General features: G+C 36.7%; 3 protein-coding genes across 6 annotated transcripts; all 3 read right to left on the bottom strand.

The window, feature by feature from the left end:
• Positions 1 to 18,231: 18,231 nt before the first annotated feature.
• LOC125276243 (heavy metal-binding protein HIP-like) lies at positions 18,232 to 19,701 on the bottom strand. The gene is made up of 4 exons (XM_048203749.1): positions 19,200 to 19,701; positions 18,973 to 19,026; positions 18,746 to 18,877; positions 18,232 to 18,569 (listed from the first exon to the last, which is right to left on the bottom strand). Exons 1-4 carry the CDS (start codon positions 19,633 to 19,635, stop codon positions 18,232 to 18,234), a joined length of 960 nt encoding a protein of 319 aa, XP_048059706.1. The 5' UTR covers positions 19,636 to 19,701.
• A 10,411-nt stretch (positions 19,702 to 30,112) lies between these two features.
• Positions 30,113 to 59,222, bottom strand: LOC125275503 (heavy metal-binding protein HIP-like). Of its 4 annotated transcripts, XM_048202498.1 has the most exons (5): positions 58,832 to 59,222; positions 39,433 to 39,505; positions 39,213 to 39,266; positions 38,986 to 39,117; positions 30,113 to 30,771 (listed from the first exon to the last, which is right to left on the bottom strand). In XM_048202498.1, exons 1-5 carry the CDS (start codon positions 59,087 to 59,089, stop codon positions 30,467 to 30,469), a joined length of 822 nt encoding a protein of 273 aa, XP_048058455.1. In that variant the 5' UTR covers positions 59,090 to 59,222; the 3' UTR covers positions 30,113 to 30,466. The 4 variants fall into 4 exon arrangements, with proteins under 4 accessions (XP_048058455.1, XP_048058451.1, XP_048058452.1 ...); XM_048202494.1 differs by lacking the exon at positions 58,832 to 59,222 and having other exon boundaries at positions 39,433 to 39,918; XM_048202495.1 differs by lacking the exons at positions 30,113 to 30,771; positions 58,832 to 59,222 and adding an exon at positions 38,308 to 38,805 and having other exon boundaries at positions 39,433 to 39,918.
• Positions 59,223 to 64,935: 5,713 nt separating this feature from the next.
• On the bottom strand, positions 64,936 to 69,304 carry LOC125275504 (complement C1q-like protein 4). The gene is made up of 4 exons (XM_048202499.1): positions 69,098 to 69,304; positions 66,239 to 66,292; positions 66,014 to 66,145; positions 64,936 to 65,833 (listed from the first exon to the last, which is right to left on the bottom strand). Exons 1-4 carry the CDS (start codon positions 69,114 to 69,116, stop codon positions 65,544 to 65,546), a joined length of 495 nt encoding a protein of 164 aa, XP_048058456.1. The 5' UTR covers positions 69,117 to 69,304; the 3' UTR covers positions 64,936 to 65,543.
• Positions 69,305 to 72,089: the final 2,785 nt, after the last annotated feature.

Raw genomic sequence — 72,089 nt, 5'->3', positions numbered from 1 at the left:
ATGAGCTGAATCACGGATGTCTGACATTTCCCTCTTTTCATTCAGATTACATAAACAGAATATTTGTTTTCGATTTGACTTATATGATTTAAAACCTGACATTTCAACATTTTTTTAGACATAAGTCTCATTGTTTTGTGATTAGTATTCAAAAAGTTAAACATCATTTTCTGAGAACTATCAGATTGGACTTCATTCAGAGGGAGATGAGAGACCACGCATCATGTTAGTTTTCTTTATTTTGCAAAAAGCACAACATTTTGTTGTTACTCTGAGTGTACACAAATAAAAGAAGATATTCCACAGATTAAAATGGTGTATAACTCTTAATTGTATGTGCAACATTGACAGAGTATTTTGTGTCTCTTTCATACTGATAAAAAAAAAGCAAGGTGGTATCGCTGGCGCGACCACCGGCTCGAGGGGGTTAACTCCCTCGGGTCGGCGGTCACGCCGGCGTGATCACCGCGTTTTTTTTTCTAACCAGTGTGAAAGAGACTCAAAATACTCTGTCAATGTTGCACATACAATTAAGAGTTATACACCATTTTAATCTGTGGAATATCTTCTTTTATTTGTGTACACTCAGAGTAAAAACAAAATGTTGTGCTTTTTGTAAAATAAAGAAAACTAACATGATGCGTGATCTCTCGTCTCCCTCTGAAGGAAGTCCAATCTGATAGTTCTCAGAAAATGAACTGTAACTTAGTGAATACTAATTGCAAAAAAATTTAACTTATGTCTAAAAAAACTTTGAAATGTCAGGTTTTAAATCATGTAAGTCAAATCGAAAACAAACATTCTGTGTTTATGTAATCTGTATGAAAAGAGAGCCATGTCAGAAATCCGTGATTCAGCCCATTATCCGCTAATGCGGCCACGCCCACGGAGCCAGCGCTATTCAGAGGCAAATTCAGTCAATACATGCATTCATCGTCTCAATCGTGTATTTATTACCTTGAAAAGTGTTTTGAATAGCCATAGTTAGCGATCTCTGTCCTCTGTTAGTTCGGTTAGTTCCTGGATTGCTTATTCTTCTTTAGTGCTCAGGCATTTGTGGACTAAAAGTGTACAGAGCGCCCTCCGGCTGCAAGTATGAATTAAAAACACAGTATCCAGCACTAATCCAGCACCAGTAATGACAATTAATCCTGAATAGGCTTAATATTACTCTTCTGTATAGAAAATTGACAAACATATGAGAATCCATCAATATTTATCCAAATGTGCATGCTTTTACGCTAAAAGCCTATATGAAATGCCATAGAGGTAACATAATTGTTCAGACACTTTGCATCACAGAAATACATTATATTTTAAAGAATATAATAGAATACCATTATTTTAAATTGTAATAATATTTCACAGTATTGCTGTTTTTTCTGTATGTTTGATTTACATCATGATGAGATTTGAATCATGATCACAGAGGGTTTTTTCACAGCCTACCTGACTGAAAGGCCTCATTAATATGCAAGTCATTTCAGGTCATTATTATGCAGTTCTTTTGTCTTCTCAGGTGAGAATCACCCATTATTCATGATTATTCACGCCTCCCCGCATACTGTGTTTCTTGACCAAAGATGTTTTAGAAAATTTAAATCTCTCTATTGTTTTATATGAACAAGCAGGCAGCATAATTTTTAGATAATTTTGAAGCAAAAACTCAAGTCTACAACCTCAAATACCCAGAAGTCTTGTGAACAAAGATTTAATATATATATTTTTGGCTTTATTTCAGTGACTTAAGTTTTATGTTTTTTCAATAACCACGCATAAACGTTATTCCTTCAAAAACATAAACATGTACATACATGTTCTTCAGATATTATTGTAGCCTAGTTTGTGCTGAATACAGTGTAATGACACTTTTTCCATTAATATGTTTATGAACAACTGAAAAAAGCACAAATGTCAGGGCATGTCAAAACTTCTCCAGGGTCCCAAAAATCCTCAGACCCCTGAGGGTTAAAGCAAGTAAATGTAGGAACCGAGAATGAACCAGACAAATTAGTCTTTCAGATGATTCTTTCAAACATATCCAGATGCCCAAATCAATATTGGGAAACCCAAACACCCCAAGCGACTCCAGTCAGTTTATGAAACACCCCCTGCCAAGTACTTTTATGGCCATGCATGATTCCTGACTAGGAAAGTTTACTAAAACTTTAGTAATTTGTAGAAACAAAATGGTTAAAAAGACAACGCAACTTGAGCCACAAGAAGATAAAGAGTCTTTGCCCTCCAGATCAAAATAGACAGAGAGACAATGCAAGCCTATTACCTCTGAGTGACACAGTTGAAAGTTTACAAAAAAACCCACAGAGACTGTTTTTACAAATAAACTGCATCGAATTGTTCCAAGACAATTCTAAATGGACTTACCAAACATCGTTCAGTGGCATAATTTGCTATCATGTCTACACATTATACATGTGAACAGTTATGCTTAGATCACTTACAATTCATGTAATTGTTAACTTTTGAATGGTTTATTGAAAGTGTGCCTTGTTTGATATTAATTTAAATCTATTTTCAGTTCAAAGTTTAGTTTGAATGAAATCTGTGTGAAATGTATATTTTTTGTGAAATTGGGTCTAAACTGTAATCTTTTTTATTCTCTGTCGAGAGAGGGAATTTAGGAGAACATGAGATAACATTTAGTTTATGATCGGGGAGGAGGAAAGCCACCTTTGGAGGACATGATACCTGATTGGTCAGAACTCCTCTAAGAGCTTGGACAAACACCTGAGTTTAAATAGTCAGATCAGAATGACAAATTCAGTATAATATGGCTTAAGACAAAGAACAGACAATGCAGTTTCATTCAAGCCATCCAACTTCTCACTCACATTTCTTTTCTTTTACTTTAACTTTCCTTTCTTTTTACGTCGAGAGTCTCGTGTTCTAAGTTAAGTTTTTCTGCAAAGTTTAACCAACGACTTTTGCCACGTTTGCCAGCACACCCAAATGTGATTGGCTTTTCCATGACAAACCAGCAAACTCAGAAAACCCTTTTCTCCAAGCCAAGGATGCCGACAAGGGATTCCACATTCGAAGATACGATTGACAAGCAAGTACCTCTAGATTCTATAGCTTGAACTGGTGCATTAAATTAATGATTCATGGTACGTTGAGGTCAGGTCATATGAAGTGCATATTTTGCTAGAAATCATGATTATCATTTCAGTCTCTCTTAAAACTTTCTTTCTCACTTCCTTTCTTTCTGCAACTTGTAGGAATGTGTGTGTTTGTGTTAGAACAATCAATAAAGTCTCCTGTAGATTTTTAAAGAGAATTGTCTTGTGTTATGTGCTTATAAATTTAATGCCTTAAACTGCAATTATTGATACCTTGCTAATAAATGGTGCTTTCACGACAGTTAGATATGCATATCTATTACAAGAGCTTGTTATGGCCCGAGCAAATGAACGCCGGACGATTCAGTTGCTTGGTTGTAAACTAAGTGACTCTTTTTAAAATTCCCTATAAATTAATAATTTCATTTAAGATGATTCGCTTACATAAATGATGACAGATCTATTATTTTCTAACAATCCACTATCATGTTTGGTCTCATCTGACATTATAAACTGAACTGAATTGTGGTGAACTTTATATTAAAGTATCCTGATGTACAATCTAGGTGCTGTTGTTTAAACATACATTGAAGAGAATATGTTAATGTATTTATCTCCACCCATTTGTCTTATCTTTCAGTTTCCTGTCAGCTGGTTTTGGTGTTGGTATTCCACTCACGTTTAACAATGTATTGCTCAAGGTATAATAAGGAAAAGTAACTCTTTATCTGGGAGAAAGACCTTAACCCTGCCACTCCTGCACGCCGGTGCATAACCTCATATTACAAGAAAGACTTTTACAGCCTCTCCTTCACAGCAGTGCATTTACAGCTGTTTTTATATAAAGTATGTTTTTCCATTTTACTGTATTTTTAAACATGTAACTTCATAAATAACTTTGTCTGCTCTAAAGGATTTGAGAATCATTTTATTTTTTTTTATATTTAAGTTTTTATTGGAAAAAGATACAATTTCACAATATCAGTTTGACATTTGTCACTTTTACAGCATTTCAAAGGAAAAAAAAAAAGAAAAAAAAGAAAAAAAAGAAAAAAAAACTGCTCAAAGGTCTTCATGACAAAAACCGATCAATATATCTCGTTAAATTATATTCCAATTTTAGCAAAAACTATTTACAAAAGAAAGGGGGTGTAAACACAATATTTATATAAACACAAAACATATGATCTATAACAAAAAAATATTTGGTTCAATGGGGGTTATAAACTCAATCCATTTAGACCAAAAATCAACAAACATATCTTTTTGGTTATTTATACAGAAAGTAATTTTCTCCTTAATAAAAATACTTCTTACAATGTCAATCCAGTCCGGTATTTGTGGTGGGTTAGGTTTGTACCATCATCTAGTAATAGCTTTTTTACTTGAAGCAAGAATAATTCTGTACATATATTTGTTTTTCTTAACCCAGGAAACCATTGACACCTTTCCCATGTAGAGTGCCTCAAAACTGAAATCAACTGAAATGTCTAAAATTTTTTCCAATACATTATGTATATCTTTCCAAAAACTTTTGATGATAGGACAACCCCAAAATATGTGAAAATGGTTAGCGTCCTGTGAGCCGCAAAGTCTCCAACAATTTGAGTTGCCAAGAAATTTATTTTTCTGTTTTGGAGTAATGAAAAACCGAATAGCGTTTTTCCAGCAAAATTCTCTCCAATAAGAAGAACGAAAAGTTGCCCATTGAAATTCACATATATTTTTCCAGTCTTCAGTTGAGATGGTGATACCACTTTCTTTCTCCCATCTCTCCTTGATGTACAGAGATGAATCTCCTTGCATATCCATCAGAGCTCCATATAGTTCAGTAATAGTCTTTAACATTGGTTCAGCCTTATAAGCTGAACAGAATATTTTAACTAGAGGACTCTTAATTGGATCTTCATCAGTCCCCTTTTTAATTTTCTGACAGAAATGATGTCGGAGCTGAAGGTATCTGAAAAAATCCTTGGACTCTAAATTAAATTTTTCTTTTAGAGAATTAAAGTCTATCAATTGCCCTTTATCTATAATTGAACAATAAGCAGTGATCCCTTTCTTGGCCCATAGTCTAAACCGCATGTCTAAAGTATTTGGTTTAAAATCCGAATCATATGAAGCCCATTTCAATACAGTCACAGAATCCTCCAAATTATAGTCCTTAATGGTGTCAAACCAATTTTTTAAAGTTACTTTAATCCATTGATTTCCCTTTTTATTTTTGATTAGATTTTCGTCTGCAATGATCGCTTGAATAGGGATCTCGTCAAACCAATCATTCTCTATGTCCTTCCATCTTGCTTGATATTCTGGGTTGCACCAGCAGACAATTAATCTCAACTGTGCTGCCTGGAAATATTTTTGCAAACATGGAGGAAACCACTGAAAGTGTTGAGGTTCTCCTGGCTAATATCATATATCCTCATGCCAGACCAAAGTCTCACATATACAACATTTCCAACCTCCAGAATCAACACAACTCCATTCGAGGAGTTTACCAGATCCTGAGTCTGAACATCATGTGCTACAACCACCTGCTCTCCATTCTTGAAAATGGATACAGTTGCTGCAGTTCCACCATGACCATATATAGAGACACTGAACATGTACGCTCCTTTCAGTGGGGCTGTGAAAATACCTGAATCAAATAACAAGAGAAACAGAATCAGCTGTTTCCTGTATGATTACTTAATTACCAAACACACTGAGAGACGGCAGATCATTTAATTCTCTTATACACATTACACAACTGCAGAGAGGTCTGAATGGAGCAGAAGGTTTTATGACTCCATTTCATTGATAATTACCTGTAACTGGATTGTAGGCGTTCCCTATGTTTGTCAGGACGTTCCTGTAGGTTATAGTGATATGAGTGGTAAAAGGTCCAATATATCCCCTGCCAGATTGCATCAGTCCAGCTGAAAAAGCTATTTCTCTGTCTGTTATTAAAAAACATAAACAATATTGAGATATATTGCTCTATTATGTTGAGATATTTAACAACATTCAAGCACACTTTCACAACTCCTCCACTTGACTCAGAGTAACATTTGTCATTTCTATGAAGGAATAAAGATTCTATTAAATGGCATTTATACTGCTAATTGTAAAAGATAATCTAAACAATTTGCACAGTATACACTCAACTTTACACTAGCATTTACATTTGTTTTACTTTGAGGATTTTTGATAAAAGAGTGAATGTTTTGGTGAGGTACCTTCATTTTTCTTGTTCATCTCATCCCTCAGTTGTGTCTCTAAAGCTCTGATGTTTTCTTTCTGCTCTGTAATGGTGGCAATCAGTTCTCTGTTGATCGCTTTCTGCTCTGTAACGTGGCAGTCAGTTCTCTTAGTGCTGCGTGGATGTCAGAGAAGCACAGATGGCAGTAATGTTGGCTGTCAGTTGAAGCTTCAGCTCTCAAAGTGTCTGTTCGAGGTGGATTCTGTCTTCCGTCCTCAGAGCTGATCTGTTGACTGATCTCATTCTCACTGAGTCCTCATTCTACCTGCTGCTGAACGACAAACACAAAGGTTTCCAACAGCAGCAGTATACATACTAAAGCCTTCATTCTTCACTGATGTTTGTGTCCAGCTCTTGCTCTGTCATTCCCACAGCCTCTCATGTTCCTTTTATAGTGTCCTGATTTACTGTCTTTTTTGACTTTCGCCGCACTAGAGTGACGCTGTTTGCGTCACTGAAATAAACAAATCTGATTTGTCGGTACGTTTTGGAGTTGACTCGAATCGCGACGGGTGGCAGCCTGACCAGACTGATATATCTTGTAGAATATATCAGTCTGGCCTTGCCAGGCAAGACCAGACCGGCTTCAGCTAAAATTGCCTAAGCAAATCGATCACATGTATGCAGGGAGTATGGCACCCCAACCCAGTGTCTCGTTCCCTTTCTCAGGGAACTATGGTTACATACGTAACCTGAGACGTTCCTTTTTGAGGGAATTTGCACTGCGTCTGATAGGATCGCTTTAGGAACGGTATACCAAAATGCCGTAATCCCAAAATTCCTGTCCGTGTGAAACTGTGGCACACTAAGACAGTAAAACTGCTGACCCTGGAGCCGCGTCCAAGTCAAGGTCATAGTATCTCACGAAAGTGAGCAGCAAGGATCAACCGGCCACATCACAGATTTCTTTGAAGGAAACCCCCGAAATTAAGGCCTTGGAGACCGCCATACTCCTAGTTGAGTGAGCTCTGACAGCTAAAGGACACTGCTTACCAGAGACCTCGTAGGCAAGTGAAATAGCCTCGACTATCCACTTACTTACTTTATGTTTGGACACCGGGCGACCCCTGTTGTGTGGTCCAAAACGCACAAACAGTTGATCTGCTTTCCTCCACAGGGCAGCTCTGTGGACGTATGCGTCCAATGCTCGCACTGGATACAAAAGATTCAACTTCTCCTGGTCTGGGGTTAAGAACAGAGGAGGACAGAAGGCCTGCAGCACTATAGGCCGAGGAACATTGGTCAGAACCTTATGGATATAACCCGGTTTAGGGTAAAGGAACGCTTTGACCATCCCTGGTGCAAACTCAAGGCACGTAGGGGATACAGATAGGGCCTGAAGTTCTCCTACACTCTTAAGGGATGAAATGGCAAGAAGGAAAAGTTTTCAGTGTCAGAAACTTAACTGAGATAGATTTCAAGTGGCTCAAACAGAGCTGTAGATAAACCTTCTAAAACAATAGCCAAATCCCAAGCAGGGACCCTAGTGTGTGTTGCAGGCCTCAGCCTCTGGGTGCCACGAAGGAAACAAGTTATTAATGGGTTTCCCCCCCACAGTAGTACCATCCACAGGGCCATGGTAGGCAGAAATAAAAGAAACCCAGATGGGATTAACCTGGATGAGAAACAACTTTGTAAGAACTCTAGTACTGAACCGATAGGGCAGTAGAGTGGATCTAATTGTCGCTCATGACACCAAGAAGTGAAGAGTTTCCACTTCAGGGCATATAGTTTCCTTATGGAAGGAGCTCTGGAGTGAAGAATGGTCTCTACAACCTCAGCTGAGAGACCGGATTCTATGAGTTGGGCCCCCTCAGAGGCCAAACCCACAGGTTCCACATTTCTGGATGGGGATGATGAATCGTGCCTCCTGCCTAGTATAGGAGGTCCCTCCTAATCGGAATCCACCAAGGTGAGCCATCAACCTTGTCTCCATTCCCCTGGCCTCAGCCCCTGTCTCGACAGGATCTCTGCTCCTATATTCTGGGTCCCTGGAATATAGATTGCTCTCAAGGAAAGCATCTTCCCTTGAGACCACAGGAGGATCTGATGCGCCAGTTTGCATAGTGGATGTGAACGCAGTCCCCTGTCAATTTATATAAGAGACCACCGATGTATTGTCTGTCCTGACAAGCACATGATGGCCCCTCAGGTCCGGGAGGAAAAACTTCAACGCATTGAAGACTGCCATCATCTCCAGGCAATTTATGTGCCATAAAAGATGATGACTCCTCCAAAGACCCTGAGCTGAGCGGCCTTCCATTACCGCTCCCCAGCCTGTGAGAGAAGTGTCCGTCATCAGAGTGACACAACAACATTGAACCAACTTTTCTTCCATATGACCAAGGTGTGGAAACATCGCCGCATGATCTTGATTAAACGAAGTGGGTTCCACCTCGGGGAAAACCCTTTGGTTCTGAGCCATCACTGTAAGGGTCTCATGTACAGTAGGCCAAAAGGTATCACGTTGGATGTGATCAGACCCAACAGTCTCTGAAACTGTTTTACAGTGCGTGACTGGCCTAGCTTCAGTTCTTTTACATCTGATAGAATAGCAGTGATATGAACGGGTGAGAGACATGCCCGCATTGTCACTGAATCCCATACCACACCAGGAAAAGTGGTCCTCTGTCGTGGAGAAAGCACACTCTTCTTGACGTTAAACTCAACCCCAATTTTTGAATATGAGTGAGGACGACATCTTGATGCCAAACCACCATCTTGATGCTGAACCGCCATCTCCTCTGACTGTGCTAATATCAACCAATCGTCTATGTAATTCAGAAGGCGTATGCCCTGCAGCCTGGGTGGGGTCAGCGCTGCATCTACGCATTTCGTGAATGTGCGGGGTGAACACCGCTCCACCCCGTGTGGGGCTGCCCTCAGGAGTCTGACACCTCTGGCATCAGGACTTCTTCTGCACAGCCTTCTTGGCCAGGTCCATCTTTGGCTTCGAAGGCTTGGGCTGAGAGTGCCGTCCCAGCCCACCGTATCTCTGAGGTGGAGCACGAGAAGCAACACTCTCTTTCTGCTGAGCTCTATATGAGGAGCTATACGGCTGGGGCTGCTCACGCCCAGCAACCCCAGAGGATGGATGTCAGCTCGGAAGATATTTCTTGAACACCTCCGCTTCCTTTTTAGACTCCTGAAATCTGTCAATGATCGAGTTGACAGCATTGTCAAACAGGCCAGATAGCGCAAGCGGGGCATCAAGGAGAAAAGCCCTGTCTTTTTCTTTAAAATCAGATAAATTGAGCCAAAGGTGTCTCTCTGTTGCCAAGGCTGCCATAGACTGCCCAACTGCTCTGGTGGTCTCCTTGGTGGCTCTCAGAGATAAGTCTGTGGCTTGATGCAGTTCTCGAACAGAAGCTTGCGAGCTATCTGTCCCCGGGTTCAGCATGGTCCCCGAAGGCCCCTACGCTTCCCACTAAGCCATTTAAAGTTACATCAGGGCTAGTGGGTAGAGTGTACATGGCAGCAGATCAGGCTGGTGCTTGTTTGTATACTATGGCTATTTTACCCACTAGCCCTGATTTAACTTTTAGTGGCTTAGTGGGAAGCATAGGGTCCTTCAGGGACCATGCTGAACCCAGGGACAGATAGCTCGCGAGCTTCTGTTCAATCTGGGGCACCGCCCCATAGCCATACTTATTCAGCCCCCTTATATCTGAATAGTGCTTGACATGAAGGCTGAAAAGTCTTGACGAGTATGGCTTCTTCCATGATCTAGCTAACTCATCATGTAAATCAGGGAAGAAAGTAAGGCCCCTTGGTGGAGATGATTTATTAGATGGAAGGAAACGCTCGTCTAACTTGCTTTTGGTACAAGTGTCCTGTTTCTTTGCTGGCCATTCTATATTTTGCATTGACACAGCACGAGTGATCACCTCCATCAGCTCCTCATATTCTGGGGAAAGAGATGGCGAGTCTTTTTCCCCCATATCGACACTCAGCACATCCACCTCCTCAGAACTGGAGTGCTGAAGCGATGAGCCATCTCCCTGGGCGGAAGAAGCCGCTGGGCGGGCTTCCGATACCAGAGAGGGGGCGATGGATCTACCAGGTGAGGGCTGAGAAAGAACACTCATGCTCGTCTCAAGCCCCACTGATAAATCCATTTGCGAACCCCATGACATCTTTCTCCGTGCTGCCTCTGCAGCAGTGGGTCCAGAGCCATGAGGAGCGCTGGCCTGCTCTCTTTCCATGAAGAACCCTTTGCACTAAAAGCACAAGTAAGGTCTCATTTGAAAGCAGACACTTTGCAGTTTATGGTAAATAATGAATGAATTAATTATTGTCACAATGAAGAAAATAGTTAAAAATAGCTTCAAATTTTTGAAAAGTTATTAGAAATTTATTTTCATGAAATATATTTATGAAAATAAAAGTGAAGTTGGCCTTGTGGCAATCTAGAAATGCACTGCAGCTAAAGCCACATGTCTGACCTTGTTATATTTCAAATATGAAGATGATAAGTTTAAAATTCTGAGTTTTATTACATGTTTTTCAAGACCATGTCATGAGACTTCATTTAGAAAGGACCCTAAAATGTTAACTGATGTTTATTGTCATCTATTCAAGTGTATTGTCTATATTGTGTTTGTGGTGCTAACTGCCACATTCAGTTTCAGTCTCCCCTGAACACATTCACACCTTTCCAGCCTGCTTATGGCTCTAATTATTCTTTTCTTTTGTCTCTATTATAATTACTGATGTTCTTTTCAAGATGATTTAACCCCTCATTTCATTCACCAAACTTTTCACTTCACCTTCTTTCAAACTGTATCTAATGCCCTTCTTGGAAAAAAAGAGAGAAAAAAGTGAGCTTTACGATTCAAAATGATTTATTTACATTACCTCAGAACAGGTGCATCTCTGGGCTCGTTAGCATGTTAGCTTAGCACACCAACAAAACACAACAATTTATAAGATTAAAAACCACGTTTTTGCTCCAAACTTACTAGTCGGTTGTTTTAAATAACCTTCTGTGACGTGGTGTGGCTTCGGATCAAAAATCAGACAGAAAATATATAATTTAATGCTATTCTGCACAATGAGAAAAGCTATCTCGATTAGCATTGCATTATAAATATAATCTACTATTATGAATACCTGACATGGCGTGAAGAACACAGATAAACCACATATCGTCACAATCGTGTATTAATTACTTTCAAAAGTGACGTTCTGTATGTTTATATCAATGATTATAGCGATGTCTGGTAGCCTCTGTTAGTTCCTTCTATGTCACATGATCTCCTTCATCATATGTCATAATTGTGGACTAAGTGTGCACAGAGCGCCCTCCGGCTGCAGGTATGAGTTGAAAACACAGTAGTCAGTGTATACAGCGCTCATATGACGACAACAGCGCGTTTTGGGTAAAAATGTAATAAATATTACTCCTCTGTATAGAAAATTGACATAAACGTACGAGAATCCATCAATATTTATCCAAATGTGGATGCTTTTAAGGTAAAAGCCCTGAGGGATGTTATTTTGTGGAGTTTTTTCATGACGATCTCACAGAGTTTTTTTTCTCAATGGCTGAGGCTGACGCTCATATTTCAATGAAAAAGTAACGACTCAGTTTCTCATATTCATAACTCCCGACGCATACTAACAAATAACGGTCACTATACGATGTTGAGAGTAAAATAAAGAATAAAAATTGAAGCTCGAGTCTTAGATCTTTTTAATGATGTATAGTTTGTCAAGGTAATTACATTAAATCAGTAACAGTAAATTTGAGCTAACAGTAAATGAAACAGTAGTTTCACAGTAGATCATTAACAGTAAATTTGAGCTAATTTAAACAAAGAAGCTTCGGTGCGTCGGCGCACCAGTATAGGGTTAACAGGTTAAAGGAACTCTTCAACATAGATGTCAAAAGGACGGCCGTCTTGGAAGCAGGTGAGCAGAAGATCAGCAGGGTTAGCTGGAGTGAGGAGAATGCCCGTCTTTGTTTCTTTGTTGTGGTCCTGTATTCTGTCACAAGTTAAGTGGCTGAAGAGATGCACTTTAGAAGAAATTACTATATCATTGGTGAACATGAAAAGGCAGCTGCTCAATATTATTTCTGAAGAATGAATGACTAGAGCAGAAAATGCTGAGCCACTAATGGAGAAGATATATGTTCTCCAAAGCCAGTACATTAACAAAGACCCTGGACCATCCATTTCAGAGATTAATGAGGAATGACCTTTCCTGTTCTCTCAAAGAGGTCTGTTCTTTCATTTTAGACTTTTAAATGATGTCCTAATCATCAACAATTTGAGAGAGGCTGTAAACAGCAGAGGGAATATAGTTATGAAGTTCTTCAAAGAACAAACTCATCATCAAGGGATCAAGGTTGTCCTGTGAGTCAAGAGACTTGTCTGCATGTATCCTTCTGCTTTTGATGGCTTCATTGTCATAGATAGTGTAACATACCAATTCATTTGAGAGCTTGCCTCATTTGTACTATGGTGTCATAAATCTATGATATTTACATTTTTATAGCTGTGTACCACACCTGATGTTAAGAGTACTTTGATGCTACCAAAACACTCCCTGCTTGATTGTCCAAGGTAATGGTAGAATAATTGAATTAAATGACTTGGTATAATTGGACAAAGCTTACAACAGGAGTTTTAATGTTAGCCATCATTTGCTCACCTTCATGTTGTTCCAAAGTAAATACCACATTTCATGAATGGCAAGCTCTTTCTCTACATGGAAAAACAAACATTTCTACATTAGTGTTCCACAAAAGAAGTCATAGCCTAATGGTTTGGAAAAAACATGAGGGTGAGTTAATGATTGAAAACTTTTCCAAAGGGAACAATCCATTATGGTTTTATTAATAAATGTGACCCGCTCTGGCGAAATGAGTCGGAAGTCGCAACGTTCTATTTTAAGATATGGGCCGATAATGTGGAAAAACAATGAAAAAATTCGATTTTTTTTAAGCTAATTTCAAAGAACAGACTTTCAAAAATAATCTCCCAAAGTTTCGTAGTCCAGATAATTGAGTAAAGGTATTTAAATGGCTATTAAATTTGACATGGTTTTACTAAATTCGCTGGAAATGAACCTCTCAACTCCTCTCGTCACTTATCAGCATTTCCCGGTATCCCCTGAAACGTCACTATCTCTGCTCTCCACATATGGTGTTACACGTTGTATAGAACCAATAAAAAAGCTTAGAAATGTAAACACACTGACATAAACGCTGATTTTTATCAATGGGAAGCCCCGTTTTGACTGACAGGTACGCGATTGGTCCAGCCATCCTCCTGTCAGACTAGCGCTTCAGACAGTCCTTCAGACTGAAGTTTTCGTGAGGATTTATAGTTTATGGATTGTTTCGATTTTGGTAATTACATCTAGAAAGGTAAAAGCATTGATGGCATCTATAAAAGAGATATATGAAAGCGAAACGAAAGTCCAATGAGGAGGACGCACGAGAGGAGACCTGCGCGTTTAATTGGTATGTGTATACTGTAATACTGCATTTACAATGCTTATCAGTGGCATGCACTTTGATCGTGAAAGTGCCCTTTGCGGTCGCATCGCGGTGCCCCCGTGTTCCAGTTTCTCCCGATGTGAGGTCCAGTCCATTACAATTTAGAGCGGTTAAAGGGGCTCTATGTAATAATGACACCCAGTGTTCAAAATAGGTACTGCAGTCCAAATTCAAAATATTGTTTGGCCCGCCCCCTCGTTCAAAGTCGCGGGTTGCCAGCTTTTACAGCATATGGTTGCCAGCAACAATAGGGAGCGCAATTGACAATGAAAGCTGAGGAGACTTAAACACTGTAAGCTGATGAGTTGATTTATCTGTTTTGATATGCTGTTGTTCATAGAGATAGATAGATTCAGAGGCTTTTTAGTACAGATGCACCGATTGCAATTTTCTTGGCCGATTCCGATTTCCTATTGTTTTGTTAGTGTGATCGGCCGATACCTATTTTTTGCTGATTACGATTTTCTTTCTAAGAACCATAAATGACAACATATACAAACAAAAATCTACTTTTCTTCAATGCAGTTTTATTTTCATAAAAAAAAAAACAAAACAAGTAAAAGTCAGTAATAAAATATAAACAGCTCAAATAAATGCAATAGAATAAAGAGAGCTATGAAACTAAGTTTTTCGGGTTAACTGGGTTTTTATTCAGGTAAGAAAATACTACAGAAATTAAAGTAATCAAATGTAAAATAACACATTGTGTTATTTTGCATTGGTTACCTTAATTTCTGTAGTCTTTATTGCAAATAATTCTTACTATTAAAGTTATACAACGTATTCAGTCAAGAGCAGAAAGTGATTTTCTTTGTCTTTTGTTCTTTGATTAACATGACAGACAGCAGCAGGAATATTGGACTGCTGTCCCTTTAAGAGTTTATGAACGGTGTTCAACGGACCCAATACTGCTACACAGGGGCGATTCTAGGATTTTGATTTTAGGGGGGCTCAGCCCCCAATAAGGGTATGATTAAAAAAATATTATTTGACTATTAGGGTAGGGTGGTATGCTACTAACCTTACTGCAATCCACTATTCCATTGTATTCCCTGTATTTCATATATGGGAGTAGGAAGTACTGACTGAGCCATATACAACACTGTAATAAAAAAATAATTATTGGATGTGACCACTAGAAATAGGGAATGTTGATTTTTTTTATTTTTTTTTTTACAATAAAGACCTCCTGATTCATTCACTGTACAAACACACTAATAATTTCTTGTTGAGTGTCAATAATGTCAGGAGTCAGGACATTTGTGTTTATCCTTTGACGATACCACTGCTTTTTCTTATAAAATGTACAGGGAAATTGGCAGACAATTAAAACAATGTCAGGGTTCAATGACTGAAATGAATCTTGGGAACACAGTGGTATTGTGTGTGTGAGAGGCTGTCTACGTTCTATTCTCACCTGACTGTTGCTTATTTGCAGACCTACTCCCGCACGACAAGAAAAAATGTCGTATATCCATCTACAATGAAATATAAATTATTTAGTTTTTTAGCTTTTTAGCCTTTATAATCAACAATACAGTTGGATATTCATAAAGTCACCCCATGAAAATTGATGTCATTTTGAGTATTTTAACTAACCAGCTAATATTCATTAAGAATATAGACAAACCATGTATTAATGTAATTGTCATTGGCAATATGATTAATCTGTTCTATATTTATTTCTATTTATTAAAAATAACAACATGAATTATCAATTTGCCACTTCTATAATTCAAGTACAAATCTAGTATAAATAGTATAAATCAAGAAAATCAAAAAATCCCTTTACTCTACGCTTACTCTAATTTATGTATCATGACACTCCTCCTGATTCATTATTACTTAATACAAAACTATATTTAATAATACAAAACAAAATAATCCACATTCTCTCTCTGGGCCATCTAGTGCTTTCAGACAATGATGTGTGTCATTCTGTGCATGGCTGCATAATGTAATGTCAAAATACATTATAATATGTCTGTAATTGTAAAAAGTAAATTTAAAATAAATCATGATCGTTTTCTGAATCTAAAGTATGTTTCATGGGTGTTAATCACTTCATTTTTGTAGGAATAAAAAAACAACTATCACACAAGGGCTGAAGGTGAACGCAGCGAAACGTATTGGTATTGGACGAGAAACCGAGCCGTCCCGTGTGCTCCCAATGCTCCAGTAACATTACATTATGTAAACTGCAATGCATTTATGACAAAGAACTGCACCGATGCAGATGTGATATTATAGCATTAGCAATCTATCAATAAATGCACGCACACACGACACACACCTTGTGCTCTCTGATGTTCGCTCTGCTCGGCGCCCCTGCAGATTGAAAAATGCGCTAAATCCAAGCAGATCAGATAAGGGGAGGAGCCGAAACTTGACGCAGCTTGCCGCCGTTTCAAATGAGTTTTTTTTAAAGGGGACTGAAGCGATCAAAAATTTATTAATCAAATATTTTTTTAGGGGGGCTGGGCAGAAGTTGAAGCTGGGCTGAAGCCCCCCTAAAAAGGGCCTAGTGACGCCCCTGCTGCTACACACAACATGGGTTCACTTTCTTAGCTATTTAACGAATAAAAACTGACAGTGTTTATCTGTATACTCGCCAAGATTGCCTGTGCCGCTGGTTTTGACATACTTTTGTATGTATTTGACAGTTTAAGCGGAGGAAGGTGCTTATTTTGGTACGTTACTTGTGACTCTGTTTGACTTCTGTCTCTGAAGACTGAGCGTGGCTTGTTCGCTTCACTTATATAGATCAGTGGTACGCGCGCTTTCGGTGTGAGCGCGAGACCTGCGGGAATGACTAAATTGATGCGCAATACAAGCACTACTTAACCGGAGCGAATGAGACGAGAGAGAGAGGAGGCGCCCGCGCGGGTGTGTGTCACTTCACCGTGACAGAGAAGAGAGCAGGAACACGCAGCTGACGTTATTGCCTGATTCTCTGACCCAGTTTGTTTGCTGGTTTCCATGGCTGCAATACGCTGTGTTTTCCGCCAACTGGCAACCTGTGATATCGAAATACTATTGGATAAACTGCAGCACGAGGTTTCGCAGAGACCAAAACAAAAACAGACATTCCGACACGGAACGCACATTTTCAAAGTGGAATATCTGGCTGTAGCATTGATTTTCTGAGAAACAAGTAGGTGAACTAAATTTAGGTGTTTCCTAAATATCTGCAAACATATTGGGCTATTTTTATGCTTTATTAAAGTAAAAATCTTACATAGAGCCCCTTTAAGGCCCGGCTATACTTAATTTCCAGCGAGCCTTTTAAAGAAGCTCCTTTAGCCGTGAGCGCAGAAGGACGCGTTTGGTGCATGCACACGTGCATCGCCCGTGGTCATAACAATTCACCCCCAGCCTGGTTTAATAGCATTTATATATATAAAAATGTCTTTGGTCAAATTAAGCTGTAAAATAAATAGTTTATCCCTTTAAATGCAATGGATTTTGAAAGATATCAACAAAAAACGGGCAAAAAACTTTAAAAGCGATTTTCTCAGGTTTTCAATTGGAAAAGAGGTCAGACGACCATAATTCAAATGGGTATATCTTTAAAACCATTCAAGGTATGACTTTGACATCTTTCCATTGATACCAAAATCTCAATTTTGAAATTTGGGTCACTGTGACTCATTTTGCTGGATCAGGTCACAAATAAGTTTTTCCCCTCTTTGTTATTATTACACTTTTCAACAATTTGTGTCATGAATATTTATTTATTTCAGGTGACATTGTGAAACCTGCAGCCTGGATGTTGTCCATTGAAGGACAAGTGGTCATGGGTTAGGGTTAGGTAATAAGGCTGTGCACCGCACTCAACATCCCCCTTTCCACACCTGAAGAAAATGTCCATAGGTTGTTTTAAATGTATTAGAATTTGGTAATAGACCAAAATAAACGAGATTTATGCATTTTGTTTGTCCTTTGTGTCATGTATGTATGAATGTTCTGCATCTAACATAATACATAATCTGGTAAATGTGCCACCACATAATCACTTACTTTGATTGCAAAATTTGATATCATGAGTGCATCAAAGTAAGCATTGTTGGGTAAATATTCATGAAAATATGAGGAAAAGAAAATGCCACAATGCATTTTTATTATTTATTTATGTAGGATAAAGACACAGATCAAAGATCAGTAACAAGCTACACTTATAAAATGTATTATTTAACTTTCTAGATTTACTACTTTAACAAAACACTTTTGAGTTACGTGATATTCATTGGTCCTGTCGTTCTCAGTACTGAAACTGTTTTATAAAGTTACATTTATAGACAGTTCAGTCTTTTATACAGTAAATCTATTGCAAATTTCAAACTCATATTAGTCCTTATAAATACAGGTTCTAATGTTAATGATTCTTCATGAGTTTCATCTTAATTCATACGATGAAAGCTTTGCACATTCTGCAAATCTCGGTCATCTTCTCTTAAGGGAAACAGTAGGAAACCACTGAAAGTGCTGTGGTTATACTGGACATCATCATATATCCTCCTGCCAGACCAAAGTCTCACATAGACAACATCTCCAACCTCCAGGATCAACACAACTCCATTTGAGGCATTTAACCGATCCTGAGCCCGAGACTGATTTTCATGTGCTATAACCATGTGCTCTCCATTCTTAAAGATGGATGCAGTTGCTGCAGTTTCACCATTACTATATATAGAGATTCTGAACATGTACGCTCCTTTCAGTGGGGCTGTGAAAATACCTGAATCAAATAACAAGAGATACAGAATCAGCCGTTTCCTGTATGATTGCTCAATTACCAAACACACTGTGTAATAGTTTTGAAAGATGATCATTTAATTCTCTTATACACATTACACAACTGAAGAGAGGTCTGAATGAAGCAGAAGGTTTTAATGACTTTTCATTGATAATTACCTGTAACTGGGTTGTAGGCGTTCCCTATGTTCGTGAGGACGTTCTTGTAGGTTAGTGTGATTTCAGTGGTAAAAGGACCAACAAATCCACTGCCAGATTGCATCAGTCCAGCTGAAAAAGCTAGTTCTCTGTCTGTTATTGAAAAACATAAGCAATATTGTGATATATTGCTCTGTTACACTGAGAATTTATACTTTGAATTTAACATAATTCAAGCACACTTTTACCTCTATTTTCCTTTCTCAACTCCTCCACTTGACTCTGAGTAAGATTTGAAATTTCTGTGAAGGAATAAAGATTCTGTTAAATGACATTTACACTACTAATTGTAATAGATAAAAACAATTTACACAATATACACAAATTTACACTAACATTTACACTATACAATATATTGCATTGGTGTTTTTCTTTGGGGATTATTGATAAAATAGTGAATGTTTTGGTGAGGTACCATCATTTTTCTTGTTCATCTCATCCCTCAGTTGTGTCTCTAAAGCTCTGATGTTTTCTTTCTGCTCTGTATCCGCGGCAGTCAGTTCTCTGATGTTTTCTTTCTGCTCTGTAACAGTGGCGGTCAGTTCTCTGATGTTTTCTTTCTGCTCTGTATCCGCGGCAGTCAGTTCTCTGATGTTTTCTTTCTGCTCTGTAACGGTGGCGGTCAGTTCTCTCAGTGCTGCATGGATGTCAGGGATGCCCAGATCACAGTATTGTTGGCTGTCAGTTGAAGCTTCAGCTCTCAAAGTGTCTGTTTGAGGTGGATTCTGTCTTCCGTCCTCAGAGCTGATCTGTTGACTGATCTCATTCTCATTGAGTCCTCCATCTACCTGCTGCTGAACGACAAACACAAAGGTTTCCAACAGCAGCAGTATACATACTAAAGCCTTCATTCTTCACTGATGTTTGTTTCCAGCTCTTGCTCTGTCATCCCCACAGCCTCTCATGTTCCTTTTATAGTGTCCTGGTTTACTGTCTTTTGCACATGATTTATATTGTTCAAGATAATAAAAGTAACTCAAATTAATTGTTAATCATTATTAAAGGAATGTTCCAGGCTCAGCAGATGTTTAGCTCTATTCGTAACATTTGTGACACTATGTTGATCACAACAGAAAACAACTGATTCATCTCTTAAAAAAAAAAAAAAATATATAGATCAGTGGCCAGCAACCTTGTAGCATGTGAAGGGAAAATCACAGTAAGCTTCAGTCGCGTGAATTAAGTTTCTGATCCGCACACTTGCATAGGTTAAAATCTCATGCTTTAAAGGTATTTATTAAACCTGCAATAACTTCATAAAACAGGCTGTGTTACAGTAAGTAATATTTACCTCAAAATGTACGTCCGTGTGCAAGTTTGAGTGACTTTACTTAAATTAAATACATTAGTTATTGTCACATCAGTGATTATCTCGACCTCTGATATATTTCTGAACTCTGATATAATTGGTCACACCACTCTCCTGGTATCCATGTGAATATCTTACAAATGTTACCAACTTTATTATCTTTATGTTATGGGAAAAAAGAGAGGAAACATTGGATATAAATTTACACAGAAAAAAAAAAAAGAGTAAGTGGTGTTTACACATATAATGTTTAAGCCTTGTGGCTCAACTATTGAAACAGTGTGTTTTAATGTTTACTGCTCGGCCCAATTATTTTCCATTGCCTTACTTTTTTTTTTTAAATAAAGAACAGATTGACATTTTTCTCTGTTGATTGATATCATACCACAAATGTTGCCGATAGAGTTCAACTTGTGTTGCATCCACAAAATGTTCCTTTAAATGTTATTTTTCCTCCACGTGCAACAACATCCTATATCAACAGATGTAAAACTGAATAAATGCACAAAACTTATCAACTTAAATAAATTTAATGACACGTATAAAAACTCATGCAACTTATGATAATATTGACATTGGCTTCTTTTATAGGATCATAATGTGAGCTGAGTTTTTACCTTTGTTAATTATTATTCACTCACAGGTTCTGTCAGAGAGTTCAATCAATATTACATTTACACTTTTGGCAGATGCTTTAATCCAAAACAAATTATAATACAATTTAATTTCAATTCATTTGTACATCATCTTTTACAATGTACATTGTTGCACAGCTTTACAGAACACAGAGAAGAAAATATAAAGAAGATAGTCTTTTTAAACGCAAGCAGCCAAATGGAAAATGACAAAGAAAATTCCATTTTTCAAATTTCCATCTTGAGTTATTAGTTGTCAGCATTAGCTATGTGTAATAAATGTGCACATGTCATTTGGTGGAAGTGCATTAATGCAGTGAGCTTATTATGGTGTATGGTAAGCATTCATCATGATAAAGATTGGAAAGATTGGATTGTTTTTAAAGGCTGGTTCTGTAAAAGTTTTCTGTTTTGGTTCATATGCAGAGTAGAAAAGTACACTGTAGGTAATACTACTGTTTGTATGTGCACAACCGTTTCCTGTTCTCATTTTACTCTTTGTTCACCACCCTGGTTGCTTCAGGACAACTCTGCATAGCAGGCAATGTGCATTTAACCCTCTGGGGTCTGAGGATTTTTGGGGCCCTGAAGAAGTTTTGACATGCCCTGACATTTGTGCTTTTTTCAGTTGTTCATAAACATATTAATGGAAAAGGTGTCATTACACTGTATTCAGCACAAACTAGGCTACCATAATATGTGAGGAACATGTATGTACATGTTTGTAATTTTGAAGGAATAACGTTTATGCAAGGTTATTGAAAAAAAACATTGGAGGTATTGGAGGTTGTAGACTACAGTTTTTGCTTCAAATGATGTAAAAATTATCCTGCCTACTCGTTCATATAAAACAATATATTGATTTAAATTTTGTAAGAAACTTTTTGTCAAGAAACACAGTATGCGTGGAGGCGTGAATCTTCATGAATATTGCTGTGATTCACACCTGAGAAGACAAAGACCCGCATAATGACCTTCATAATGAGCCCTCTGTGATCATGCTGATAACAGGAATACATTAATATAATGTCCACTCTTGACAAAAAAACATGATTTTTGTGATGTCATGCATGCATGTATTATGGCACATCATATGAAGAAAATTTTGCATAGGCCTATTATAGTTTAAATGACAGTACCAGTCAAAGGATTGGACGCATTACTATTATAATGTTTTTAAAAGAAGTCTCAAGTCTCAAACCAAATAATGGTTTTCTATTTTAATATACTTTAAAATATAATGTATTTCTGTGATGCAAAACATCTGAACATTCATGTTACCTCTATGGCATTTGACAAACTATACATTATTAAAAAAGATCTAAGACTAAAGCTTCACATTTTGACCTCTGTTTTATTCTTATAGTGACCATAATTTGTTAATAGCCTATGCTTCAGGAGTTATGAATATGAAATATGAATATGAGTTGTTACCTTTGACCAAACAACATCCATCAGGGTTTTTAGCTTAAAAGAATGCACATTTGGAGAAATATTGATGGATTCTCATATGTTTATGTCAATTTTCTATACAGAGGAGTAACATTTATTCAAGATACTGTTTTCAATTCATACTTGCAGCCGGAGGGCGCTCTGTGTACATTTAGTCCACAAATGACTAAAGAACATTTTTTGTGAGCCCTGTATTTAAAAATGTATTCAAAGATAATTTTAATCCGTTGTTTAGTAAAATTAGAGAAGATTTAAACCGATGGGACACTACCTATTTCAAGGTTGGGTAGAATGGCTCTTATTGGAGGACTGGATTTACCTAATATTAAGCTATATCTGTGGTCTGCTCATTTAAGATACATTTCTGATTGGGTTATTCTCGATAACTCCCTTACCTGGTTGGACCTCGAACAGTCATTGTCGAAACTTCCTCTTGTGGATCTGTTGTTTTTCAAAAAAATTAAATCCTTATTGGATAACTGTGATAAACCTGTAACTGTAAATGCACTTAAGGTATGGAAGGCTGTTTGTCGTTTTAAGGGAAGAACTAAACTAACCTCTGCTCTTACGCCAATTGTGAACAACCCAGACTTCCCTTCGGGCAGATTGGATGGAAGGTTTAAATTTTGGGTGAATCTGTCACGGTTGGTAATCCGCTGTCTCATTCTGGTCTTGTGTGTTTGTGTGCGAGTTTTGTCATGCTGATTGTTTCATGTGGGCGTCGCCGCTGATTATCAATGATCAGCGGCAGCTGAATGTCATCAACCAGCCTATTTATTGCCCTGTCTTTCATCTCATGTTGTCAGATCGTTGTTGGAAATTCCCTCGTGCTGTTCCTTGTTCTACTCATGTGTTACTGTGTCCTGAGTCAAGTTCATCGTGTCGTGCTGTTCCTGTTCCAGTCTCGTTTGGATTACTCACCTGGTGTTCTCCCTTCACTTCGGGCACTCTTCACATGGTCTTCACTCATCTGTCCCAGATTGCCCATCGAGTTCCCTGCGTCACACTCTCCTGTTGGCTGCTACGTGTTTAACTTGTGTTTCTTTCTCAATAAAGAGAATTTTTACTTGCAACTTGTATCCGCCTTTATTTCCGTGACAGAATCAAGGTATTAATCGGCTAATGGATGTGTTTGTTGAAGAAGACCTAATGTCCTTTGAGGATCTGAGATGGAAATACCAATTATTAAAACAGGACTTTTTTTGTTTTCTACAGATTAGAAATTATATTTTGAAGGATACCTCATTATGTACTAATATAAGTCTATCTCCTATAGAAAAACTACTTTTTCAAACACCTGGAAAGAAGTTTACATTTATGTTTACAACCGTTACATTTGAGGGACAAGTAGCTTTAAATACTAGACTTGCCTGGGAGAGGGAACTTTCTATCTCTATAAGTGAAGAAGAGTGGGATAATATTTGGAAATATGCCAAATCCATTTCAGTATGCAATTGTGTCAAGGCCATACAATTTAAAATTGTACACAGAATGCACATTTCACCAAACTGTAGACATGCATTTAACAATACCCATTCAACTCTATGCCTTAAGTGCAAAACCCAAGTTGGCACCCTCACTCACTGTCTTTGGTCATGTAATCAGTTACAAATATACTGGACCAAGATTGTATTTCAAAATGAGTAAAATCTTTGATAAGGAGTTGGTTTTGGATCCTCTATTGTTGATCCTCGGTCTGATGGAGACTTTACAATCTTCTCACATTTGCAGCCAGGAAAAACATATTATTGAAATGGATAAGTGATAAGACTCCCGACTATATCTGGATGGCACAAGATTTTAATGGAACTAATCACATTGGAATATTTAACATGTTTTGTTAAAGGATTAGTCCACTTTTAAATAAACTTTTCCTGATAATTTACTCACCCCATGTCATGCAAGATGTTCATGTCTTTCTTTCTTCAGTCGAAAAGAAATTAAAGTTTTTGATGAAAACATTCCAGGATTATTCTCCTTATAGTAGACTTCAATGGTCACCAAACAGTTGAAGGTCATAATTAGTTTCACTGCAGCTTCAAATTGTTCAACATGATCCCAGATGAGAAATAAGGGTCTTATCTAGTGAAACCATCACTCATTTTCTGAAAAAATTGAAAATTATATAAGTTTTAACCAGAAATGTTCATCTTGAATTAGCTATTTATATGCAATATGCTAGTTCAATAGTATATAACAATTAGTTCAAACTCTGGCCTGCGGAGGGCAGTAATATGCTTAGCAGTGTCTACACTGCTGTAATTCAAATAGAGAAGAAGAAGAAGAGAGCTAGTTCAAGATGAGCATTTCTGGTTAAAACTTTTCAATTTTTTTCAGAAAATGAGAGATGGTTTCACTAGATAAGACCCTTATCTCTCATCTGGGATCGTGTTGAACAATTTGAAGCTCCAGTGAAACTAATTATGACCTTCAACTTTTTGGTGCCCATTGAAGTCTACTATAAGGAGAAAAATCCTGGAATGTTTTTATCAAAAACTTTAATTTCTTTTCAACTGAAGAAAGAAACACATGGATATCTTGGATGACATGGGGGTGAGTAATTTATCAGGAAAAGTTTATTTAAAAGTAGACTAATCTTTTAATGATCAACCAGATCAGTTTTATAATGTCTGGAAACCTTATATCAGTAAGCAAGGGATTGATGTGTCAACTATCTTGATGAAGAGTTTTCCTATTCATGTACCCCAAGTGAGTGCATGAATTTTCAAACTTTGTTTTGTACTACCACTGTGTATTTAGTGTGGTTATCCATTTAATTTTCAAGTATCTAATTTTTGTTTTCCTTTTTAGTGACCTAGGATAAATCTGCTTATTGTTACTTTGCTTATTGTTAAATCTACTTATCGTTACTTTTTTTTTCTTCTTCTCTACATCTTCTTCTTCACTGATTATGGTTTATATTCATGTGTGTTTTGTTTAAGTGATTAGTATTCACTAAGTTACACTTTTGTTCAGTAATTAGTATTCACTAATTTACACTTCAGTTTCTGAGAACTATCAGATTGGAGTTCATTCAGAGGGAGACGAAAGATCACGCATCATCTTAGTTTTCTTTATTTTGCAAAAAGCACAACATTTTGTTTTTACTCTGAGTGTACACAAATAAAAGAAGATATTTCACAGATTAAAATGGAGTATAATTCTTAATTGTATGTGCAAAATTGACAGAGTATTTTGAGTCTCTTTCCTACTGATAAGAAAAAAAGCAAGGTGGTATCGCTGGCTCGACCACCGGCTCGAGGGGGCAAGTAAATGTAGGAACCGAGGATGAACCAGACAAATTAATCTTTCAGATGATTCTTTCAAACATATCCAGATGCCCAAATCAACATTGGAAGACCAAAACACCCCAAGCTACTCCAGTCAGTCTATGAAACATCCCCTGCTAAGTACTTTTATGGCCATGCATGATTCCTGACTAAGAAAGGGGGGCAAACTTAAGTAATCTGTAGAACCCAAATGGGTGAAAAGACAACGCAACTTGAGCCACAAGAAGATAAAGAGTCTTTTGATCTCCAGATCAAAAGAGACAATGCAGGCCTATTTCTTCTGAGTGACACAGTTGAAACTTTACAGAAAAAACCCACAGAGACTGTTTTTACAAATAAACTGCATCGAATTGTTCCAAGACAATTCTAAATGGACTTACCAAACATCGTTCAATGACATAATTTAATATCATGTCTACACATTATACATGTGAACAGTTATGCTTAGATCACTTACAATTCATGTAATTGTTATAACTTTTGAATGACTGACCGAAAGTGTGCCTTGTTTGATATGAATTTAAATCTCTATTTTCAATTCAAAGTTTGGCTTGAATGTAAACTGTGTGAAATGTATTGTATATTTTTTTGTGAAATCGGGTCTAAACTGTAATCTTTTTTTATTCTCTGCCGAGAGCAGGAATTTAAGAGAACATGAGATAACATTTAGTTTATGATCGGCGAGGAGGAAAGCCACCTTTGGAGGACATGATACCTGATTGGTCAGAACTCCTCTAAGAGCTTGGACAAACACCTGAGTTTAAATAGTCAGATCAGAATGACAAATTCAGTATAATATGGCTTAAGACAAAGAACAGACAATGAAGAGCAGACAAGCAGTTTCATTCAAGCCATCCAACTTCTCACTCACTCACGTTTCTTTTACTTTAACTTTCCTTTCTTTTTACATAGAGAGTCTCGTGTTCTAAGTTAAGTTTTTCCGCAAAGTTTAACCAACGACTTTTGCCACCAAACTTTAAACTCCAGCCACGACAAGAAACTCCATTTGTTTGCCAGCACACCCAAACATGATTGGCTTTTCCATGACAAACCAGCGAACTCGGAAGACCCTTTTCTCCAAGCCAAGGATGCCAACAAGGGATTCCGCATTCAAAGATGCGATAGACAAGGAAGTACCTTTAGATTCTATAGCTTGAACTGGTGCATTAAATTAATGATTCATGGTACGTTGAGGTCAGGTCATATGAAGTGCATATTTTGCTAGAAATCATGATTATCATTTCAGTCTCTCTTAAAACTTTCTTTCTCACTTACTTTCTTTCTGCAACTTGTATGAATGTGTGTGTTTGTGTTAGAACAATCAATAAAGTCTCCTGTAGATTTTTAAAGAGAAGTGTCATGTGTTATGTGCTTATAAATTTAATGCCTTAAACTGTGATCTATTGATACCTTGCTAATAAATGGTGCTTTCACGACAGATATGCATATCTATTACAAGAGCTTATTATGGCCCGAGCAAATGAACGCCGGACGATTCAGTTGCTCGGTCGTAAACTAAGTGACTCTTTTTAAAATTCCCTATAAATTAATTAATAATTTCATTTGAGCTGATTCACTTACATAAATTATGACAGATCTACTAGTATTTTCTAACAATCAATTCTCATGTTTGATCTCATCTAATATTATAAACTGAACTGAATTGTGGTGAACTTTATATTAAAGTATCCTAATGTACAATCTAGGTGCTGTTGTTTAAACATGCATTGAGGAGAATATGTATATATATATATATATATATATATATATATATATATGTATATATATATATATATATACATATGTATATATATATATATATATATATATATATATATGTATGTATATATATATATATATATATATATACATATATATATATATATATACATATGTATATATATATATATATATATATATATATATATATATATATATATATATATATATGTATTTATCTCCACCCATTTGCTTTATCTTTCAGTTTACTGTCAGTTGGTTTTGGTGTTGGTATTCCATTCATGTTTAACAATGTGTTGCTCAGGGTATAATAAGGAAAGGTAACTGTTGATCTGGGAGAAAGGCTTTAACCTGCCACTCCTGCACACCGGTGCATAACCTCTTGCTACAAGAAAGACTTTTACAGCCTCTCCTTCACAGCAGTGCATTACTTGTTACAGCTGTTTTTATATAAAGTATGTTTTTCCATTCTACTTTATTTTTAAACATGTAACTTCATAAATAACTTTGTCTGCTTTTAAGTCTTTGAGAATTTTTCCTTTTACCACTGATAATGTTGAAAGCTAAAGTGATTGTAACTTTCATTATCCTAGTGTTCAGGTTATATCCTATATTTTCCTGTCAAAACACCTTTATTTATATAGCACTTTTTACAATACAAATTGTTTCAAAGCATCTTTACAGTCATAACAGGAAATTAATGCAACAATGTTTGTGATCTATATACGCCCCAGATCTGGCTGACTTTTTTTTATTTGTTTTGCTTCATCATAGGTGCCGCCAGGGTGTGTAAACCACCATAAACTATATAGTGGTATATAGTGATCCTAACCCTACCAGAGCTTTGTGTCACAGTGTCGTTCAAGGTTGTTTTATTTATATAGCACATATAAAAACAGCAAGCATGGCTGACCAAAGTGCTGAACAATAAAGCGAAGGAAAAAACAAAGTACAAAGTGAAACATACATTCATATCATATACTCATACTGAACTAAAAGCTAAAGAAAAAAAGTAAGTTTTAAGAGAAGATTTAAAAATAGTTAGAGACTGTGCTGATCTGATATAGGCCCGGAGACTGTTCCACAGCCTGGGGCCAGCGATAGCAAAGGCTCTATCACCTCTCTGTTTTTTTTGTTTTGTTTTTTTGATCAATTTTTTATTGATTATTGTATAGATAGGGTCACATACAGTTGTCCATAGTAAAACACAAACAAGGAAGTGACCCCCCTCCCCCCCTCCAGCGGTCCCCAAGGTCCAGGCCATTGATCCTTGACATAAAATTGCAATCAAAACAAAATAACATTCACATATACACCTGCATAATAAAATAAAGTTAACAATAATAAAACAAACAGATACAAGTCTGCAATATGAGAAACTTAGGATAAGTAAAATAACAAAGATCATCAGAGGTTTGAGAGTCCAATCATATCACAAAATTAGATTCTACCATCTTGAAGCTTTTCTGTCAACTTATCTGCCACAGATTCCCAAGCCTCAAGAGTTGAGGCTCTAGCTTTATTTATTCTGGCCGTTGACAGTTCTAACATTACTATATCATGAAACTGAAATAGCCAGTGTCGCACAGATAAAGTACTGGGAGGGAGCCATCTTTGCGCAATTATCTTTTTGGCAGAGGTTAGTCCTGCCAGCCAAATCTTCCTTTGTAGCTCTGTGAAACCTAAATTGGAGTTATCGTTTAGAAGGAGCACAACTGGTTGCACTGGTATCTCTTTTCCTATCATATCAGACATTATTGATGAGATCTTTTCCCAGAACTCATAAACCTTCTCACATTCCCAGACCATATGCATGAATGTTCCTTCTTGTTGGTAAGGACAAAAACTACAGTGGGGATTTGCAGATAATTTAATGAGGAAGCGTTTCTTTGGTGTCCAGTACAATCTGTGACAAAATTTGAAATGAATTAATTGATGGTTTGGATTTTTTGGATCGTGTAAACGATTGGCTGATGTTTTTAAGGCCCTACCACGTGCACAGATGATGTATATTAATATTATTACTTTCAGTGCGCCTAATAAATAGTCTTTTATCAGTTAGTAAAGACAGTTTCAAGTAATATTGCAAAAATGTATAAAACAAAACATCCTCTATAGCACCTTTAAGTAAGCAGTTTGGGACATGTGTCTGTATTGGATCTGTGCATTACTGTAGCTCTTAAGTGAAAACGACCTAATATAGCCGCTGCTGTCTGTGTCATTAATGTTAATTAAAATAAAACACAGTAGACTACTTAAATGTAAAGAACTGTATCTGTTGTATTTATCCTATTGTAATTTTCTTTGTTCTAATTTTATTACTGAATGTTTACTTGATTATTAATTGAGAACTTTTTACTTATGGGCAAGTATTTGTTTTGCTGTGGTTTGCTTAGCCTATAGATTTTGGTCATGTTTCCCATCGTAAGTGATCATGTTATTAAAGTTCTACACCACTAGACTAGCCTAGCTCTCTATAATAGCATAACAAGTTTAAAATAAATAAATATGATTTCAGATTTGTGAAGACTTGTGTAATAAGGCTGTGCACCGAACTAAACATCCCCCTTTCCACACCTGAATAAAATGTCCATAGGTTGTTTTAAAAAGTAAAATTAAAAATAAGTCTTGTTTATTTTGGTCTCTTACTAAATTCTGATAGAATTTGGTAAGAGACCAAAATAAACAAGATTTATGCATTTTGTTTGTCCTTTGTGTCATGTATGTAAGACTGTTGTGCATCAAACATAATACATAATCTGGTAAATGTTTTGTCCTAATGATAAATTAAACAAGCAAATTTTTGTAAATTGCCGCCACATAATCAGTTATTTTGATTGCAAAATTTGATTGTTAAATATGATATCATGAGTGCTTCAAAGCAAGCATTGTTGGGGAAATATTCATGAAAATATGAGGAAAAGAAAATACCACAATGCATTTTTATTCCCTTATTTATTTATGTAGGATAAAGAGATACAGATCAAGAATCAGTAACAAGCTGTAAGTTATTTAACTTTCCAAGTTTACTACTTTAACAAAACACTTCTGAGTTACATGTGACATTCATGGGTCTTGTCTCTCTCTGCTGAAACTGTTTATATAAAGTTACATTTATAGACAGTTCAGACTTTTATATAGTAATCTATTGCAAATTTCAAATACACATTAGTCCTCATTAATAGAGGTTCATACGTTAATGATTCTTCATGAGCTTCATCTTAATTCATACGTTGAAGGTTCAGAATTATTGGAATCACATTCTGCAAAGCTCTTGTTCTCTTAAGGGAAACAGTAGAAAACCACTGAAAGTGTTGAGGTTCTCATGGCTAATACCATATATTCTTGTCTTAGGCCAAAGTCTCACATATACAACATCTCCAACATCCAGGACCAACACAACTCCATTCGAGGAGTTTAACCGATCCTGAGCCTGAACATCATGTGCTACAACCACCTGCTCTCCATTCTTAAAAATGGATACAGTTGCTGCAGTTCCACCATGACCATATATAGTGACTCTGAACATGTACGCTCCTTTCAGTGGGGCTGTGAAAATACCTGAATCAAATAACAAGAGATACAGAATCAGCTGTTTCCTGTATGATTGATATCCCATTGATATATATATATATTTAAAAATTTCCTTTGCGGTATTTGTGGTGGAGCCATATTAGATATAACCAGCATATAAGTAATGCATGAGCAATGGGCTCAAGATGGAAGCATGCAATAATCAAATGTTTCCCCCTTGTTTAGGGTGCATGTAATCTTAACCCAGTCCCTTATCATGGCATATGTCACGAACGTGGCCTCTGTGGCTCCCTCTGAACGCCACCAGAGGGCTCCCTCACCTGAGTATTAACTTTATCATGGACTACATTTCCCATAACCCCGTACCTGGTCTGATTACATACACACCTGATCCCCATCACCCGAACTATTTAAGATCGCTCACTCATTCACCCATTGTGAAGTCTTGTTTTGCCCTGGCTGATACTACTGAGCGGGTTTCCCTGTTATCTGTATTCCTGTGTGTGACCTTGGACTGTTTATCATCATTGTGTTTGTTTGCTGCCTTCCCTGTTGATTCCTGCCAGTTTATTGGATTACTCTGCCTTGTCTGCTGCCTGCCCTGACCCTTTGCCTGTACCCGTTTACGATTCATCTTTGCCTTGGATATTGTTACTGCTGGTGTTTGACCCTTGCCTGTATGACTACGATTGTTTTAATAAAGCTGCACATGGATCCTATCGAGTCCGCCGCCTTGTTACAGCACATATATTTGGGTCATAAACTACACCTTGAACAAAACAAGAAGCGTGAGATGTTCAGTGTAACACGTTTTGGTAGTTGATTCCAACAGTTTTCCTGTTGTAGTCAATGCTACAATGCCAATGAAAAACAACCTCGTGATTTATGAAGAAGTTTACAGGTGAGTATGTTCAGAGGAAGTAACAAACAGTGAATGGTAACACTTTAATATGGGGATCAATTCTCACTTTTAAGTAGTTGCTTATTAGGTTGCATATTGGCTGTTTATTAGTACTCATAAAGCACGTTAATGCATTACTCTGCATGACCATATTCCACATGCCTTAATCCTACCCCATACATAAACTTAAATGCTACAACAACTACCTTACTAACTATTAATAAGCAGTAAATTATGAGACAAAAGTCATCATTAAGGGAATGTGTGTTCACAATACTGACAACAATGAAAAGAACACTACAACCAATATAAAAAGATGGAATTAATAATACATAATTGCAAATAATTTCAGTTTTGTGTCCTTGGAAAAAAAGGGCTGAATGCATTTCAATTGGCAATTTAGTTTCCTTATTAGTTCATACGTTCTTCGTTGTATTTCATATAATGAAACATTGTTTTGTGGTCAACAGAATATTAGATTGGAAAGGATTTGCCCTGAAGTCTATAAAATCAGCCAGGATATACAGTTAATGGATTAAGTTTATGTGTGTATGCATGTATTTAGCTGCCACCATGCCCAAATGTGTCAGGGATATTTGGCTTTGTTTGTTCTTGGTTTAATTTTCATGGACTTTTAGGCCTGGTTTCACAGACAGGGCTTAGCCTAAGCCAGGATTAAACCTTAGTTCAATTAGGGTATTTAAGTAGTTTTTATGAACGTACACCAGAAAAATACATTACTGGTGTGCATCTTGAGACAATACAATGGCACTGATTTATTATAAGGTATGTCAGTTCAAGTTGCTTTCAGTCTTGGACCACCTTAAGCCTTGTCTGTGAAACCAGGAGTTAGTGTATTTTCACTCAGATGTGTTCCTTTGTTTAGTTTAGTTGATATACAACAGTGTGACAAAATGTCAGTTGAATAAACACAAAAGTCTTTCTTTTTTGCCAAGAACCTTAACATTAACATTAAGTTCAAACTCTTCAATTCAAAGGGATAAATATATAATACATTTTGCATCACTACTGAAAGAACAACAAAATCTTTTTACTATAAACATTTGTTACCCTTAAAAGAATTCTAACAAATACATAACAAAAAGAATTGTTGTGTAATATTGCTCAACAACAACAAAACTGGAGAATCTCATGCAGCCAAAATGAGGATTTGTCAGTAACGGTGTTCAGCCTTACATTGTTCAAACCAAAGTCGGACACTGATGGAGAGACTCAGGAAGAACTTTTAGAATGCATCTGGATGTTTCTGAATGGTTAAATTTATGTAGTTTCTGTGGAGTTGATTAAAATCATCGACTAGCATGTGCCGTCATGTTAATCTTTTGTGCAAATCTAGTTGAATTGACTGTCGTTTGTGAAGCAGTCTGGCAATGTCACTAGCCCGGGAAGAAGCTCGTTGTAGTCCCTACCAGCCGTTTGTTGTATTTCTTAAACAGAGAATTCTGCAAAAGAAAATATCTCCCTTTGCATTGAACTTTGAGCATCGTAACTTTGCAGACGGTGTTTATGCTCTAACAATAACATTACACACTAACTAAAATAAAAAAAAAAAAAAAAAAAAATCATAATCAACCACACCTTTTAAGACCAATCCAGTGCCAAAAATTACTTAAAGCATTTAAAAAATGAAGATAAATTTATTAATTCTGACTATGACTTTCTAGAATAAGGATTTTTTTTTCAAATAAATGTTACATTGTAAATGTTCCATAATTAGGGTTAATCTGTCAAAACAATTAGAGATATGGCAAAGGAATCTTTCACAATTTAAGACAATATGCTGTCCTTGCTCCTCAATTCAACTATGTTTTTTAGATGAAACAACAGCTCAGTCACTGGGCAGTTGTGGATCAGATGTTACATCATGATCCTAACCCTACCAGAGCTTTGTGTCAAGTATCCAAAATGATTTGCTAATGTTGGAAAAAATTGTCACATGGTGGGAGATGGGTGTTACTCCCTTCTACAGCAAATGAAAAGGTGTAGAATATAAACAGCAAAAATACTTTTGCACAACGAAGCAGAGATGAGACTTGAATTGTGTTTTTAAGTTCTGTTGTAATTTTTTTGGGGGGGTAGTTGTAATTGTTTTCCTGAAAGTAGTAGGTCTGTGTACTTTTGCGTCCATTAGTTTTTCCTTTTTTAAACCAGAAATGAAATATGGAAAATGCGGTTTCTTAGTTTTTTTATTTTAACAATGATGAATAGAATTAGCAGATACAAGCAAATTTTCCTTATGCAAGATTATTATTTTGTTAAAAATAATATAAATGATATACAACTTGTTTTTTAATATGTAAAAATGCTAAATTTAATTTACAGTGTTTTGTGTCATACACACAGATGCTAAAGCGCCCTCTAGTGCCTTTTCCTCTGGTGTCAATGATTCGCTTCAAGAGCCTGCCTAAATGACATTGATTAATTTTCATTCATTAAATTACTATTATTATTATTATTTTTACATTTATATTTTAACCTAAAAATTACATTTCTAAACCTTATAGCCTCTTGGGTCCGTGTACTTTTGCATCCATTCCTTTTTCGTTTTTTAACCACGTCAAGAAAAACAAAAAACGAACGGTTGTTGTATTTTTAAATGCTATGGTGAATACCAAAATTTAAATTAAAACCGAATGCACAAATTTCTTGTGCACAAAATAAATATTGACTTCTTTTCAGATATTTGTTTATTCCGTTTTGCATCTTTATAAACCAAAATTTAAAAAGGACAGATTAAAGTCGAATAAATGTCAATTTACAAGTTTTCTTTTGTAAAATTGTTATTTCTCCCACACTTTTGAGATCCATGTCTCTGAAACATGATAATACTTGACTTGATTTCCACCCCATTCTCACTCACGAGGGGTCCGATACTGCAGCATGTCCAAGAGATGCTATATATGGCGGCAAACGCGTCCAGCAAAGCTGGACATTCTAACCACTCACCATGAAAAATAAGCGCTTAATGTGGCTAAATGTAGGTGATATTGGCGGAGCAAATTCACTACACCTTATAAGCAGCCCACTCTGAACACAATAACACGTTAAGCATTTTCCTTGAGAATAAAACACAGTTATGAAGAAAATGCTTAATGCATTAAGACACTGATATTATTAAATGACTGAAAATGACTGGTTTTTGAAAGTCTTTTAATAAGATATGTGATTTATAAGATAAGTGTTTTGTAAGATAATTGCTCATTAAGAAAAACAAAACAACTTATTTTTATAAAAGCTTTTATTAAGAATATATTTATTAAGAAAGATGCTACAAGTGTAGTTTTAAGCATTTATTAAGAGCATGTTGGTAGAATAGAGAAAAACATGTATTAGAAAGAGCTTTGCTAAATAAAGTAGAAAAGCAGGTAATTACCTTTAGATGATGTGTTGCAAGATGAGACACAGGAGACAGAAAAGGATAAGAGTCCGAGAACAAAGGGAGCAAAAGGCTTTATATAGACGAGTCCTGAGAATATTCCTGGAGCTCACATGAGGGGAATTCCAAAGATGATTTCAAGAGGTCAGATTGTATATAAAAGACTGAAACGTGAAGATTACAGCAGATGCTGCTTCATAACCATCTGAAGAGCTTATATTCACATGAATCATCACTGATATTGCCTTGACTGAATAACTTTTTGATATTTATACTTTATTTAATATTTGTTTAGAGTGTTTGTAGAATACATATACTGCTAGAAATACTATTTGTAATCAATAAATGAACTTATAACTTTATAACTAAACTGTGCCTCATGCAGCATTAATTTAAGTCGTTGAGCCTGAAACAGACCACGGAGAAGTCTTCTGTCTGATTGTAAGTATTTTAAAGTGCTTATAATTTAGATTAGATTTGATTTACTTAATTTAGATTAGATTTATAATTTAGATTTAAACTTAGAATAATAAAAAATAAGTTTAATTACATACCCTAAACAGTTTTAAGTAAACAAACAGAAAAATAGTTTGGGACATGTGTCAGTATTGGATCCACGCATTACCGTAGCTCTAACCTAATAAAGCTGCTGCTGTCTGTGTCATTAATGTTAATTAAAATAAAATAAAAGGCTACTTAAATCTGTTGTATTTATTTATCCTATTGTCATTTTCTTTGTTCTAATTTTATTACTGATTGTTTACTTGATTATTTATTATTTGAGAACTTTTTAACTTATAGGCAAGTATTTGTTTTGTTGTGGTTTGCTTAGCTTAGGAACATTCCCCTTTCCACACCTTAAAAAATGTCCATAGGTTGTTTTAAAAGTTAAAATGTATCAGAATTTGGTAAGAGACTGAAAATAAACAAGATTTATATATTCTGTTTCTCCTTTGTGTTATGCATATATTACAAGTGAAGCTCCTGCACCTTTCTCGCACCACCGGAGGGAGCCATCACCTGTATATTGACTGTTTTCAAATCAGACTGCATTTCCCATAGGTCTTCATTCCTGGGACTGATTGCACGCACTTGCACCACATGACACACACAAGTTGCGTCCCAAATGACGCACTATACACTATTGTAGCGTCTGGACCAATCAGGCACACAAAATTATTCATTATATTTAAGGAATTACCCATAAACTCACTCTATCAAAGCTCTGTGAACCCATCCCCCTAAAACTGCAACTAGCATCCCAAACGTAGCTAAACTACAGGCAGAACTAGGTGTCCTGTTACAGATACTTGGACCTTTTACGATCAGGAAGAGTTTTGCAGAGACCAGTGACTCATTCTTTCTGAGAAAGACAAATAAACTCCTTTAATCCTATGTATTCTCTATATAACCACTTGGGAAATATATAAACATGTATCAAAGTTTCCCATCTCATGACTTTTCTTTCATGGGCTTTATTCTATGTATTAATTTTCTCTTTTGAACTAGTTTGGTATTCCAGAGCTGCAATGTATAGTTAACTGGAATCACATGGGTAGCATGTTTGGTATCTACGGACTCCAACTTTCGATTCCTATTTGGTAATTTATGTTATGTCCATACCTGTGCAACACATCAGTATTACAAGAATCTTTAATAGTTCTTATTCAAGAACTCAGCTTGTTAATCTTTCTTGGTCGTAAAAGCCCTGACAGGAGGTGTGTTGTCACCCGGAAATACAACACCTTCATTGGCTGCATCAACCTTAAGAGGTTGGGCTTTGACCAGAGGTTAAAAGCTAGAGAACAATGCCACTCCCTCTTTTTTTTCTTGCTTCTGGACGACCGAACGGATCTCCTTGCAGCCAGCCTATTAATACTAAAGCGATTTAGTATTAATTTGTAAGACTTACCTTTGCTATTGCTGAAGAAACTGATGATTCCTTTCCAGATTGTCTTTGACTTTTTCCTATAGCTCTCCGTACCTCTTCCGGTTCAACCCTAACATTACTCATTCTTACCTACAGTATGTATGTATGTGACCTTTGTTGTATGTTATGTGATTGTTAGTTTAGTTATGTGTTTGTGAGTTAGTTAATAAAGATTGTGCACAATATATGTTTGGTTCTGACTCCGTCTGCTAATAAACTGCCTCTTAAGTGATTTAGATCCTGAATCCATGCTCTAAGTAGCACGGTACAATAAGAATGTTATTTTTCCATAACTTGGAAATTAACATTTCTTAGAATTAATAAACAATCAACACTGAGCGTTCACTGGACGAACAGGGTAATTGATTGTAATTGTAATATTAATCTTAATGTAGCTACATCCAGTTAATCTGATTAACGGATTTACATATTCATAATTAATCATAATTAATAATCATAATGAGTTATGAATAATTATTAATATTTCCCCTTTGAGTTAATTCGCTACACTATGCACTTATACACTATGTACTTGTCTTATGCACTATGTACTCATCCATGTAGCGCGTGAATTGTATAAGGCCATTTTGTCATTTAACATCAGAGACTGACAGCCCCTTCCCCTCTACTACATAATTAAAGCTGCATCAGTTGAGTGCATGAAGTGTCCAACATTCCACACTTAGTTTTTTTTTTTTTAATTTAATTAATTTAGTGCATCATCCGGGTATTTACAGTGTACTTTTTCTTTTTGGAAGAAAAAAAGTGTGAACGCACTGCTCACACTATTTATACTTAAAAACGTCATAGAATAGTGCATAAGTACACGATTTGGGATGCACCTACATACTTCATACACACGCTCACGTTGCAAAGACTTGATTTGCCCCAGTGATAATTTCTGAGTGTTTATTGTGGATTGTTATACCTGTGTTTGATTGGACTGTTCCTCGTGTTTGATTCTCTGCTGCCTGCCCTAACCTTTGCCTGTTCCTGTTATTGTCTCTGCCTCGTCCTTGCCATTGTTGTGTTTGCTACTTAATATAACTGCAAAGGGATCCTCACTCTGCAGAATCGTCATTACAGCATGTTTGTTGTGCATCTAACATAATACATAATCTGGTAAACATACCACCACATAATCTGTTATTTTGATTGCAAAATTTGATTGATAAATATGATATCATGAGTGTTTCAAAGCAAGCATTGTTGGGGAAATATTCATGAAAATATGAGGAAAGGAAAATGCCACAATGTCTCTTTATTCTTTTATTTATTTATGTAGGATAAAGAGATACAGATCAAGGATCAGTAACAAGCTACACTTATAAAAGGTATTATTTATTTTTTTATATAACTGTTTATATAAAGTTACATGTATAGACAGCTCAGACGTTTGTAAAGAGTTTTATACAGTAATCTATTGCAAATTTCAAACACACTTTAGTCCTCATTAATACAGGTTTATATGTTAATGATTCTTAATAAGCTTCATCTTAAATCATACACTGAAGGTTCAGGATTATTGGAATCACATTCTGCAAAACTCTAGTTATCTTAATGGAAACAGTAGGAAACCACTGAAAGTGTTGAGGTTATTCTGGTTATCATATATCCTATTGCCAGACCAAAGCCTAACATAGACAACATCTCCAACCTCCAGGAGCAACACAACTCCATTCGAGGAGTTTAACCGATCCTGAGCCTGAACATCATGTGCTACAACCATGTGCTCTCCATTCTTAAAAATGGATACAGTTGCTGGAGTTCCACCATTACTATATATAGAGACTCTGAACATGTACGCTCCTTTCAGTGGGGCTGTGAAAATACCTGAATCAAATAACAAGAGATACAGAATCAGCTGTTTCCTGTATGATTGCTCAATTACCAAACACACTGTGTGATAGTTTGAAAGATGGCAGATCATTTAATTCTCTTATACACATTACACAACTGCAGAGAGGTCTGAATGGAGCAGAAGGTTTATGACTCCATTTCATTGATAATTACCTGTAACTGGGTTGTAGGCGTTCCCTATGTTTGTGAGGACTTTCCTGTAGGTTAGTGTGATTTCAGTGGTAAAAGGTCCAACATGTCCACTGCCAGATTGCATCAGTCCAGCTGAAAAAGCTATTTCTCTCTCTGTTATTGAAAAGCATAAGCAATATTGTGATATATTACTGTATTACACTGAGAATGTATATACTGATTTTAACATCATTCAAGCACACTTTCACCTCTATTTTCCTTTCTCAACTCCTCCACTTTACTCAGAGTAAGATTTGAAATTTCTGAAGGAAGGAATAAAGATTGTTAAATGACATTTACACTACTAATTGTAATAGACTAAAAATGTACACAGTATACACTCAACTTTACATTAACATTTACACTATACAATGTATTGCATAGGTGTTTTTCTTTGAGGGTTATTGAGTGAATGTTTTGGTGAGGTACCATCATTTTTCTTCTTCAGCTCGTCCAGGATAAATGTCTGTTGTTCCCTCAGTTGTGTCTCTAAAGCTCTGATGTTTTCTTTCTGCTCTGTAACAGTGGTGGTCAGTTCTCTGATGTTTCCTTTCTGCTCTGTAACGGTGGTGGTCAGTTCTCTGATGTTTGCTTTCTGCTCTGTAACGGTGGCAGTCAGTTCTCTCAGTGCTGCATGGATGTCAGGGATGCCCAGATTGCAGTATTGTTGGCTGTCAGTTGAAGCTTCAGCTCTCAAAGTGTCTGTTCGAGGTGGATTCTGTCTTTCGTCCTCAGAGCTGATCTGTTGACTGATCTCATTCTCATTGAGTCCTCCATCTACCTGCTGCTGAGCGACAAACACAAAGGTTTCCAACAGCAGCAGTATACATACTAAAGCCTTCATTCTTCACTGATGTTTGTTTCCAGCTCTTGCTCTGTCATCCTCACAGCCTCTCATGTTCCTTTTATAGTGTCCTGGTTTACTGTGTATTCTACATGATTTATATTGCTTCTGATAAAAAAAAGAAAAGTAATTTCAGTTAATTTTTAATCATAATTAAAGGGGTCATGAATTGAGAAATCAACTTTTCCTTGAACTTTTGACATATAAGAGGTTATGGTACTATAAAGAATTTCCTGTAAGTTTCAGAACTGAAAACTTCCTTGTTAGTCCAATAAAAGCTTTTATTGACACCAGACCCATCGAACGACTGATCCTGGAATGTGCCTATCTATCATACAGGGGCATTTCCTCCAAAGAGGCAAGGGAGGCAGTGCCTCTTCAAAAAAAAAAAAAAAAAAAAAAAAGGATGAGAAAATAATCCATATTACATATAAAACAACACAAATATTACAAATTATGACATTAAAAAGAGCGCAAGTCACTCGTATTTCTAAAGGAACACTGCCCAACAGCGACACCTGCAGGTAAAGTTACAGCAGGAGTCATGCCTCCCTTTGCTCTCGGGCTAGAAAACCATAGAAAATCATTAGACCCCCGGCGTTGAGAATGAATGGGGGAAAGTCACCTGAGAGGAGGCAATGTCTCCATCGCGATGATTGGATGTAATTGGTTTGTGCGATAAATCCCGCCTCTTGTTTACGTGCGCATTCCGCGCGTCAGTTTGACTGAACAAATGATGGCGTCAAGACTAATTGAAAAGTAAACAGATCACCCAGTTAGATATCACCGCTTTATGTCACTTCAAAATCAAACTTGAAATGGACTGAAAGCATGATGACTGCAGGGGTTTTTAGTGCAATCAGCTTGGTGAAATTAAAAATACAATTCGTGTCTGTGACAGACGGTGTTTACTGAGCATGACTGATGATCCAAAATAGCCTAAGTTGACAATTAAAAAGAAAAACATTAATACACAAATAAAATATATTGTTTAAATTATTATTGTCTTTAGTTACTATTTTGGAATGAATGTAGAAATGCTTAAAACACTAACTTGATGAGATTGACTTGGTTTTGATAAATTGAACATTACATTGTTAATGTAAAATTACAAAATAGAATTGTATTTGGTTTCTTTTTTTCTTTTCTGATGTAATGTAAAGTAATGTTCATTTAACAAGGAAGATGTGTCAACGTTAAGAGTAATGCATGAATTTACATTGATTCATAAATAAATAAAATATGTGCCTCCTCAGTTGAGAACACCAATGCTATCATAGATAGGTGAAACCCCGCCTCCACAGAAGAATTCAACATCTACTTCATCATTGCAACAGTAGCCCTGCCCACTGGTGTGTTAGTGAGATGAGGAGGAGAAAAGAGCGATACAGGACAAAAATAACGTCGCCTTTCAAAAGATCCTAATGCTAGGAATATGATTTTTATTTTCAACAATGTGAATGTCTCAGTTGAGCTTTATTTATTTGTATTTATTAAATTTAATACACTGTGGATTCTTTAGTAAATCAATCACATTTCAGTACAGGCTTTGCAAACAGATGTTTAAGATATGGAGTCGACAGTAATGCAACAGCATGTAAGTAACCGAGTTATACTAGAGCCCTGCGCGGGACTGATTTCCTTAACCCGCACCCGCCCGCTCCCGCTGAATGTCTGACCAGGACCGCCCGCTCCCGCAACCCGCGTGTTCCACTCCCGCCCGCACCAGCAATGTTTGTGTCCACTCCCGCCCGCTCCCGCGGACTTTCTCTCAGAGCTTGTGAAACAGGCCTAAACAAATACTCTCAGACTAAATTCGTTCAAGTTAACATCCAGAATAACAGACTTCAAACATGATTGCGTTTAAATAAGAAAGTAGCCGCAAAAACAAAGCATCACACGTGATAAAAACATTGGGTAGTTTTCTTTATTAGCGTTATAAAACATTAACCGTTAAAACAAAACCACAACTAGCGGCACCTCAGTTTTTGAACGCAGGCTAACGTTACTGCATACACACTCACCGAACGATTAACTAAACAAGCAGTTTAAATAACAGTTTAAGTAAATAAGCCAAAGCACAAAACGAAATAACTTTAACTTATTAAATAAACACCTGTACATAGGACTTACAAAGTAGACTAGATGTAGCCTACATTAAACAAATTAAATATAAAACGAAATAAATAAAATAAATAGAATGCCTTAACAGGCTATTGCAAAAAAGAAAATAAATAATACTAATAAATAAATAAAAATAACGTAGCCTACTTAAACTAATGATCACTGGGCCTTGCATTACTTACTCCAGGAAAAGTATATTGCTGACTGACTGCAGTCGCAGACTTGTGCGTCTTTCTTCCATGATCCGCCCACACACACTGAATGCCCTCTCTGGGGTGCACTAGATCATGCGAGAATGCTCAAAATAAAACGCGCGAATTTTAAGAATTGTTTCCAAGTGTCTTGCTTTGCTTTTATCATTAAAGAGCCGCTTTAATTTTCCTCTCAACTTCATTTGTTGACCGTTTCTATTACTCACCAAATTCCACCATTCCCCGCGGGTCTCTCGCAAAGTTTTCTGACCGCCCACTCCCGCCCGCAGCAAAGGTAAAACCGCCCGCTCCCACGGGAGCCCAAACCCAATGCAGCCCTCTAAGTTATACCTACTGTTCTAATGCCTGATCTGATATGTTATGACTCATGTACAGTCAGATGTTCTTTGTCTATATGTCAAGTCAAGTCAAGTCAAATTTATTTATATAGCGCTTTTACAATTGGTAATTGTTTCAAAGCAGCTTTACATATTAGAAGCACAGAAAAAAGGGAAGTGGTTAAAAATAAGCTGTACAAACAAGCATGGTAATATGTAACATATACAAGATGGTGCTACATTAAGCCAATGTCGGCTGACTCCCAGGGGTGGAAAAAACCCCCTAGGAGAAAAACCCAGCGTGTTAACACTGGGAAAAAAGTCCTAGGAGGGAAAAAAACCCTTGGAAGATATATATAATATATGTAAATGGATATGGAGATCAAAATCTGAATTATACATTTTTATTATAGAGATTAAAAATAGATTATATATAAATATATGTAAGCGGATACGGGGATTAAAAATCTGAATTATAGATGCAGCCAGAACTGGATCTGTAGGCCCATTGTCTCCTGGGCTACGTTGTAGTCAGGTCCAGACACAGGTTCTCCATCTGATCTGGATACGGCCTGGATCCAGCACCCGGCAAACCTCAGGATAAGCAGAGAGACAGATATTAGCGTAGATGCCATTCTTATTCTGATGTACAGGTATATCTAATGTTATAGGAAATGTTCTCGGTTCCGGCCGACCTAATTATTGCAGCGTAACAATCCTTTAACGGATTTGAAAAATGTTAATGTATTGATAATGTGTTATGTGTATGCAAGAGCAAAGAGATGTGTTTTTAGTCTAGATTTAAACTGACAGAGTGTGTCTGCTTCCCGAACAATGCTAGGAAGATTGTTCCAGAGTTTAGGTGCTAAATAGGAAAAGGATCTGCCGCCTTCAGTTGAGTTTGATATTCTGGGTATTATCAACTGGCCTGAATTCTGAGATCGCAATAAACGTGAAGGACTATAATGCATTAAGAGCTCACTTAGGTACTGGGGAGCTAAACCATTTAGAGATTTATAAGTAAGTAGCAAGATTTTAAAATCTATACGATGTTTAATAGGGAGCCAATGTAATGTTGACAGAACTGGGCTAATATGGTCATACTTTCTGGTTCTAGTAAGAACTCTAGCTGCCGCATTTTGGACCAACTGTAGTCTGTTTAAAAGCCGAGCAGAACAACCACCCAGTAGAGCGTTACAATAATCTAGTCTTGAGGTCATGAATGCATGAACCAACTGTTCCGCATTTGTCATTGAGAGCATATGTCGTAATTTAGATATATTTTTTAGATGGAAGAAGGCGGTTTTACAGATACTAGAAACATGACTTTCAAATGAAAGATTGGTATCGAAGAGCACACCCAGGTTCCTAACTGAGGACGAAGGTTTAATGGAGCACCCGTCAAGTGTTAGAGAGTATTCAAGGTTTTTTCGTGAGGAAGTTTTTGGTCCAAAGATTAGGATATCAGTTTTTTCTGAATTTAATAATAAGAAATTTCTTATCATCCAGTTTTTAATGTCAGCTATGCATTCTGTTAGTTTTGTGAATTTGTAGGTTTCGTCAGGGCGCGAGGAAATATAGAGCTGAGTATCGTCAGCGTAGCAGTGAAAACTAACACCATGCTTCCTAATTATCTCTCCTAAGGGCAGCATGTACAGAGTGAAAAGCAACGGTCCTAGTACTGAGCCTTGTGGTACTCCATATTGAACTTGTGATCGATACGACATCTCTTCATTAACTACTACAGACTGATAACGGTCAGATAAGTACGATTTGAACCATGCCAAAGCAATTCCACTAATGCCAATATAGTTTTCAAGTCTTTTTAAAAGAATGTTGTGATCGATAGTGTCAAAAGCAGCACTGAGATCTAATAACACTAATAGAGAAATACAGCCACGATCGGATGATAAGAGTAGATCGTTTGTAACTCTAACGAGAACAGTCTCAGTACTATGGTATGGTCTAAATCCTGACTGGAAATCCTCACAGATTCCATTTCTTTCTAAAAAGGAGCACAGTTGTGTTGAAACTGCCTTTTCTAGTATCTTTGACAGAAAAGGTAGATTCGAGATTGGCCTGTAATTTACTAAATCTCTCGGATCTAGTTGAGGTTTTTTAATAAGAGGTTTAATAATAGCCTGCTTAAAGGTTTTTGGCACGTATCCTAGTGTTAAGGATTAATTAATTATATCAAGAAGTGGACCTACGACCTCTGGAAGCATTTCTTTCAGTAGTTTAGTCGGCATTGGGTCTAACATACATGTCGTTGATTTTGATGATTTGATAAGTTTAGATAATTCTTCCTCTCCTATAGCGGCGAATGATTCTAGTTTTACCTCAGGGACACTACAGTGCACTGTCTGAAGCGAAACTGTGGACGGTTGCATGTTTTTAATTTTCTCTCTAATATTATCAATCTTGCAAGTAAAGAAGTTCATAAAGTCATTACTGCTGTGCTCTATGGAAACGTCAGCAGTTGAATCTCTGTTTCTAGTTAATTTAGCCACTGTGTCAAATAAATACCTAGAATTATGTTTGTTTTCTATTAAGAGATTTGAAAAATAAGTAGATCTAGCATTTCTTATAGCCGTTCTGTACTCAATCATTTTTTCTTTCCACGAAAGGCGAAAAACTTCTAGTTTTGTTTTCTTCCAACTACGTTCAGCTTTTCTCACAGCTCGTTTTAGAGCCCGAGTGTGCTCATCATACCACGGCGTTGGATTAGTTTCCTTAATCTTCTTTAGACGTAAAGGAGCGACTGCATCTAATGTGCTGGAAAAGAGAGAGCCAATAGTTTCTGTTGCAGCATCGAGTTCTTCTAAGTTGTCAGGTATACTAAGGCGATGAAACTGCTCGGGGAGATTATTTATAAAGCAATCTTTAGTGGTAGACGTGATGGTTCTACGATATTTATGGCTGGGTGGTGGTTTTGTAGCCTTGGCTAATTGTATTATACACGAGACTAAATAATGATCTGATATATCATCGCTTCACTTTGTCAACTTCACTTTGTTTCTCTTAGTAGGATGAAAATAATCTATTATTTAAACGGTGATTAAATTATATAAAGGAAGTGATCAAAGAACGCTTCCTTTGTAATCGCTGGAGCTGTCAATCAAACAGTGTGAGTTTATCAGTGACTGAGTTTATCAGTGACAACTCTATTCAACAAATTCTTTATTCAATGAATCTCTTAGTTACATCATGTTTGCACTGTTAGTTATGATGAAAGTGTAACCCTTGTTAAATAATTGTTTATGAATATTATTATTTATTATAAGATTGCTTAAATAAAATGGTATGACTATCTATATTGTCAGAAATTCTTTATAAATGAACAAATATACGTAAATATTTATATCTGAATTCAGTTAAGAAATGAGTAACAACCAATCCAACAGTAAAACTGTTGGATTATGGTGCGTTCCAGGCAGGTTTTTGAGCCCATAAGTCACGACTTCAAATCACGACTCATGACTTTGTAGCGTTCCAGGCAAGTCAAGCCAAACAGGACCGTACGGGGCTTATGCTCATTAACAATTGTTTCTATCCCCAAAGGTGCTTATCCTTGCTTATTTGAGGGAAACGGAGGAGGAAAACGGTGCATAAGGCAAGAGAAGCTGTTCTAACTTTTATTTTACGTTATTTTAGCCTGCACTTGCATAAACACCGCATCCGTAGCAGTGTTAATTTTGGCAGCCATTTTTGATTTAGCCTTAGTCTTTATCTTAAGACGAAAACGCTCCTTAGTCTTAGTCACATTTTAGTCATTTTAGCCTTTCATATTTTAGTCTAGTTCTAGTCGACGAAAAGTCATCACATTTTTGTCAAGTCTAGTCATTACTTTTAGTCAAACTACAGTTACCAACATTCATTTTGATAGCTATTTTATATGTAGTCTTTAGACAAAATAGTCATAATTTTTCTCTTTAGACCAATTCATGTAAGCTTATGAAAATTTGAATCAAGGTAAGAGGCTGTATTGACATTGCACTCTTAGCAGTAGCACTTGTGCAGTTCTACATATCCCTTTTCAGTGGTTCTCAAACTTTCTAGAGTGTCGTACCCCCTGAGGGATTTAACATCCTTCTGTGTACCCTCTTTTCCGCTTAGATGGCAGTTATACATTTCCATTAAGGGACAATAACCTTCTTAAATCGATTTTTCCAGTGCATTTTTGTACCTTTATAAATACCTTTGTAAAATAAATACTGCCTTAAATATTTTTTTTTTTAAAAAATGCAATAAATACAATGATGATAAAAACGAAGTGATAGTTTTAAATATTACATTAAAACAGCCAGTAGGTGGCGGTAAGTCACTGTTTTTTGAGTGAATCATCGAGTCATTCATTCTTTCAGTATCAAAGCAAGCGGCTGTATTTATGAATGGATCATTGAATCATTGACGATTCGTTCAAAGCCACAGATTCGTTCACGAAACACAGCTTGTGTGCTGCAGTTCTGCTGTGGCTTTCGTTGCAAAATAGAGCAAAAATACTGACAATACTGTTTAAAATGTACATATTACCCTTTTGTTTGTTGAACTGTACAAAATCAATATTCAGAAAATTATATATTATATTATATTCGGGCAATATTCTTGCTGGTGTAATATGATCAACATTAAAAACAGTAACTCGCAGAAGGGTATGTTTTTGTATCAAAGCGAGTTTTAATCTTAAATCTACATGTCTATGTTTGTTCTTATGTATGTCTATATTTGTTCTTCATGCTAGTAAGAGTTAAATCCCCACTTTCACAAAGGTAACGTTATATTGTCGAGAACAGCACTAATGTAGCGCGATGCTGGCTTGTGTGGGTGCAGTCAGTTTCGACCACGAAAGATGAGGTAATTTGATTGAATGTCGTATACGACATTTAACCTGCTAGAAATACATGTTATTTAAAGGTGGAGTAGAATAAAATGAACGGCCCTTTTCGCATACATCAGTTTGAGAACCACTGCTGGATATCAGCCTGCACTTTGGTCCCAGATTTAGTCAGTAAACGAGCAGTGCAATAGACACTTTAATTTAAGTAGAAAATCTCAAATGAAGAGCGCTGAACTTTAGTTTGCTTCTCTGTGTTTTCAGATCATCCGCGCTTCCTCAGTGTAGAGAGGGCTCGTGGTTGCCAGATAGCAAAGATTAAGTAAAACGTAACAGAAAAGCTCTGATAGGGGGTTTAAATTCCGGAAATCTGGCAACCGTAAGCATGACCGCTCGTAAAGACAGTCTGTAATGTTTTGTCTCTTTTATTCAACAAAAAAACAAAAAGTGATTTCAAAAGACTGATTTTAGTAAAGTGTTTAGTCTTTTAGCCACATTTCAGTCTCGTCTTTTTTCGTCAAGGATATCGCACGTGTAATTTTAGTCACGTTATCGTTAAATGAAATTGGTGTCGTCTCTCATCGTCTCATCTTAGTCATGGAAAAAAAGGTCGTCAACAAACATTTTTCGTCATAGTTTTTGTTAACGAAATTAACACTGGGGCTGCCATTGTTGTTTTGCGGGCTATGTGATGTCAGAACCCGTAGCTGGGAGTACATCCATCTAGTACGAGTTCACGGGTGGGAAGCATAGACTGTAAAAAATATGGACGTAGTGTCCGTGACGTCACCCATAGAGTTCTGAACAGCAGTTTTGACGCAAAAATGAGGCCGCGGCCATCTTAGCTGCACGTGACCGCACGTCACTCACGGATAACTGAAAATGGGCAAAGAGGCGGGACGTAGTTGGAGCCCATGCGACTTGTTGCTGAAACCACGCCCGCCTAGCTATCTATCTTAGACACTATCTAAAATATTAATAAAGATAACAATATCATTAGAAAGTACTAAAGGTTTACTGTCAATCTACAGTGATTTTTAAGATAACGTTATAGATGCTCTAACACCAGTAGGCTAATTAATTTGTGTGGGGTGTGCAAATAACACAAAAAAATCAACTGGGACTTCATACCTTTAATGAAATATTGAGGAGCAAGACAAGACCGCGTCAGCGTCACAGGTAAGCATAAAACATGCACAAATGTAGGTTATTATTTAAAAAAAAATAAAAAATCACTTTTGGACCGAAAGCATCCTAATTAATGATGCGACTTTCGCTATTATTATTCTGCAATGTCATAACATAGATAATCGCCTATTTATTATCATAATTCGCTATGTGTACGGTAATAATAAACGTGCAACTAATAAATCATTTGATTTCTGGAAAAAAACGTTAGAGCTCTGTTAATGCCTAAAGCATAAAGTAAAAAAAAAATATATATATATCCGTAAGTAATATTTTGGTATTCTGTTACTTCATAGGTCATCTCATACCTGGCCGAACCCACAATTCCCAGGAACCACAGTCCATTGGAGTACTGGAAGTGCAACCAGGCCCGTTTCCCTGCCCTCGCTCTTGCTGCACGCAAGTACCTGTGTGCGCCTTGCACAAGCGTTGACAGTGAACGGCTTTTTAGCGTTGCCTCTGATGTGATGGATGAAAAGAGAAATCGAATGGACGGTGAAAAGGCAGAGATGCTCATTTTTCTTCAAGAAAAACCTACCTCTGGTATTAAAAAAATAGCTGAACAGAAGCCTACCGGTCAGCCGAAGTTGTCACCCTAGTTAGTTGGACTGAAAAGGTTTGCACCACTCAAGTTCAAGTAAAGGATAAGATGTCCTTGTATTTTTATTTTATTTTTTGTGGCTCACAAGATAATATGTGGAGCTTGGTTTTAAGTTTGATTATACTTTAAAGTGGGTCCTCAGGACTGAAGTGGAGGTCTGGACTACAGCTGCTTGTTTTGTGCACTTGAAGTGTTTTCTGTAAGTTTCAGTACAATGTCATGTTAACCACTATGTTGGGGGAGCATTTGGTAGACCTGTTCCAGTAGGAAAAGATGTAAAAAAAATATTTGAAAATTTATTTGTATTTATTTTACTCTTAAGGACTGAAGTTTCAAAGTCTAAACTTAAAAATAAAATGTTGCACTGGCATATCATTTATTCTCCAAGTGAAATAATTGACCTGTTTTTCAGGTGTGAATGTCTGTCTACATTTGTAAAATAATACATTTATGGTAGAATCAGTACAGAAGAGATACATGGATTTCTCTTCAGTAAAATTAAAGTTTAAATATATCAGGCGAAAAATTTGTAAAAATATCGGTATCGGCATCGGCCAAAATTATTTTGAAAATATCGGCATATCGAATATCGGCCAAAATCCAATATCGTGCATCCCTAGTACTAATGGATATCAGACTGGTTGACGATTTCTGTGCGCTTACTGTCTGTCAGCGTGTGAGTACTGAATTGTGCTCTCTTTCTAGGCTTATTACGCTTTAACTGTCAAATACACACATAATTATGTCAAAATGCCTGTCTTGCTGGTTATGTCTTAAATAAACAAACAGAAAAACAGTTTGGGACATGTATCCCTACTGGATCCATGCATTACTGTAGGTCTAAAGTGAAAGCAACCTAATATAGCCACTGCCGTCTGTGTCGTTAATGTTAATAAAAAAGGCTACTTAAAGAGCTGTTTCTGTCTGTATCTTTGTTGTATTTATTAATCCCATTGCCATTTTCTTTGTTCTAATTTTATTACTGACTGTTTACTTGATTATTTATTAACTGAGAACTTTTTACTTATAGGCAAGTATTTGTTTGCTGTGGTTTGCTTAGCCTATAGATTTTGGTCATATTACCCATCGTAAGTAATCATGTTTTTAAAGCTTCTACACCACTAGACTAGCCTAGCTATCTATAATAGCATAACAAGTTTAAAATAAATAAATAAATAATATGATTTCAGATTTGTGAAGACTTGTGTAATAAGGCTGTGCACTCAACTCAACATCCCTCTTTCCACACCTGAAGAAAATGTCCATAGGTTGTTTTAAAAGGTAAAATGTATCAGAATTTGGTAAGAGACCAAAATAAACAAGATTTATGCATTTTGTTTGTCCTTTGTGTCATGTATTGTATGACTGTTGTGTGTCAAACATAATACATACTCTGGTAAATGTGCTGTCCTAATTATAAATAAAACAAGCACATTTATGGAAACTACCACCACATAATCAGTTATTTTGATTGCAAAATTTGATTGATAAATATATCATGAGTGCTTCAAGGCAAGCATTTTTATGGAAATATTCATGAAAATATGAGGAAAAGAAAATGCCACAATGCATTTTTATTATCTTATTTATGTATGATGAAGAGATACAGATAAAGGATCAGTAACAAGCTACTAATAAAAGGTATTATTTAACATTCTAGATTTACTACTTTAACAAATAGTCAGCTGCAAATATGGCTTGACCCCAAAAAAATTCTAACAAAAGGTTTCTCAGTGGTATACAGTAGTATCAGATGTACTTAAAAACATACTAAAAGTTTACCAAAGTTTGACTTCAAGAAGGGCCCCATTTTCAAAATGGCGGCCGTCAGGTCCTTAAAATGACCATTACTCCTTTGTATTCCTCCTAGACCAGGAATACCGGTGCCTGATACATGTTTTGGCCATGTAATATTCTAATTAGCATATTAGCATGATAGATAAGTGATTACAAGTACAATTATATATTAAAGCAATAGGTCACAAGTATATTTATGCGAAAATAAGTAAAATTTCCCTCAAGTAATTGCATATTTCTCCTTTGTCATATCGTTTTGCCTAGTGTTGGTGGTTTCTGTGGTTCATAACTATTCTTTTGATTCCAGTAAAGAATAAATTCATTAGAACTGTGTGGTACTGTAAAATTAGTAAAAACAGGGCTGCCACGTGAAGGCTCAGTACCGCTAACCCCTTTTATTTTTTTGGGTTTTATTTTTTTATATATATTTTTTTATATATTTTATAATGCGTTTTGTATTTTTTTTGCCTTTTTATTTTTTTTAATTTTTTTTTATACTTTCCTTACTTATATATATCTTTTTCTATTTTCTTCAGTTGTTTCCTCTTATTCTGGTTTATTTTTTAGACGTTTTTGCACTGTGTCCTTCACTAGATTTACCACTAGTCGTCACACTCTTCCTCCCATAGAGGTTGATTATAGTGATTCTCACAATTCCCAACTTGACATGGTCCACAAGCAGGCATGCATGGTAGTCCATATGCCCTGCAACTGCACCGTTGTGTTCGGCAGGCAGTTGTGCAATTACAGTGGATCATCTGCAGGAGGCTTTCTGGGGCAGCAGTCTTACTGGTCATAACTGGCAGGAACCGGTTGTCCACCAGTTTCCATCCCCAGTCATCTGTGTTCATGTCACCTTCCTTTCCAATCCACACCATGATCTGGAAGTAAACTCTTTGGCAGTGGTATTTGGTTGAGGACTCAGTTGGAGGCAGACGTTCTGGGGTAACAAATGATTTGGCGGTAACAATTTTCTTGCTAAAAAGGTTGTAGCGCAAAGAGGCAAGTGAATCAGTACTCTTTCCGCCAAACAACACTGCCATTGCCTTGGTCCCATGGTCCTCTATGACATTCCTTGCTTGATGTGGGAGCAGAAACACATTTGCACAGGACTGGATGGTTGATTCACCATTCACAAGTTTCTGGAATGCTGTCTGTTTGCCAACACTAAAAATTCGTGAAGTTGTATCACATCCTGTGAAAGCGTGAATAAACAGTAACTGGGAACACAAGTCACAACCCAGGACTTGTTTCATCTCACTGATGTTGTACACTTTAGTAGCTTTGGACTTGTCTGAACGAAAATAGAGGCCTCTATTGTTCGTCCCAGCATAGTAGAGAAGAAGAATGAGTAAGTCTGTATCCTCCCCTATCAAGGTTGTGGGCTGATGTTCTGAGGCCTTGACTGCAGCTTTGACAATTTCCACGTCGGCATCACCTGATGCATTGATAACAGTACAGCCCTTCTTCTCCAGCTCCTCAGTCATAAGATTGATAAGTCCTTGTTTGTTGCAAGATCTGGAAAGGAAATCATCCTTTCTTCCCACAAACCCAGTCTCTGCATTGAAGTTAACGATGGGGTGAGTGTTTTCACCACGTCTCTGATGCGTATTGTCTTTGATGGAAGGACCTTCGTTATAACCATCAAAAACGACTGTTGCTTTACCATAATGGCGTATGGTAAAGTCTGCATATGACTGTGCAATGGCACCGTAACTGTCACCCTTTTTCCATGCCAAGCGGTGAACCAGGGAGCCACCGTCAAGGACATAATGCTCAGTTGGTGGGATGGAATCCAGGACAGTTTTGTTAGACTTCTTGCTTGAGAACTCAGTGACTGCCTGCGCTAGTTGGGGCTTGTTGGCTTTACGGAAGATTTCCTTGCCTTCGAACAGGGCTGCAGGAAATGAGCAGAGCTCATAGCTCATTACATCTTCCAGTGAAAACTGTTCAGTTTTCGACATGATCAGGAATCGTTGGAACAGCAAAGCAGGATCAATGGTTCGGTCTTGGGCAACTTTGATGGTGGAGTCATCTGCAAGGGTTTTTGCCCGGTCTTTCCATTTGAAGGATATTCCAAAAACGGGTTTTCCAATAATCTTTTCAATGATCTCATTGCCAACAGTCTCAAACTCATGCACATTCACCTCCTCTTTGGCAACAACACCAGTTACAATGTTTCTCAGAGATGGGTCTGGAGAGAATGGTGTGCAAATGCTAAGCTTTTCCTTGATCTTTACTAGATCAGAGTGATCTCTTTTCATCCTCGCTTCTGAGGATTCTCGGTGCTGCTCGCTGGTCATGTAGGTGAGGTCATTGAATTCCTGCATGGCGTTGTTGTATTCAGATGTGATGGGTGTAGACATGGTCCACAATGCTCGCATTTCTTCAGTCATTCCACTTCCATGGGTCAAGCCTCCACTGCTTTTCAAGGATCGCATCAATGTCTGCTCGATGACAAGGTCAGAGCTAAGGCCTGCCCAGTACTGGTTGCTGCGGCGGATCACATGGAAACCCCTGGAAAACTTGTCATGTACATCAGGGTGTCTGGTCTCGAGTTGGCACATTTCTTGGAGGTAAAAATATGCCGATTTTAGGTAGTTGTAGTGCCCAGCGGCGGCAAATATTGGCAGACAGTCCAACATTGCACGCAAGTGCATCTTCCAAGATCCTGTACGATCTGCTTTGATCAGAGCTCGGGCTGTCTGCAGCATCTTCTGATAGTTTACCCACAGCCGGCTGGTTTTTGACCTTGTGCTAAGGTCTGCCCTCTTCGTGTCCACCTTTTCCTTGATTTGGTTCAGCATATCTGATGCTGCAGCACTCTCCAAAGTTGTTTTTTTCATTACCATGGATGAATACATCTCACCAGCTTGGTTCACCAATGACTCAAACTGTGAGTCATCCTCCTGCAGCTCTGACACAACCAGGTGATTGAGACATCTGTCCACCAGCAAATGTCCACGAAAAGCTCTTTGCACTGACTTTCCAGTCATCATGTGCTGGACGGCATTTGATCCATAGACAACTTCCATAATGTTCCTGAGTCCTGTGCCTTCCATCAGTGTGCCTATTGCACCAAGTAGGTTCATAAAAGTATGAAAACCTCCAAGCATTAAGACTATGCTTTTCAGGGGACTGCTCTGTGGTGCATCCATGATTATCTCTGCTGCTTTCCAGTACAGTGGCTGATCAAACGTAATAATGGGTGGAGCATTGTGTTTGATACCCAGGTCACAAACAAAATCCAAAGTGGACAAAATACATGTTTTGTCTCCAGAGTACAGGTCAATCATTGGCAGGAACACAACTGATGATTGGCCTGGATGTTCTAGTCCTTGATGAATGATATGCATCATTCCCTGCCACCCTGGGGTTTGTTGTTTGAAGTTCAGTGAGAGCTCCCACAGGACCATCAACTGTTCTGTCACAGCTGATCAGTGCTGGGAGGTCGTTGAACATGATGGTTTGGCGCACATGTTTCGCAAAGCGATATTCAATGACTGGGATTTTACTTTGCACTGCAAAATCTAGATTGGTAATGTGTCTCCTTGGAATGATACGGTCCTTTTTTCGCCCTGGAGTGATTGCTGCTATGATTCCCATTCCATGGAAGGTCCCCTTACCATCAATAGTAAGGATGTTGTGGTCAACATTGTCCCCAGCACAAAGAAGTGCCATGTTCTGCACATCTATGTCATCCGCTAACATATCTGGGGCAACTGAATCTGCTGCATTCTTTTCAAAACGCAAAACTTCCTTGTATGATGAAGCAAATCCCAGTCCATGAAGGGTATCCACCAGAAATTTTGACCGATACATATGATGTGCCTGTACTGCAAGACCAAGTTGTAATGGAGCTACCACAGCACGTGGTCGTGCTGCCTGCACAATTGCCTGTCCAATTCCTGCAACCTTTCGGCTTGTCTCCTTACCCACAAAAAGACCATTCAAAAGTGTACGGAGAGTCTCAGGAACAAATAAAAGGGCAGAGTCAAGCTCAAGTGAGTTTGTGCTCGGATACTGATCCGTAACAGATGTGACATTGGTCTTGATATCACTTTTGATCAATCGCGCAGCTGTTTGAATGATTGCTCGTTTCTGGGATTCCTCATCCTTTTCTTGTTCACTGAAATAAGAGCGTAGTATTTGTGATGTCTTCTCTCTCATTGTCACTATGTCATGGAGGCCTTCCCCTTCAGTGAAATGTACATTGTCCTGGTACTGTTCTCTCAGTTTTCTCTTGAGGTATTGATTTCCATATGGTTCAGAATCTGGGTTTGTCAGAGATTCTTTCATTTTGTCTCGAAGATGTGTAATTGTCAACTGTTCCTCGTCATTACTCTCGAGGTAAGAGCAAACTTTCATGAATGCCTGCTCCTGATCTTCATTTTTGGGCCGGCCAGACTTTCTGCGCTTTGTCTCTGGGTCTTTCTGGAACTGTATTGGTATGTTATATCCGTTACGAAAACTACTACTGCATAAGTGGTGGTAAACACAGTCTGCAGCATGTAGATCACGGCCATAATACTCAATCCTGCCTTTTACAGTGAAAGCCCATTGATCTGCACAATTGTCACAACACTCAAGAATGGACTCTGCGAGCGTATCCGTCTTAACAGTACTTGTGTCTTTACTTCCATGTGTTATCGTAGTCCCACAGAAAAGACAATCAGTTTGGCTGTTGAAAGGACCAGTTGCTACTCTGGCACTTCTTTTTGGTGGCTCAGCTTTATTCTCTTGTTGGATTTTAATGTCTTTTTTATTTATATACTTCTGTCGACATTTTGAGTGTACTATTTCACCAGCGGAAATGTGTAAGTCATCGCCTCTTTGTACACTTGCATTGTTGATTCCATCAGCTCCCTTCTGATGAACCTCAACCACATCAGAGCCATCTCTTAAGTTTTTACTGCAAATGGGGCAAGTTTCTTGGTTTACAACAGCATGACTCATGGTCAAAATTTCATTTGGGTGCAATCTTGATGGAGGGGGGGGGTATTTTAAGTAGTCAAGGATGAATTTTGTTATCGCAAAATGGTATACACTGTGCTGCCAACAACATTTAAATGAGGCAAGTAATATCAAATGTCAGTATTCTCTTCCACCATCTTCTGAATTGTTGAAAATTGTGAATTTAGTTTTGTTGGGTTTAGTATAATGCCACCTTTATACTCAGAACATCTATAGAGGATGCATTACATATGTATTACCTTATTCAAATTAAAATGAGTGACCATTTTAGAGGGTTCACACACAGGCCTCTGTTTTGGGCTTATTCAGAGTTGTTTATGATCAAAGTTGTACAACTCTAATTTAAGTTACTTTTGGGTGTGTGTCCAAAAACATGTACTGAGTAGGAGTTACATGACATAGGCTAAATCGTTTACATCGCTGGTTCACCCCAAACAAAGATAGAATCTTACAGTAATCTCACAAAATTATGTATTCCATAAGTATGTAATCATGTCAGTGCAATTTAGACAAGTCCAATGGATTCATAGACCCAGAAAACATGGGGTTAGACACCTAGATTACTTGGCTAGGTCAAATAATGAAGGAGTTAGGATATTTTAAGGGCTTCCTGCCCATCTTGGACGCCATCTTGAAAATTACACCTTTCTAGTGGTCAAACTTTGGTAAACTTTTAGTATGTTATTAAGGACACCTAATACTACAAAAAACAGCTGAGAAACCTTTTGTTAGAATTTTTTTAGGGTTAGGTGTTTTTTTTTTCATATATGCAGCCGTCTAAAAACACTTTTGAATCACATGAGAGATTCATGGGTCCTGTCTGTCTCAGTGCTGAAACTGTTTTATAAAATTACATTTATAGACTCAGACTTTTATACAGTAATCTATTGCAAATTTCAAACACACATTAGTCATTATTAATACATGTTCATATGTTAATGATTCTTCATGAGCTTCATCTTAATTCATACGCTGAAGTTTGAGAATTATTGGAATCACATTCTGCATATCTCACTCATCTTCTCTTAAGGGAAACAGAAGGAAACCACTGAAAGTGTTTTGGTTATTGTGGCTATTATCATATATCCTCCTGCCAGACAAAAGTCTCACATAGACAACATCTCCAACCTCCAGGAGCAACACAACTCCATTCGAGGAGGCTAACTCGCCCTGAGGCTGATTATTATGTGCTACAACCATGTGCTCTCCATTCTTAAAAATGTAGACAGATGCTCCAGTTCCACCATGACCATATACAGAGACTCTGAACATGTACGCTCCTTTCAGTGGGGCTGTGAAAATACCTGAATCAAATAACAAGAGATACAGAATCAGCTGTTTCCTGTATGATTACTTAATTACCAAACACACTGTGTAATAGTTTTGAAAGACGGTCATTTAATTCTCTTAAACACATTACACAACTGCAGTGAGGTCTGAATGGAGCAGAAGGGTTTATGACTCCATTTCATTGATAATTACCTGTAACTGGGTTGTAGGCATTCCCTATGTTTGTGAAGACTTTCCTGTAGGTTAGTGTGATTTGAGTGGTAAAAGGACCAACATATCCACTGCCAGATTGCATCAGTCCAGCTGAAAAAGCTATTTCTCTGTCTGTTATTGAAAAACATTAGCAATATTGTGATATATTACTGTATTACGTTGAGAATGTATAGACTGATTTTAACATTATTCAAGCACACTTTTACCTCTGTTTTCCTTTCTCAACTCCTCCAGTTGACTCTGAGTAAAATTTGACATTTCTGTGAAAGAATAAAGATTCTGTTAAATGACATTTATACTACTAATTGTAATAGGTAATCTAAAAGGTGCCCTAGAACCAGTTTTTACAAGATGTAAAGTCTAAGGTGTCCCCTGAATGTGTCTGTGAAGTTTCAGCTCAAAATACCCCATAGATTTTTTTAAATTAATTTTTTAACTGCCTATTTTGAAGCATCATTAAATATGCACCGATTAAGCTCGCGGCCCCCTTAAATCATTGCACTCCCTGCCCACCTGAGCTCTCGACTATAATACAGTGCATTTACAAAATTCACACAGCTAATATAACCCTCAAATGTATCTTTACCAAATGATTGTCATGCATGCTGCATGCATACATCGGATCATGTGAGTAAAGTATTTATTTGGATGTTTACATTTGATTCTGAATGAGTTTGAGGCTATGCTCCGTGGCTGACGGCTAAGTACACTGTTGGAGAGATTTATAGATTTATATATGTAACTTTAACCACATTTAACAGTACATTAGCAACATGCTAACGAAACATTTAGAAAGACAATTTACAAACATCACTAAAAATATCATGTTATCATGGATCATGTCAGTTATTATCGCTCCATCTGCCATTTTTCGCTGTTGTCCTTGCTTGCTTACCTAGTCTGATGATTCAGCTGTGCACATCCAGACGTTAATACTGGCTTGTCTAATGGCTTGAACATAAGCTGGCATATGCAAATATTGGGGGCGTACATATTAATGATCCCGACTGTTACGTAACAGTCGGTGTTATGTTGAGATTTGCCTGTTCTTCGGAGGTCTTTTAAACAAATGAGATTTATATAAGAAGGAGGAAACAATGGAGTTTGAGACTCACTGTATGTCATTTCCATGTACTGAACTCTTGTTATTCAACTATGCCGAGGTAAATTCAATTTTCCATTCGATGGCACCTTAAACAATTTACACAGTATACACTCAACTTTAACTTTTACACTATACAAGTATACAATGTATTGCACTGGTGTTTTTCTTTGAGGATCATTGATTAAAAAAAAAAAAAAAGTGAATGTTTTGGTACCATTATTTTTCTTGTTCAGCTCTTCCAGGATAAACGTCTGTTGTTCCCTCAGTTGCATCTCTAAAGCTCTGTTGTTTTCTTTCTGCTCTGTAACGGTGGCGGTCAGTTCTCTGATGTTTCCTTTCTGCTCTGTAACGGTGGCGGTCAGTTCTCTCAGTGCTGCATGGATTTCAGGGATGCCCAGATCACAGTATTGTTGGCTGTCAGTTGAAGCTTCAGCTCTCAAAGTGTCTGTTTGAGGTGGATTCTGTCTTCCGTCCTCAGAGCTGATCTGTTGACTGATCTCTTTTTCATTGAGTCCTCCATCTACCTGCTGCTGAACGACAAACACAAAGGTTTCCAACAGCAGCAGTATACATACTAAAGCCTTCATTCTTCACTGATGTTTGTGTCCAGCTCTTGCTCTGTCATCCCCACAGCCTCTCATGTTCCTTTTATAGTGTCCTGATTTACTGTCTTTTACACATGATTTATATTGCTCCAGACAAGTTAATTGTTAAACTTAATTAAAGGGGTCATGAATTGAGAAATCAACTTTTCCTTGATGTTTTGATATACAAGAGGTTATGGTACTATAAAGAATTTCCTGTAAGTTTCAGAACTGAAAACTTCCTTGTTAGTCCAATAAAAGCTTTTATTGACACCAGACCCATCGAACGACTGATTCTGGAATGTGCCTGTCATAGATAGATGAACCAGCACCTCCACAGAATAAATCAAAGCCTACCTCATCAATGTTAGTCCCACCCACGGGCATGTTAGTGAGATGAAGAGGAGAGAATAACAATACAGGACTAAAAAAACATTACCTTTCAAAGGATCCTAATGCTAGGAATATGATTATTTATTTTCAACAATGCGAATGTCTCAGTTGAGCTTTATTTATTTGTATTCGTTAGATTTCACTGTGGATTCTTTGGTAAATCAATCACATTTCCGCACAGGCTTTGCAAACAGACTTTTACGATATGGAGTCGACAGTAATGCAACAACATGTAAGTAACTGTGTTAATTCTAATGCCTGATCTGATATAATGATTCATGTACAGTCAGTATAGTATATCAGTATATCAAACCAGTGACTAAATGGTCAATTTCATGCTGTTTCTCTCAGTAGGATGAAAATAATCTGTTATTTAAATGGTGATTAAATTATATAAAGAAAGCAATCAAAGAATGCTTCCTTTACAATCGCTGGAGCTGTCAATCAAACAATGTGAGTTTATCAGTGTTCTGGACTCGCGCCAAAACTACCGTTTTATTCAATGAATCTCTTAGTTATCACTTGCACTGTTAGTTATGATGAAAGCATTTGTTAGTGTGCAGAAATTGAGTTGCAATGAAAATAACAGAACAGAATATAATTCTCTTTCAGTGGTCAGCAACCTCAGTATGCGAAGAGAAAATCATAGAAACCTCCCGTTGTGTGAATGGATTGTCTGATCTGCACACTTGTGCAGGCTAAAATCTCACACTTTAATAGTATTTATTGGACCTACAATAACTTAATAAAACAGGCTGTGTTTCTGTAAAGAATGATTACCTCAAAATGTACATCCATGTGAAAGTGACTTAATTTAAATTAAATACATTAGTTAATGTTGCGTACCAGTGATTATCCTGACCTCTAATATAGATTATAACGATTGAGACATATCAGACACAATTATTTGTTAGTTAACCAATAGTTTTAACCTCTCTCTGGGGCCTGGCGTCCATCCCCCGAGAAGTTCTCAGTTACAAATTTTATTGCACCAATAAATGCCGCATGGAGAGCAGAAAAGAGACACACAAAAATCTGCATCTTCCCTGCATTTTCCACACAGAACACAGACATTACTGCATTAATTTATAGACAGACTATTCTCTACATACATATTCCCAGGAAATGGTATCCATTATTACTATTGTTGTATTGTACTCATTGTATTTACATGTTTTATGATTTTTAAATGTTATGACCTGCAAGGTAACTTCAATTATGCCGTGTTTGGTGTCTATGCATTCGTATCAAGCAGATTTAAATGCTTGTGTATGCGGTATGTCCATACCTGCACAACACATAAGTATTACAAGAAGCTTTAATAGTTCTTCTTCAAAGTTCAGCCAGTTTAATCTTACTTGGTCATAAAAGCCCTGACAAGGGGGTGTGTGTCACCCGGAAATACAACATCTTCATTGGCCCCCATCATTCCTAAGAGGTTGGACTTTGACCAGAGGTTAAAAACCAGCGAACTGTGCCACTCCCTCTCTTCGTCCTTGCTTCTGGATGACCGAACGGGTCTCCTTGCGGCCGGCCTCTCTAGGCCCGGCCCGCCCGGCCCGCAAGGCCGTTAGGCCCCCGGCCTACAACACCCAGCCATGTGCTCATCACCCAACAGGCTGGCAACAACTTCAGACGATAACCTCAAGATCTCTCCTCAACCTGGCGATCTGACGCTCCTCAGCCTAAAGGCATCTTGCAAGTATCGTACATTTTAATGCTAAGCAGCGATTTAGTATTGATTTGTAAGACTTACCTTTGCTATTGCTAAAAGAAACTGATGAGTCCTTTCCTGTCTTTGACTTTTTCCTATAGCTCTAGTAACAGTACCTCTTCCGGTTCAACTCTATCATTACTCATTCTGACCTACATATGTGTGTGACCCTTTGTGTATGTTATGTTATGTTATGTTATGTGTTTGTTAGTTTAGTTATGTGTTTGTGAGTTAGTTAATAAAGATTGTGCACAATACATGTTTGGTTCTGACTCCATCTGCTAATGAATTGCCTCTTAAGTGATATAGACCCGAACCTATGCTCTAAGTAGCACGGTGCGACAAGAATGTTATTTTTCCATAACCTGGAAATGAACATTTCTTAGAATTGTTAAACAATCAACACTAAGTGTTGCCTGGACAACAGGTTAATTGATTGTAATATTAAGATTAATGTAGCTATATCCAGTAAATCTGATTAACAGACTTACATATTCATAATTAATCATAATTAATAAATCATATTGAGTTATTAATAATTATTAATATTTCCCCTTTGAGTTAATTTGCTACAAGATGGTAACACCACTCTCTGGTATCCATGTGCATATCTTACAACAGTTACCAGATTTATCAGCTTAATGTTATGACAAAAAAAGGAAACATTGGATATAAATTTATACAGAAAAAAAATTATTAAGTGATGTTTACATATATAATGTTTAAGCCTTTTGGCTATACTATTGAAACATAGAACACTTTACTCACAGCTGATTGGTCCAGTTTGGGTTTGTGATCTCTAACTCAGAATAAAACCTGCTCCAGAGCAGGCTAGCAGTGTTGCGTAATTTACCATAGCAATGAACCCCGCTAAAAACCAATCCACCTTCATAAGCCCGAAAAACCAGAGTTTACTCAAACTTAATCTTGAACTTACCTGGGTAGAAACTGAAACTGGCTTTGTGCAACAGGCCACTGGTGTGTTTGTTTGTTTAGACTGCCTGCCTGTTTTTTGACCTGTTGCCTGTAATTTGGATTATGTGTCTGGATTGTCCCTCTAAATAAAGCTGCGTTTGGATCTTCACTCTGTCTCGAAGCAGCACGTAACAGCCACAGATGTTGCCGATAGAGTTCAACTTGTGCTGAATCCACAAAATGTCCCTTTAACTGTTATTTTTCCTCCACAAGCAACAACATCCTGTTTCAACAGTAGTAAAACTGAATAAATGCACAAAACGTGTCATCTTAAATAAATTTAATGACATGTATAAAAATATTAAATGTAATTATTAACCTGATTTACAACATGTCATGTAAAAGAATGCCCTAGATTATGGGAAAGTGGATTTATGATAACTTTGACATTGACTTGTGAGCTGTGTTTTTACCTTTGTTAATTATTACTCACTCATAGGTTTTCTTATAAACTGAACTGAATTGTGGTGAACTTCATATTAAAATATCTTAATGTACAATCTAGGTGCTGTTGTTTAAACATGCATTGAGAAGAATATGTTAATGTATTTATCTACACCCATTTGCTTTATCTTTCAGTTTACTGTCAGTTGGTTTTGGTGTTGGTATTCCACTCGTGTTTAACAATGTGTTGCTCAGGGTTTAATAAGGAAAGGTAACTGTTGATCTGGGAGAAAGGCTTTAACCTGCCGCTCCTGCACACCGGTGCATAACCTCTTACTACAAGAAAGGCTTTTACAGTCTCTCCTTCACAGCAGTGCATTATTTGTTACAACTAAGTTTTTCTATAAAGTATGCTTTTCCATTCTTTGTCTCTATTTTGAAACATGTAACTTAATAAATAACTTTGTCTGCTTTAAAAGCTTTGAGAATCTTTACTTTTACCACTGATAATGTTGAAAGCTAAAGTGATTGTAACTTTCATTATCCTAGTGTTCAGATTAAATCCTATATTTTCCTGTCAATTCACCTTTATTTATATAGCACTTTTTACAATAGATTGTTTCAAAGCAATGTGATAACAGGAAATTAATGCAACAAAGATTGTGATCTGGATATGGCCCAGGTTCTGGACTTTTTTATTTGTTTTGCTTCATCATAGGTGCTGCCAGGGTGTGTAAACCACAATAAAGTATATAGTGGTAAATCAATAACCAAAGTGTATTTTTTGACACATATAGAAGCAAAAATGGTTTATTTAGATTTCATTTTGATGGTCCCTTTAACATATTCTGTTGACTATAATTAATATTGCATACTGCATGTCTAATAACTCATTAGAGTGTCAGTAAAGTATTAGCAGACTGGCAGGATTATGTTAGAATAAACTGACATGTACTTGCAAAGTTACTTATAGTCAACAGAATGTTAAAAAGGGACCATAAAAATAGTGTTACTGCAAAAATGACATTCAGGCTGTTAAACAGACCTGCAGTAAAAGCTTCAGATCAAACCCTGAACACACACTGATTCATATCACACAAAGAATGACTGTGTAAATAAATAAATAGTTAAATGGCTGTCCTTTCAAATAGTGCAAAAACAGTTTCAAATTTAAGGGTATAGAAGGCGATTTTGGACATAGCCCAGCTCTCCCTCTCAAAACAATTCATTGTCTCTTCCTGTCACATGCTATGGCGTGAGGGCGGAGCTATCTGGAACTGCCAGCAGATCCAGTGACGTAAGGGGTAAATGCCGTCACTGGGGTAAGCTTCACTTTATAGAGATCAATGAATTAACCACCGCTGATGCCAGTCAACAATGAAATGACCCTGATGGAGGACACACTCAATCAGTCAGGCTGCATGTCCACGGGAGCAGAGCAAGAGACCAGAGCATTTTTAGTTTCATTCATATGTCGTTTGCACTGATGCACCCCCATAACATGACAGATGTTCTCCTTTGCACCTGTAAAGGAGAACATCTGTCATGTTATGGGGGTGCATCAGTGCAAACGGCATGAGTCACTTGTATATGTGTGAAGGTACCATTGACGTGATGGCACAGAGACATATACTGCCATTAAGATGACATCCTGTCTGGGAAGCAAGATAATGCCAGGCCTCATTCTGCACGTGCTACAACAGTGTGTTGCAGCCATCAAAATCAAAATTTGTTTATATTTATAAAATAAAATAAAATTTGGCCTGTGAAAACATTGAAAATCTTTTTTGTATTTTTTGTCAGTAAAATAAAGGTTAAAGAGAATGAACAAATCACAGATTCTTAATTTTATTGCATTTTATAAAATATCCCAACTTCATTGGAATTGTGTTTGTAGCAAGCAGTTCAAAGCAATATTATAACAAAATTATGATTAAAAAAACATTACAAAAATAAAACAATACAACCAGGTTATTTAGCAAATATTTTAAGATTGTATAATTGTATTTAATATTTTCATATTCACAAGCTGTTTATACTGTATACAGAAATTACGACTTTTTTAACTTAAAATGTTTTATATTTATACTTGAAAATGGCTCTTACTGTCCTTGATTGGGTTTGTAATCTTGTTATTTTATGCAAAAAGTATGTGTATAAAGTATGTGTAAATATTCTCGTCGCTTTATAGTATTAATATTGAACCACTGTACTCACATGAACTGATTTAAATATGTTTTTAGTACATTTATGGATCTTGAGAGAGGAAATGTCATTGCTCCCTGTGTAGGCCTCACGATGCCATCAGATTTCAACTAAAATATCTTAATTTGTGTTCCAAAGATTAACGAAGGTCTTACGGGTGTGGAACGGCATGAGGGTGAGTAATAAATGACAGAATTTTCATTTTTGGGTGAACTAACCCTTTAATTTAACATGAATAGATGTTTCTACCTTGAAAGCCATGACAACGTTTCTTTTGTTATTTAACAATAATGGAGCTCTGCTTTCATCCAGGTTATGTTCGTTGTGAGTAATGCCTAGTTCACACTACAGGACTTTAAACGTTGGGCAGATCACTGTGCTGTTCAGACTACATGACTTTCTGTGAAGTATTTAAGTCGTTGTGGTGTTCACACTATGTCAATTATCCGCAACAATGGGTTGCAGATATCCGCAACACACTACACGAGCTGAGAACAACTCTGATCTGTTGACTGATCTCATTCTCATTGAATCCTCCATCTACCTGCTGCTGAACGACAAACACAAAGGTTTCCAACAGCAGCAGTATACATACTAAAGCCTTCATTCTGAAACACTTTATACAAAGTTATATATAGACAGCTCAGACTTTTATACAGTAATCTATTGCAAATTTCAAACACACAGTCCTTATTAATACAGGTTCATTTGTTAATGATTCTATATGATTTTATTCTTAAATTTTATGCCGAAGGTTCAGAATTATTTGAATCACATTCTGCAAAGCTACTGTTCTCTTAAAGGAAACAGTAGGAAACCACTGAAAGTGTTGTGGTTCTCCTTGCTTATTTCAAATATTCTCCTGCCAGACCAAAGTCTCACATAGACAACATCTCCAACTTCCAGGATCAACACAACTCCATTTGAGGCGGCTAACGCATTCTGAGCCTGATGAGAATGAGCCAAGACCACCTGCTCTTCATTCTTAAAAATGGCTGCAGTTGCTGCAGTTCCACCATAACCAAATACTGAGATTCTGAACATGTACGCTCCTTTCAGTGGGGCTGTGAAAATACCTGAATCAAATAACAAGAGATACAGAATCAGCTGTTTCCTGTATGATGGCTCAATTATCAAACACACTGTAATAGTTTTGAAAGATGGCAGATCGTTTAATTCTCTTACACACATTACACAACTGCAGAGAGGTCTGAATGGAGCAGAAGGGTTTATGACTCCATTTCATTGATAATTACCTGTAACTGGGTTGTAGGCGTTCCCTATGTTTGTGAAGACGTTCCTGTAGGTTAGTGTGATTTGAGTGGTAAAAGGACCAACATATCCACTGCCAGATTGCATCAGTCCAGCTGAAAAAGCTATTTCTCTGTCTGTTGTTTAAAGACATAAGCAAAATTGTGGTTTGTTGCTCTTATGCTTAGTATGTATATACTGATTTTAACATGATTCAAGCACACTTTCACCTCTATTTTCCTTTCTCAACTTCTCCACTTGACTCTGAGTAAGATTTGAAATTTCTGTAAAGGAATAAAGATTCTGTTAAATGACATTTATACTACTAATTGTAATAGGTAAAAACAATTTACACAGCATACACTCAACTTTATACGGTGGCGCATAGCTGCCACATACATATTATTTTTACATCTTTTCTCGTTCACACGACATATTATGTCGTTCAAACAACATCTTTTCTCGTTCAAACGACATATGTCGTTCAAACAAAATATTTATGTCGTTAAAACGACATCTTTTGTCATTAAAACCACATATTTTGTACATGACGTGTACGAGAAATACCTTTATCTGATCTATAATAGAGAATTTATATAGCCTAGATCAGTGCCTTTATCACACTTCCGCACTCGAAAAGCAGAAGCAAATATAGTATAAAATACCTTTTGATGCCTGGATCAATGGCAGTGCAGAGTAATGAACACAATATTATTGTTTTATTGGCCTATATGCAGTTTCTAATAGCCTAATAAAGCACAATTTTATCATTTAGCATTCCTTATTTTCTGGAAAATATAGGTTTATTGGCCTCAATGAGTCTGAGACTCCCGGTCAGAGATTGTGTCTCAGGCGGCATTAAATAATTTGTGAATATTTGTAAATATTCATGGCTTAACAGGTGGAAAATTGACTGTACTGCAGTTCTGTGGATGTTTTGCCTAGGCAAGGTTATTAGCCTTTAGTTAACTAAAATAAATAAATAAACTATTAAAAATATTTACGCTGAAATATGAGAAAATATAAATATTAGTTGAAAATGAGATTTTTAATATAATTTTGTTTTTTTTCCCCCTGCCCTTCAACCGATGCGATCCTTTCATTAACCAACAAGATTGTTAAATTAGAATTAAACGAAATTAGAATGAAGAAAAAAAATCCCATGGGTTTAGTTTTAGGCTATATATAACAAACTGCGACAAGTAGACTATCTATATGATGAGTTTTGATTCATTTTTGAGAAGCAAGTTCACGGAAAGGAATTGCTTGTCTTTATTTTTAAAGCAATGTTACTGTGAGTGTACAAAAATAATAGTTATATCTTCACAGATTCGAATGGTGTTACTCTTATGACCATAAATGTCTGAGTATTTTAATTGTTTACGCTTTTATAAGAAAATTCAAATGAACGCGCCGGCGCCTCACGCGCACACACAAGGCTCAGTTTTAGTAGCTACTTAACATCGCAGCCTGTTTATTGTCAAAATAAAATACAGTCAGCCAAATATAGAAAAAGTTACTCTGCTAATTTATAGTCTGTGTATAATCAGAGCGTTTAAATAATAAATAGGCTATAGGCTATTTAGCATCCAAAAACATAGCTAGTGCACATTTGGATTTATGCCAAATGGGTTTCTATTTCAGTTTAGCTTTAAATTAATTTGTTTTGGCTTGAAGTTTATATATTATATTTTTCATTCTTGTTCCGTTTTTCTGAATACCATTAAATTGAAAAGATTTGTAGCATGAGGGGAACTAAAATAGCCTACGTAGTGATGCACCCTATGGGATTAAAATGCCAACCTGGAGCCGGGCCTGCCGGTAAAATTTTTTTACAAAAAATATGCAAAACATGCATTTCAGGCTATTTCCACAACAAATCCTTTAAATTGTTCTATGCAAAATATAATTATAAAATAAACAAATTATATTGGCATTCATTAACCTATATTTTAAGCGAAACAACAACAGCCTAAAATTGCTAAATTTTGTGATAATATTCATTCAAGTTAATTTTACTGCACAAATGCAAAGGTAAAAAAAATAGTGTTTAAAAGATTATATGTATTGGAAAAATTGTTAAAAAGTAAATATTAGCCATATAAAATATATGTTAGCTAATGAATGCCAATATAATTCGTTTATTTTGACAATAGGCTGCGATGTCAAGTAGCTAGACTAACAGATGCCTATGCTGTGTGTGCGCGTGAGGCGCCGGCGCGTTCATTTGAATTTTCTTATAAAAGCGGAAACAATTAAAATACTCAGACATTTATGGTCATAAGAGTAACACCATTCGAATCGGCAGGTATAACTATTATTTTTATACACTCACAATAACATTGCTTGAAAAATAAAGACAAGCAATTCCTTTCCGTGAACTTGCTTCTCAAAAATGAATGAATAGACTCATCATATAGATGGTCTACTTGTCGCAGTTTTTTTCGTTCATATTCTATTATGTAAATTATTTAGGTTTAATATATTTCGTGTATGCCTAGCTATATAAGAATAGGCTATTTATTCCTGTATCTTGTTTTCACAATCTCTGACCGGGAGTCTCAGACTCATTGAGGCCAATAAACCTATATTTTCCAGAAAATAAGGAATGCTAAATGATAAAATTGTGCTTTATTAGGCTATTAGAAACTGCATATAGGCCAATAAAACAATAATATTGTGTTCATTACTCTGCACTGCCATCGATCCAGGCATCAAAAGGTATTTTATACTATATGGTTCTGCTTTTCGAGTGCGGAAGTGTGATAAAGGCACTGATCTAGGCTATATAAATTCTCTATTATAGATCAGATAAAGGTATTTCTCATACACGTCATGTACAAAATATATGGTTTTAACGACAAAAGATGTCGTTTGAACGAGAAAAGATGTCGTTTGAACGAGAAAAGATGTCGTTTGAACGAAATAGTATGTCGTGTGAACGAGAAAAGATGTCGTTTGAACGACATAATTGAGTGGAAAAAAATAATATGTATGTGCCAGCAATGCGCCACCGTAACTTTACACTAACATATACATTTGTTTTACTTTGAGGATCATTGATAAGAGTGAATGTTTTGGTGAAGTACCTTCATTTTTCTTGTTCATCTCATCCCTGAGTTGCGTCTCTAAAGCTCTGATGTTTTCTTTCTGCTCTGTAACGGTGGTGGTCAGTTCTCTGATGTTTGCTTTCTGCTCTGTAACTGTGACGGTCAGTTATCTGATGTTTGCTTTCTGCTCTGTAACGGTGGCGGTCAGTTCTCTGATGTTTCCTTTCTGCTCTGTAACGGTGGCGGTCAGTTCTCTGATGTTTCCTTTCTGCTCTGTAACGGTGGCGGTCAGTTCTCTGATGTTTGCTTTCTGCTCTGTAACGGTGGCGGTCAGTTCTCTGATGTTTGCTTTCTGCTCTGTAACGGTGGCGGTCAGTTCTCTCAGTGCTGCATGGATTTCAGGGATGCCCAGATCACAGTATTGTTGGCTGTCAGTTGAAGCTTCATCTCTCAAAGTGTCTGTTTGAGGTGGATTCTGTCTTCCGTCCTCAGAGCTGATCTGTTGACTGATCTCATTCTCATTGAGTCCTCCATCTACCTGCTGCTGGACGACAAACACAAAGGTTTCCAACAGCAGCAGTATACATACTAAAGCCTTCATTCTTCACTGATGTTTGTGTCCAGCTCTTGCTCTGTCATCCTCACAGCCTCTCATGTTCCTTTTATAGTGTCCTGATTTACTGTCTTTTACTCATGATTTATAGTGCTCCAGATAATAAAAAGTAATTCAAGTTAATTGTTAATCATAATTAAAGGAATGTTCAGCAGATGTTTAGCTCTAGTCATAAAGTCATGACATTTGTGACACTATGTTGATCTCAACAGAAAATAACTTGATTCATCTCTTTTTATTAATTTTATTTAAAAAAAAATTATATATATATATATATATATATATATATATATATATATATATATTATTTTATTTACTTTATTAATATTTATTTAACCTACAATTACTTAATAAAAGGCTGTGTTACAGTAAGTAATATTTACCTCAAAATGTACATCCAAGTTTGAGTTAAATTAAATACATTAGTTATTGTCACGTCAGTGATTATCTCGACCTCTGATATATTTCTGACCTCTGATATAGATGGTCACTCCACTCTCTGGTATCCATGTGCATATCTTACAACAGTTACCAGGTTTATCAGCTTAATGTTATGACAAAAAAAAGAGGAAACATTGGATATAAATTTATACAGAAAAAAAAAAGTTAGAAAGTGATGTTTACATATATAAAGATTAAGCCTTGTGGCTATACTATTGAAACAGTGTGTATTTTAATGTTTACTACTTGGCCCATTTATTTCCATTGTAAGTGCCTTTTTTTTTTTTCAACTAAAGAACAAATTGACATTTTTTTCTCTGGTGATTGATATCATGCCACAAATGTTGCTGATAAAGTTCAACTTGTGTTGAATCCACAAAATGTCCCTTTAAATGTTATTTTTTTCTCCACATGCAACAACATCCTGTATCAACAGATGTAAAACTGAATAAATGCACAAAACTTATCAACTTAAATAAATTTAATGACACGTATAAAAATTCATGCACTCATGATAATGTTGACATTGGCTTGTTTTACAGGATCATAATGTGAGCTGAGTTTTTACCTTTGTTAATTATTACTCACTCATATGTTCTGTCAGAGACTTCAATCAATTTTACATTTACACTTTTACACAGATGCGTTAATCCAAAGCAAATTATATTTTAATATTATATTAAATTATATTACAATTTAATTTCAATTCATTTGTACATCATCTTTTACAATGTACATTGTTGCACAGCTTTACAGAACAAAGAGAAGAAAATATAAAGAAAAGAAAATAGTCTTTTCAAACACAAGCAGCCTAAGGAATTTTTACAAAATGAATAATTTTTCAAATTTCCATCTTGAAGATCCATATTGTTGTCAGCATTAGCAATGTAAATAAATGTGCACAAGTCATTTGGTGGAAGTGCATTAATGCAGTGAGCTTATTATGGCGTATGGTAAGCATTTATCTTGATAAAGATTGGAAAGATTGGATTGTTTTTATAGGCTGGTTCTGTGAAAGTTTTCTGTTTTGGTTCATATGCAGAGTAGAAAAGTACACTGTATGTAATACTACTGTTTGTATGAGTACATCCATTTCCTGTTCTCATTTTACTCTTCATTCACCACTCTGGTTGCTTTAGGACAACTGTGCACGGCGGGCAATGTGTATTAAAGCAAGTAAATGATGACAGAATTGTCAGTTGTTTTAGTAGGGTGTTTTATGACATATCTGTTTCCCCTTACTTCACAGGACACATGTGCTTTCCACTACATATTATATATCTACTAGTATTTTCTAACATGCAACTATGTCGTGTTTGGTCTCAACTGACATTATAAACTGAACTGAATTGTGGTGAACTTTATATTAAAGTATCCTAATGTACAATCTAGGTGTTATTGTATAAACGAGGGGACTATGTTAATGTATTTATCTCCACCCATTTGCCAGCTGACTTTTTTTTTTATTTGTTTGCTTCATCATAAATGCCGCCAGGATGTGTAAACAGATCAGACCCTGAACACACACTGATTCATGTCACACAAAGAATGACTGTGTAAATAAATAAATAGTTCATTATTTCTGAATCTGGATTTATTCCGATTGGAAACCACAGAAACTGGAAATAAATGATATTTTGCCTGTAATTACGGTCACTTTAACTAAATGATCCTTCTCATAATCTTACAGACAGAAAAAAAAGAAACTTGTGTAATAATTTCAAACACTTTGAAGTGCTCATGTGGTCTTTAATCTTGTCTGAAATTCAGATAAACAGCATTTTGAAAGATTATATAAACCCACATAAACTGATAATGTACTGAGAATAAAAATTCCAGTGATACATATCCAGTGAACTGATGTTCAGCTTTCCAAAAGCAATATTCCAACACACATGAATACATACAAGGAGTGAAACTGCAGAGAATGTACAAAATTTATAGAATTTTTGTGTGTATTCCAGATATTCCTTTTGA

Source organism: Megalobrama amblycephala, linkage group LG9 (genome assembly GCF_018812025.1).
Source record: "Megalobrama amblycephala isolate DHTTF-2021 linkage group LG9, ASM1881202v1, whole genome shotgun sequence".
NCBI classification, from domain to species: domain Eukaryota; kingdom Metazoa; phylum Chordata; class Actinopteri; order Cypriniformes; family Xenocyprididae; genus Megalobrama; species Megalobrama amblycephala.
Note: the sequence above shows the minus strand (reverse complement) of the source record. Positions and strands in the feature narration are given on the sequence as shown.

What these genes read in the sequence shown, in the direction of transcription:
- LOC125276243 (XM_048203749.1), bottom strand. Translation starts at nt 19,635, where the DNA reads ATGAAGGCTTTAGTATGTATACTGCTGCTGTTGGAAACCTTTGTGTTT. An exon ending in GATGAACAAGAAAAATGATG is followed by an intron (nt 19,027 to 19,199) that starts GTACCTCACCAA and finishes ATTCCTTCACAG; the next exon opens with AAATTTCAAATCTTACTCAG. An exon ending in CGCCTACAACCCAGTTACAG is followed by an intron (nt 18,570 to 18,745) that starts GTAATTATCAAT and finishes TATTTGATTCAG; the next exon opens with GTATTTTCACAGCCCCACTG.
- LOC125275503 (XM_048202494.1), bottom strand. Translation starts at nt 39,847, where the DNA reads ATGAAGGCTTTAGTATGTATACTGCTGCTGTTGGAAACCTTTGTGTTT. An exon ending in GCTGAAGAAGAAAAATGATG is followed by an intron (nt 39,267 to 39,432) that starts GTACCTCACCAA and finishes TCCTTCCTTCAG; the next exon opens with AAATTTCAAATCTTACTCTG. An exon ending in CGCCTACAACCCAGTTACAG is followed by an intron (nt 30,772 to 38,985) that starts GTAATTATCAAT and finishes TATTTGATTCAG; the next exon opens with GTATTTTCACAGCCCCACTG.
- LOC125275504 (XM_048202499.1), bottom strand. An exon ending in GTTGAGAAAGGAAAATAGAG is followed by an intron (nt 66,146 to 66,238) that starts GTGAAAGTGTGC and finishes TTTAAACAACAG; the next exon opens with ACAGAGAAATAGCTTTTTCA. An exon ending in CGCCTACAACCCAGTTACAG is followed by an intron (nt 65,834 to 66,013) that starts GTAATTATCAAT and finishes TATTTGATTCAG; the next exon opens with GTATTTTCACAGCCCCACTG.